The 72089-nt window shown below is 32.3% G+C and overlaps 4 protein-coding genes, 1 long non-coding RNA gene, 3 other non-coding genes and 2 pseudogenes across 11 annotated transcripts; 7 read left to right on the top strand and 3 right to left on the bottom strand.

Annotated features, from left to right (window-relative positions):
- Positions 1 to 825: 825 nt before the first annotated feature.
- On the top strand, positions 826 to 1392 carry LOC120159676 (probable calcium-binding protein CML45). Its single transcript, XM_039170246.1, has one exon. The coding sequence runs from the start codon at positions 826 to 828 to the stop codon at positions 1390 to 1392; it is 567 nt and encodes a 188-aa protein (XP_039026177.1).
- A 1438-nt stretch (positions 1393 to 2830) lies between these two features.
- Positions 2831 to 4015, top strand: LOC120160164 (annotated as a pseudogene).
- A 119-nt stretch (positions 4016 to 4134) lies between these two features.
- Positions 4135 to 8649, bottom strand: LOC120160141 (agamous-like MADS-box protein AGL65). 3 transcript variants are annotated; one of them, XM_039170587.1, is made up of 13 exons: positions 8484 to 8639; positions 8087 to 8158; positions 7819 to 8004; positions 7098 to 7157; positions 6993 to 7011; positions 6819 to 6883; positions 6693 to 6708; positions 6540 to 6601; positions 5733 to 5829; positions 5267 to 5314; positions 5063 to 5190; positions 4492 to 4879; positions 4135 to 4364 (listed from the first exon to the last, which is right to left on the bottom strand). In XM_039170587.1, the coding sequence occupies exons 3-13, from the start codon at positions 8001 to 8003 to the stop codon at positions 4305 to 4307; spliced, it is 1128 nt and encodes a 375-aa protein (XP_039026518.1). In that variant the 5' UTR covers position 8004; positions 8087 to 8158; positions 8484 to 8639; the 3' UTR covers positions 4135 to 4304. The 3 variants fall into 3 exon arrangements, with proteins under 3 accessions (XP_039026518.1, XP_039026519.1, XP_039026511.1); XM_039170588.1 differs by lacking the exon at positions 8087 to 8158 and having other exon boundaries at positions 6693 to 6705; positions 8484 to 8649; XM_039170580.1 differs by lacking the exon at positions 8087 to 8158 and having other exon boundaries at positions 8484 to 8649.
- A 23066-nt stretch (positions 8650 to 31715) lies between these two features.
- On the bottom strand, positions 31716 to 33088 carry LOC120160175 (expansin-A15-like). The gene is made up of 3 exons (XM_039170599.1): positions 32933 to 33088; positions 32529 to 32841; positions 31716 to 32446 (listed from the first exon to the last, which is right to left on the bottom strand). Exons 1-3 carry the CDS (start codon positions 33054 to 33056, stop codon positions 32140 to 32142), a joined length of 744 nt encoding a protein of 247 aa, XP_039026530.1. The 5' UTR covers positions 33057 to 33088; the 3' UTR covers positions 31716 to 32139.
- A 7090-nt stretch (positions 33089 to 40178) lies between these two features.
- Positions 40179 to 40870, top strand: LOC120160025. The gene is made up of 2 exons (XR_005519399.1): positions 40179 to 40265; positions 40447 to 40870. It is a non-coding gene; the product is annotated as an uncharacterized LOC120160025 (long non-coding RNA).
- On the top strand, positions 40315 to 40390 carry LOC120160541. The gene has a single exon (XR_005519440.1). It is a non-coding gene; the product is annotated as a small nucleolar RNA Z267 (small nucleolar RNA).
- LOC120160548 lies at positions 40439 to 40533 on the top strand. Its single transcript, XR_005519441.1, has one exon. It is a non-coding gene; the product is annotated as a small nucleolar RNA R44/J54/Z268 family (small nucleolar RNA).
- Positions 40585 to 40678, top strand: LOC120160556. Its single transcript, XR_005519442.1, has one exon. It is a non-coding gene; the product is annotated as a small nucleolar RNA R44/J54/Z268 family (small nucleolar RNA).
- A 3791-nt stretch (positions 40871 to 44661) lies between the features above and the next one.
- Positions 44662 to 45990, bottom strand: LOC120159968 (annotated as a pseudogene).
- A 7878-nt stretch (positions 45991 to 53868) lies between these two features.
- Positions 53869 to 55377, top strand: LOC120160185 (NAC domain-containing protein 100-like). Of its 2 annotated transcripts, XM_039170612.1 has the most exons (4): positions 53870 to 54235; positions 54318 to 54595; positions 54672 to 54911; positions 54957 to 55377. In XM_039170612.1, the coding sequence occupies exons 1-4, from the start codon at positions 54049 to 54051 to the stop codon at positions 55260 to 55262; spliced, it is 1011 nt and encodes a 336-aa protein (XP_039026543.1). In that variant the 5' UTR covers positions 53870 to 54048; the 3' UTR covers positions 55263 to 55377. The 2 variants fall into 2 exon arrangements, with proteins under 2 accessions (XP_039026538.1, XP_039026543.1); XM_039170607.1 differs by having other exon boundaries at positions 53869 to 54235; positions 54672 to 55377.
- The last annotated feature ends 16712 nt before the right edge of the window (positions 55378 to 72089 follow it).

Below are 72089 nucleotides of genomic sequence, written 5' to 3' on the forward strand. Positions count from 1 at the left end.
TTAATTTGTGGTATGTGTTTATGTTTTGATATAATAGTTTTATGACGTATTTATATATTGCTATTAATGTATGAATTATTTTGTCACTGATTATCAGATATTTCCTTTTATCAGTAATATTTTATGTTTTATATTCTTCGGTTTGACTTTATAATTTTATTTACGATTCTAAAGATGTTTCAAAAAAATTTATTATAATCCGCTATATTTAGTCGTAACGTACAAGTTGGATCTATGAGTTACATTTCCAACATGTTTTTTTTACGCATAAACCTAGATTCTACTTTTAGGAGTGTTCATATTATCCTTTATACATATTTGTGCGTGTTCACATTAGACTTCCAATTTCCAAGTAAATGTTAATATGCCAAGTATGACAAGGTTAGCTGTATTGAGTGTTCCATATCTCTTGAATAATGTGTCTTTTTTTTTTCTTTTATAAGAAAATTTTTAGTTCTCAATTCTGTAAATTCATAAATAAATATTATACAAAAAATTATTTTTATAAATCTATCTTAATTCAACTCTAAACTAATCAGAACCGACATAAACTCTCAGCTATCAAAGACTCTTGTGCAAAAAAAAAATCTGAAAGTAGTGTACAGAATCTTCATAGAAATTTCCATGAAGTTATTCTATAAAAGCAACCACATTTTCCACATACATTTATCCTCAACGACCAAGAAACTGCTAAATAATCAACGTCAATGCCTGGAAATTGCGTATTGATCCCTTGCGTATCAATCCACACACACACATGTGTATATATATATATATGGTATCCACACTTCAACTCGACTCATTTCTCTGCAAACTTTAAACAAAATGCAGAAATCACCGTCTTCGTCGTCTTCATCAACATCATCAAACAAGATGATCACGCTGTGTGGAATCATGGTATATCTTATTCTTCTTAACATCGCAATCATACTGCATGATTTCTACTCGACCTTTCATTTCATTGTCAGCATACTCAAATCTTTCCTGGGAATCATTTCTTGCACCCTCGTTTCTTCGTCTGCAACAACATCCGAGAAAATTTGCATAAACTTCGAGAGAACTCCTAGTGCAGCCGCCGATGATCGAAACCCGTTGTTTTCGGAACTGAAAAAGGTGATCGAGAAGGAGGGGATGGCCGATATCGGCGGACTGTTCGAGGAAGAAGAACCGAGTTTAATGGAAGTGAAAGAGGCTTTCGACGTGTTCGATGAAAACAAGGATGGGTTCATCGATGCAGATGAGTTGAGGAATGCTTTGTTTTCGTTAGGGTTCATTAAGGAAGCTCAAGGGGATGACTGTGAAAGGATGATCCAAGGGTTTGATGATAATTTGGATGGACGTATTGATTTTAATGAATTTGTAAAAGTTTTGGAGAGAAGCTTCTGTTCATGAAAAAAAATTAAACTAACTTCCATTTTCCATACACTTGTATGTATATATTAGTTAAAATTTCACTTAGTCTTATTTAGATTTAACTCATGTTATGATGAAAATTTACCTATCAACCTTTACTAAATGATATAATTTGAGTTTATAACTTTTTTTTATATCAAGCTAAGGTGATTACAAAGTAATATTTGTTCTAAATACCTCTTAACCATTTGAAAATGAATGCTCAATTACTCTGTTGCAATCGTTGATGCTAGAACCCGTGATCTCTAAGAACAACAATCATTCATTTAATCATTGAAGTAAGTTAGTTCGTGCATTTGAGTTTATAGCTTTGTTTAAGAATAGAGTTAATCAAGTATACAAATTTATTCAAAGTTTAGAAAGGTTTAAGTAAAATATTATGTTTGAATAGAAAAAAACAGATTCATTTAAATGTAAATTATTTTCACCCACTTGTTAGAACTTATACGTAAGACTTAAAAATTAGATAGTCAAATTGATATATAATCATATTATAATTGGACTTAAATCATAATAATTCTAAATAGAACTTATACCTAAGACTTAAACAGGAATAATTCAAGATAAACTATTTATTTGTTCACCCACTTGTTAAAGCTTTTTAAAAGCTTTTTTAGTAAGATCGTTTTGATCGTAAAATCAATGTCAAACGGGTAAAACAAATTACGGTGGAAACGGTGGTTTCAAATCAATGCCAGACGGGTGAAAAATAAAAAAAATTGTGGTTGAAACGATGGTTTCAAACCAACCGCAAAAACTAAGATTTATAGTCTTTTCATTTTCAACTTTGCATTTGGAAGCAAATGATAATTATACCCTTACTAATGTAGGGCCCCACTCAATTATGCATTTATATTTTATTTTAATAATTTAATTCTAATCTCTTTAAAAAATAATTTATTACTTTTAATACTTTATTTTAATTATTTAAAAATAAATAACATTTATGGTTCTTATATTAAAATATTAATAGTGGATTGTATAAATATATTTTGTTATAATTAATTATATTTTTAATATTTTGTTATAAATATAAATAAAGTGATTAAATGTTCATTGTCAAATAATTGATAGTATTTAGAACATATACTATTTTGTAATCACTATAGTTTAATTAAAAAATAATAATTGATGAACACATGTCAAGCAAGCATTGGATGTAAAAGATGCCAACATGGCAGCTACGCAAATGAAAATATGGGCCCCAGCTGATCATTTCTCATCCAATGACAACAAAGGAAGAGATTTATGGATATGGGAAATAGATAAAGCAAAGAGATTTGTAGATATGTAAAATAGATAAAAGGCGATAAGTCTGAGTTCATCTCAACCGTCGGAAAAATCGATCAATCAAGTCCAACCTTGAATGTCGACCACACATACATGGCAAAATCCAAGTACAAAGCTAAGTCTCAAGACATGCACTCAAAACATTTTTACTTTCCCTTACCCTTGAATCCATCTTTTTTCTTTCGACCGTAAACCATGGCAGCCGTCACCACACAAGCCTCGGCCGCCGTGTTCCGGCCATGCTCGTCGAAAACTAGGTTTCTCACTGGGTACACCGGTAAGTTAAACCGACAAGTTTGCTTAAAACCAATGGTGGCTTCATCAAACAGCTCATTCAAAGTTGAAGCCAAGAAAGGGGAGTGGTTGCCGGGTCTACCTTCACCGGCTTACCTCACCGGAAGGTACACCTTTTCAATTATATTATATGTTATCTAAATTTTAGAAGGAACAGCTTAGTTGAACTTAAGAAGTTATGTTAAAAATGTCTAAATTATATAGGAATTTGACCAACAACTTTTCGATCCATCTGTATTTAACGATTATAGAATCTCAGTCTTCCAGGCGACAATGGCTTTGATCCTCTTGGATTGGCCGAGGACCCCGAGAACTTGAGATGGTTCGTGCAAGCTGAGCTGGTGAACGGGCGTTGGGCGATGTTGGGTGTTGCCGGGATGCTTTTGCCTGAGGTTTTCACTAAGATTGGACTGATCAATGCTCCTCAGTGGTACGATGCCGGGAAATCCGAATACTTTGCGTCATCCTCGACCCTTTTCGTAATCGAGTTCATCTTGTTCCACTACGTCGAGATCAGAAGGTGGCAAGACATCAAGAACCCGGATGTGTGAACCAAGACCCCATCTTCAAGCAGTACAGCTTACCCCCAAATGAATGTGGATACCCCGGTGGCATTTTCAACCCCCTCAACTTTGCTCCCTCACTTGAGGCCAAGGAAAAGGAACTCGCCAATGGTACGTATAAATATACATCCGACACAAATCGAATAAATCAAACTTACTAAGGTCGTACTTGTTTGGACATGCAGGGAGATTGGCAATGCTGGCGTTCTTGGGATTCATAATTCAACACAATGTGACAGGGAAAGGACCATTTGATAACCTGTTGCAGCACCTCTCAGATCCATGGCACAACACCATCATCAACACATTCAGAGGTTACTAAAATCAATTTACAGTTGTAGTTTCCTTCTCTTCTTTTGAGTCCAGAATTAAGCATATTCTATTTGCAAACAAAGATGCTTCAATGGAGAACTTCAGCTTTGCATGTCTAATCTTATTAATGTTTTTCAAACTAATGATAGCAACTGTTTCTTAATTCTCTACAAAAGAGTATTTTTAGTGTACAATTTGGGGGATTAGGGAAGTATTTTCAAGCCCATCCCCATTAAAACTGTGCTTAACAAATAGAAACAAAGAAATTAAAAGGAAGTTCATATACAGAAGCCAAGATTCATGTTCAGCAGGAAACAATGGCCAGATATCAGATTCCATCATAAAACCTCTATTGTTGGATCATTCCATCACAAGAAAAGGTCATAACAGGAAATGTTTGGGATTCGGATGCATATCTGTTGGTCGCTTCAGCTACAAATTATGGCATTGACCAGATGGAGGTGTTTGATTCATGAAAGTCGATTTCGATTGCTGAAATAAACAACGATCCAAATCAATAACAAATTCGACTATACAAAAAGAAATTTATAAATAATCCACTAACTTATATCCTAGAGTAATGGATAGAAGTAGAACAAGACAAATAGTGTTTCCTCACCTTATGGTAAGAATTCCCATCAAACATGGCAATGCCACAAGGGCCAGAAGAAGATATCCAAGCTTGATGACCATTATTAGACATGGGTCTTGGGGCTTCAAAGTCGGTAATAACTTGGTAAACTCCAGGATTTACTTTTAAGTTCCCCGCCATCTCGGACTTCAACTTCTCATCCACTTGCAAATTTGCAGCAGTATATTGGGGGTACAAGAATTGCTTACCGAGTTGGGAATTAAAGTATGCATTACTCCCTACCTCATTCAGGCCATTACTTTCCTGTACTGTGTTATTATCAACTTGTACTGAATTGCCGATATCAGTTTGTTTACCAGAGGCAAAGAAACCAGAATAACCCGCAAGGGAGCCATCTGTAGGGCACTCTGTATCTCTGGATCAAAGAAACACCAAAAAATAAAAATGTTATTTATATGCCACCTGCAGCAAATCATTTGATATTAAAAACAACCATATCTCTGCTGGTTGGCCTCGAGAGAAATTTTACATTCACATAGTTGAATGTCGAAGCATAATAGGAATTGGATTTAAAGGTACATATCCGTAAAGGTCTTACAGATTAGGGAGAAAGTCTGGATCATTTTGCAATAACATTTGCTGATTGTCATTGTTCGGAAGCCATGTAACAGGTTGGCCTTCTTGCAGCCCACCCATCATCACAGGCAAAGGCATCGCATTCTGAAACTGTAAGCCAGATAAGTTGTACGATATTCCCCCCAGACAAGAGAGAGAGATGTTATAGAGTAAATGCTTTTGCTACCTGGCTAGTGGATTCTAGCGGCAGAAGATGGTGCTTTCCATAGTTTTCCTGCCAAGATGGTAGCATGCATAACTAATTTATACGTAATTGGCTCGGATTCTATTAAATTGGTTCTTTATCAGTACAAAAGAGGCTAAAGAACCAAGCAGTTTTCATCAGGATCTAGCATGGCCAACCTTTCTCGCAATTTAACCCTATGTCACTCAAACTCGGGTGTGAGTGTTGGATAAAGTATGTGTCAGACACGGGTGTGATCAGATTTTCTAAGTTTTTTCCATGTCTTTGGAGGATCCTTGGAGGTCATATCCCCATATCCATGTTCCTTACACGAATAAATACACGCAATATGTTGATACTTGATTATACTCTATGTGGACCATAAACATAAACATGTATATATGTATATATATATATATGCATTTCTGTATGCATATTTGTTTTTGTACTTTGAAAGAAAACAACATACCTTGTGTATCCGGATACGCTCAATGGATTCTCTTAGTGAATCTTCCATCTGCCTAAGATGGTCTATGTTGTCAATTTTATCCGGATTACTCCAGTAGCTGAAATCATCGCATAATAAAAAAAGAATTACTCATATTACTCCATAAAGAAATCATGAACACAACCAAAATAAAGAGAGAGAATGCAGAACAATCAAAACAACATTAATGTCTATCATCCAAAGGTTAAGAGGTGAGCTATTAACAGAGTTTGAGTTATAGCAGAAACTTAAGCTGAAGGAGTTAAGCATCAGAGGCATTATCCCTTTTCATGCGGTTATGTTATGATACATAAGTTTTCAATGTAGGCTTTTAATTTTCTGGGTGATCTAGCATTAATCGACAAACCAATCACATTAATTATAATTTTTCTCATTGTAATATCCCTATGATAATATATAGCACCGTTAAACCTACGATCAAGTTCGTTACCACCCTTAAACCCACCATATCTTAATTTCAATTTAAGCAGCAAATGCTGAATCTTCCATAATGGCCTCAAAATACATCTTGTATTTTCTACTCTCGGGAAAACATTAACCTAGAATACCAAACTCAGGAAAAAAAGTATCTAATTAGGGTATAAAGATTAGTTTATAGGAAGTTCTAACAGACAAAGATTGCATGTCTTGCAGTAGATTAGAGATAAGAATATAATTTACTATTATATGATAAATGGCAAGCCTGCTTCTAGTTTCATGCAAACATTTTATAAGCAAGAACAAAAAGAAAAAGCAATACTTTAACAACCAAAAGCTCCAAAGGTGCACCTCAGTCTCTTATGTATTTCATTAAGCCGAGCTTGCAACATTGATACTTCATTAGTCATTTCCTGAAAATAGAAATGTCCGAGAAACATAACAAAAAGAACAACTAGAAAATTTGAGATCAAATGGGACATAGGTTGTAAGCAAACTTCATACCTCAACAGACTGGCTGCTGCAACAATTAATAAAGTAAAAACAGGGGGAAAAAGTGAGACATCAGAATCTTCTCAATCTCTTAAAGAGAAACGTATAAACTAGAAGAACGAAATAACAGTCACATACGTTGCACCTAGAAACTCTTGTATGTTTAAATCGTGGTCCAATTTCTTGAAGGTTTTCTTCAGTGCCTATATTCAAGATAACAAGACTGAAAATTAGAACAATAGAAGAGCAATAAGGCTTTACTATTCCCTTGAAGTAGAAAATATTGAAGAATGAGTTGTTAAGGAGTCTTACTTCAAGGCTCTCGAGCTTCCTGTTGTGGACCAACAAAAACCAGTTAGCTAAAATGTCATTCGAATACCACAAATTACTAAATGAGTCAAGATTCAGAGTGCACACCTTTTTGCCCTTTCTTGTGGTGTTAATTGTGCAAACTTCGCAAGAACCTCTTCGATAGAGCTGAAAAGAAAAAGGTAAACAAGCACCAAAAATGAACCCCATTGATTACCTTACCCAATTTTCTTCTACAAACTTAACTAAATGCATACATATATGATTTTTTAGACAATCATATACCTATGGTTATTTCAGAATTGCTTGTTTTGAGCTTGACACAGTGTTACTAGGAAAGCGAAGAACCACAGTAACATAGATTTTAATAACTAGAGGTATACTTTTAAATAATAAAAAAACAAAATACAGGAAAAATCCATAGATCAAAAAAGTGGCAGAAAGTTTGTATTATTAAAATCCTATTCAGCCATGCTTTCTCATTAATCCAACAAATCATCAAAATTGACTAAGAATAAGAGTGCTAGAAGGGAAACTTGCATTAGAATTTGTATCTTTATCTGCAGTTAATATAAAAAATACACAAATTATCACTGCATATATTCGACTTCTTACATTATTGGCATACATTGTATTGATATAAAATCGACTTTTCTATCAAAAGGTCGAATGTGGCTATCATTTGCAAACAAACAGGCTTTTAGATGTTTCAAAGAACCAAAGTAAGACAGAATTCACAAAAAAATAAAAGCATGGATCCATTGATCTCCAGTGAAACATAAACTTAAGCCCTCCAAGAAATTAAACGATGATTTCATCCTTCCAATACCTGCGCTCTCCATGGAACAATGTAGGCTTTCCGGTTGGAGAAAACATGAGAAGGATAATATGAATGTCACATAATATCGATAATTCCTTGGCTTTCTTCAAGATTCCAGTTCTTCGTTTCGAATATGTAACTTGTCTGTTGCTATAGCTCTCTAACTTTTTTATTTTTAGTTTAACCCTACCCATTCTGCAAATTCGCAAGAAAAATCACGTCATCTTCTTAAAACATATTTTCATTTTAAGCCAAAAAATTCCCCACATTTACTCACATTAATTAAGCGAAATAAAGCTGTGCAAGCGGAGCTCTCATCCCACGCACCAACATTAAGCAACCATGTGATCTTCAATAGAATTTCAAACGCAAATGCTCAAAATTGAAAATTAGAAGAAATTGAAAAAGAAATTGTTGACACCCTTCATCGAGTTCCCTTTCCCATTGAAACAGGGCATATCTTATCAAAGTTTTCAAGTTGAATATGATTAAAGTTTCCTCTTTGTCCCTAAAGAAAACCCAATTTACAGAAATGGAGTATACCCAGAAGAGAAAATCATTTAGGAATAAGAGAACAACAGTAGTTTTGATGAATTCATTGAGATTAAAAAAATCAATAAATCAAACAGTGGAGCTGAAAAAAATAAAAGAGAAAACAAAGAAGCAGAGCTTACGATTTAGAAAGGAGGAGGAGGAAGGGTCATGCTATGATTTCGGTGGATAAAGGCACACTGAAATTTCGTTTCTTCAGGAAGAAGAGGATAGCTTAGAGACGGTGGAGAGAGCCAGCCAAATGGACGGTGAGATGTTCCACTAAATGTCCCATGAAAATCTAAACCAGATGATTGCATAATTTGGGCCGGCTCAGTTTTCTTTAATTTAAGCCTTAATATGGTTTTGACTAAATTATACTTTAAATTTTGACTTCTAATGAATTTTTTTTTTAAAATAGATGTTTAATATTTTTTTAGTTACACTTTTAGGTATTAAACATATTTTTTTCATTAAGGTATCTAAACTTGACCTCAAATTAACTTTTAATGCCTAAAGAATTTTACATTAAAAATAGGTGATAATATTTTCAACGTTATATTTTTAGGTGTTTGAACCATAACGGCCGTTAATTTTGACCGTTATTTGACACATTTCATGCGTATAAAATTTTAAAAAAAATTAAAAGTTTAATATTATAATTAAAAAAACCCAAAATTCCACTGTCAATTGGTCAATGTTGGTTCGTAACCGTCACCGTTGATACTATCAGAATCGTCTCGCCGTTGCGATCAAAATCCAATCCCCCATCACCGTGAAACTGCATGGATCATCGTCAAAAGCGCTGTGAATGGTCCCAACATTGTTTTTCGATAATTTCGACAGCTACAGTTGATCATACATTCCACAACCACCACCATTGAGTTCCTCGTCATGCTCCAAAGAAAACCTAGCCGGTGGTGACCCTTCATCGTCGTCTGAGGTGGGGGATGGGAGCGAGAAGGACGACGTATGGGAGAGTTTAATTTTTTTTTAAAAAATATTTTTACTACTAAAAAATACAAATATAAATGTAAAAATGTATGCACCGAAAGCGTAACGAAAAAAATGTTAGGCAACTATTTTTTAAAAAATTCTTTAGGTACCAAAAGTCAATTTAAGATATAGTTTAGGCATATAAAAGTGTATCTTTTTAAATATTTTTTTTAAAATTTTATATACGTGACACGTGTCAGATACGACCAAATTTAACGGCCGTTATAGTCCAGTCACCTAAAAGTGTAACTTGGAATGTTAGACACATATTTTTAGCAAAAAATCTTTAGACGCCAAAAGTCAATTTGATATATAGTTTAGACACCTAAAAGTGTATTAAACTTTAATTTAATAAACGTTTAAAAGATAACAAATATTTTTATTCAAATTTATATATCTTTATAATAAATATTTAAAATTATTAAATTATAAAAAAAAATTTAATAACGTGGAGTGAATGCTCTCAACCATTTGATAATGAATGCTCAATCACCCTAATGCAACAGCTAATGCTTGAACATGTGACCTCTTGAAACAATAACGATTCCTTTACCCACTGAGGTAAGTTGGTTCGTGCATGTTTATAAAATTTTTAAACATAAACAACATACGTATATCATATAAAACCAGTTACATGAAACTAATTTTTTTAGAAAAAAACAATTATCTCTCTAAGTACTAAGATTGTTCAATAAATTAAAAAGGCTTAATACAATTTTTAGTGCTTAAACTATACCTCAAAAAATAATTTGGTGCTTAAAGAATTTTTTGCTAACAATAGATGGCTAATATTTTCTCCTTTACACTTTTAGTTGCCTACAGTTTTTTCTGTTATACTTTTAGGTACATAACGTTATATTATTTATTTATTTTTTTGAATTGAAAAGAAGCAGATTACATTAAGCTCTCAGGTATGGCGGACCATGTAAGTCGCGAATCAGTTGAGCTCTGAGAAAATATGGAGGAATTGCATGTAAGACGGTACCACCGGCAGGTGAGTATACAACTTTTATGGGTGTGTCCGCAGCTAGGTTGCTTCACGGGGGATCCATTGGAGTTGTGTTTCCCATTGTCTTTGCTGGAAAAGAACAATCATATGGACCAAGGGTTGGACATTAGACACATTAGCATCAGCCTGCTCAATAATCTTAATAGCTTCGAGATTGTCGGACTAAATGATAAACTTGTTGTAGTGGTGATTCCAGGCGAGATTTAAACGAGCTACAATACCCCAAAGCTCTGATTGAAGCGGCGTACAGTGGCCAGTGAATTGAGTGTAGCCTAGGATCCATCCTCTATTGTTGGCGCGAAACACCCCAGCAGCAATATTATCTCCTGTGACTTTAGATATTGCCCTATCACAATTTACACAAATCAAACTTGTGGGTTTTCCCATTGAATGAGTTGGGGTAAAGCATGGGTTTGTAGTAGATTCGGTGTAAAAGTTGCTGTGAAATTGTAACACCCCAACCCGTATCTGGCCCGAATACGTGTCCGAGATGTCACTTTGACTTTTTGGAATAATATTCTTGTAAGATAGCAAAACATTTGAACTTATAATAAGAAAATACAATAAAATATTATTAAATTATTATAAGTTCAAATGTTTTGCTATCTTACAAGAATATTGTTCCAAAAAGTCAATGTGACATCTCGGACTCGTATTCGGGTCGGATACGGGTTGGGGTGTTATATTTAATGGTATCAATACAAAGTGAAATTTTTTCTGATCTGATAGTGTAAGGAGTGTTCTGTCTTGCTAATAGAATTAAAATGTTATATTATATTAGATGTATGATCATAAGAGTTTCCAAAGTGAAGCACAAGCCAATAGACTGAAGGTAATAGCAATTCACCTGCCCTGGCCAGGCAGGGAGAAGAGCGAACACCTCAGGGAGTGCCTGTATAAGATTAAAGTATATTTTCATGATGCTGAATGATATTCTAATATGTTTCAATTTTATGCTTCTTTAATTCATAGAATGAATGTATCGAAATAGTTAAAAGAGTTAAAAGCACCCGAGTTCAAGGGTGAATTTGAGGAAGGTCCTATTGTTATAGACCTTTGGTTAAATGATATGAAGATAATGTTAAAATGTTTTCATTTCTCCAAAGTGGAGAAGATTAAATTGAGTAGTTTCATTATCAAGTGGGTAAACTAGAGCATGATGGACAAATGTCACCATAAGAATGTTAAAAGATAAAGTGATGTGGTTATCGTTTGTAAAAAAGTTCAAGAATAAGTACATAGATGACCAGTTTATAAGACAAATGAAGCTAGAATATACGAGCTTGAAGCAATGGAATTACACGTGCATGTGTATGAGTATAAGTTTAATAAGTTAAGCAGCTTTATTGCTGAGTTGATTCTGATTAATAAGGATAAGAAGGATACATGTGATTGGTTGCTTAGGGCTTGCGCCTTAAATTAAAAGAGTGTTACTGGCTTTGAATTTGTTTTTATTTCAAAAAATGGTTAATCGCGTTAAAGATCTAGAGAGAACTCAGAATGAAAGGATTGGAAAAAAATCTCAGATGATTAAGAAAATTTGTGCTTCATAAAGTTAAGCACCATCAAAGAAAGGTAGAGATTATGGTTTTTCAACTTTAAACCAGATATGAATCAGTTATATACTACGCCAGAGAATCAAATCAGATGAGAGTCAAACAGACTCAAGCAGTAGAGTTTGATATTGGAAGATTAAACAAGGAGTTAATTGATAATAAGTCAGGGTTAAAGGTAAACTTTGTGAATTGGGTTAAAAGCTCTATTAGAAGTTATGAAAATTGAAGTAGGAAAAGTATTTTAAAGGGATGAGATGAATATTGAGATCTGGTAATTGTTGAAACAAGTGGAGAAAACACAAGTATAAGAATGATAAAGAATAAGGTTCTGTGCAAGTAAAGTTGACTATCAAAGTCATAAAAATGTGATAAGGAGTGACAATTAAGGATAAATATAAGTGATAGGAAAAGAGTATGTGAACATGAATTAAAAGATATGATCTATGTATAAGGAGATTTTGATTTTGAAGAAATAATGGAATAAAGAAATGAAAGGATGAAGTATAAAGGATCAGATGTGATCAAGGTTATATGGAAGTCTGGATGATAAGTTTGATATAGAAATACAAAAAGTGTGCAAGGTGATGTGAAAAGATTGTTTGATTCCGTAAAGTATGTGTTTAATCACAATTAAAGAAGATTTAAGGTTGTGTTCTTGGTTAAAGGATGATGAAATAAGAGTTTGGGTTATTGTTATAAGGTAATTAGAGATTAATGAAGAAATAGATGGATTTATGATATGGAGTGATGAGATGGATGTTACTGTCTACGTGATGAGTGACATTATATGGATTTTAGAAAGGTTAAAGAAAAATGCAGAATTGAAGAAAAAAAGAGACAGAAATGGTTGAGGTTACCGGTTACTTTTTATATGATAAATGACAATAAATGAATAAATAAGGGAAAAAGTTAGTTGAAGAACTTAAGGAAGGAAAGATTAAATAAAGAAAACAACATGAGAACATTAGAAAATATGTTCTTATCAATGTGTGAAATGCAAATTTGAGGGCGAATTTTTCTTAAAAGGAGGGGAGATTTGTAAAATCCTCAATACCGGGTTAGTGACTAAATTGTAAAATTTCAGAATTTGGTGATTAAAGTGGAAAAGTTGAATAGTTCAATGACTTATTTAAAAATAATATTTGAAGGGTTATTGGTAATTATTGAAAGAGTCAAAGGGCAAATAGGTCATTGAACAAGTAAAATAATTAAATAATAATTTATGGGTATTATAATACCCATGTGATGCATGTTTGAAGAGATAAGTTTCCAGACTTATCTTCTTCATCTTATTCTCTTCTCCAAAGTGAGGCTCCAAGGCAAAGGTGAGTTTCTTTGTCAGTTAATTTTTTGTTGATTTTATGGTTGGGTTTTGATCATTAGATGATAACTAAGCTTAAGGAAAGCTTAAGTTGTCTTAAAATCAAAAGATGAAGAAGTTATGAAAGATTAAAGAAAATGAGTTTTTAAGTGAATTCTTGGAAAATAGTTGATAAGTTGAATTTGAAACTAAATTTGACTTGTCATCAACTTAATTAAGAGATATGAAGTGATATAATTGGATTTAGAGTATTTTGAAAATTTGGTATGATTATTGATTTCCATATGAACGATGAAATTTTGAGATTAAAGATGAGATAAATGGATATAAATGAGTTTAAGCATGTGTATGTGAATTAAGGATATGAAAGGGGTTAAAATATGTCACAATTAAATTAGAAGAAAGTAATTTACGTGCATAAATGGGAATTATAGACTAGTGTGCATCGGTACACATTCAACATGTACCGATGCATCAAGGGTAAATTTCCAAAAATTATTCAGTGTGTATCAATGCACACAGGTAGGCATCGATGCATGGGAATTTCGAAGCTATTTTGTGTATCGATGCACCAATAATGCATCGATACATCCCTAAAGGAAAAATGAATTTTTGGTTCATTAAATTAGCCTAAGTTATTAATACCAAGTTATAAGGTTTAGGCTTTTGATAATTGTCTAAGAAATTATGTTTATGTAGATATTGAGCCTAAACAAGTTTCGGAACAATCAAAGAGTTAGGATTGAATCAAAGCAAGGCTCATGAGTATAGGTGTTATTGATATGAATATGGTAAGTAAAAGGGATTAATGGTGATGATAAGAATAATAATAAGGATAGTGAAATGATATGTATATGAGAAGACATAAGAGTAAGATATAAGCAATGTAACAAGAAGTGTGAAATGACATGAAAAGTTGATATAAGCTATGCAAAAGCGATTTACGTGACTATATGTATTGATGTGTTTTTGTATGTACTGTAAGATTATATGTTTATGTGATAACATGAGATAGGAGATAAGTCATGTGGTATTAACATAAGAAATTGTATGAATTTAAGAGATCATATGAACAAAGAGTATGATAAAAACATAAATGATGACATGTATGTGTGTATGTATGTAATGGTTATATGAAAAGTATATGAGTTACATGATTTATGTGAAATGTCATGATAGATGATAAAAACCGTGAGCCTATATGAATACGTGATATGAATGTGATATATGTGATGTATGGGAATCATATGAGAACAAGAGAAGTGTTATAAGCAAAGTGACATATGATTATGAAATCATATGAAAAGTGAAATGTGCATGTGAATGTGTGAAATGATATAAATGATAATGCCCATGTTATGTGATATGAGAGCTAGTGGTATAGTTGGCATGCCAAGAGTCGAGGGTTTACCTATGTTCTACAGAATATATGGACAGAATTACCTATGTCTTTCGAGACATATGGACAGTATACCTATGTTCTAAGGAACATATGGACAATTTACCTAGGTTCTTTGGGACCTATGGATAGTTGCCGAGGTTCTGTATGACCTCTGGATAGGTCCTTCGGGACATTTATACGAGCTGTGGTGACAACATAGTGGTGCACAACCTCAATGTACTCACATACCTTAAGTTCTCAAAAGTATACATGGGCTAATACATGATCTTTAAAGATAATAAATAACTTGATATGATATTATGTTTGCTCTGTTGTGAAATGACATGGATGCCTGATGGTGAGTATAGAAAGGTTCAGTATATGCTTACATGATATAAAGGAATTAGTGATAATTATATGAGTACTGATAAGTATTGTAAATGGTACATGCTTTTATATGATATGATAGTATTAATTGTTTATGCATTGATATGAGTAGAGTAATATCATAAGTTTTCATGCCTCACTAAGTCAACGACTTAGCGTGTGATTGTTTCACGCGTAGGTTCAGAGAAGAGGAAGATTGGTAAAAGTTATGCAAGAAAGGTCAGTTTCTCCTTTCCAAAGATCAGATCAGAAAAGAAATGTATAGTATGTATTTTGTAATAAGGATAGTGGTTGGCATGTAAATAAAGGTTTAAATCCGATATGTTTTAATCAATTTTGTAAAATCATATGATTGAGCTTTGTAATATTTTAAATGTGTATATGTAAATGGTAATTTTATACGAACGAAAACTTGAATTTCATGAATTTATACGTATTTTGCCGAAGTTACTGTAGCAGTATCGATGTACTGCTACAGTGCATCGATAAACAATTTGTATTCGAAATTTTTCACTGTTCATACCGTATAGCACTGTTCATAAATACGTTTTTGACTTGAAATTTTATAATGAAGCATAATTTAATAATATTTTATTGTATTCTCTTATTATAATATCAAATGTTTTGCTATCTTACAAGAATATTGTTCCAAAAAGACAGTGATATCTTGGACTCGTATTCGGGTCGGATACGAGTTGGGGTGTTACAGAAATAGCTAGCCCAAAAAAAGCAGCATGTAACGATTAAAAACAAAGGAATTTCTCCTTTTTCCAAAGCTGCCAAAGGATAGAGGGGAAAAGATGATGCCAAGAGCAGTTCAAGTCATAAAAAATAATAGTTTGTGTCAAGCTGATATACATCCACTCTTCAAGGTCTTAGTTGAAAAACAAACCGCGCCAATTCGATAGAACGATACGTCGCCAGAGCTGTTTAGTTTCACGACAATCACGCAAAACATGGAGAATCGATTCAGTTTTTCCACAAACACGGCATATTGGGTCCGAAATAAGGTGTCTTCTTGATCGTTCAAGATTTGTCAGGTTTCGCTGATGGAGTGTGAGCCATATAAAGATTCGTATACGTTGTGGGAGAGAGAGCTTCCACATAAATGACCAAAGGGAGTTACGATTGGAACATGAGGAGGATGTCATGGCCTCGTAAGTCGAAGTGACGGAAAACTTGTTTCTTTGACCTCATTTCCACATACAAACATCATTTCCATCCGAGGCTTGTGGCGGCAAGAGCCTAACAATGTGGTTAACTAACTGTGCATCAAGTAAGGAATTTAATAGGTAGACATTCCATTCACCATCGGGTCCTACTAAATCAACAAGGTTATAGCGAGGGAGGACGTGGACAGAGTCACGTTTGAAGTCGCGAAGAGGGCCTAGTCTGGGAAGCCAAATATCATCCCATACTTGTATAAGGGATCCATTCCAGATTGACCAAGTCATATTAGAGCGGAAAAGGAACCACAGACTGGAGAGTGAGCGCCAGAGAGGAGAGCACGAGGACCAATCAATTGAGTAGGGAAATAGATCAGTTACCTTGTATTTTTTGTGTAAAATTTGAATCCAAAAAGCATTCGGCGTATTAACCATGGCTAAACAGATCTTCCTTAGATATGTTTGTTTTTGCTCGTGAATTCAGCGGAAACCCAAACCACCACAAATGACTGGTTGACAACTAACAGACCAGTTTATCATAAGGATAAGGGATTGGCAGGACAAAGAGCCCCAAATGAAGTGCCTTATCAGATTTTCTATTTCCTTACAGACACCAACCGGGAGCATGACTGTTTGCATGAAGTATATTGGGATGGAGGCAAGAAATGATTTAACCAGAGTGAGGCGTCCGACTAATGAGAGGGTGCGAGCAGCCCATCCATGCAAAAGTCTACGCATTTTCTCCAATATAAAGCCATAGTCAGATTGGCGGATCCGACCATGCTGCACTGAAACACCTAGATATTTGCTAAGATTATCAACTTGTTAGAAGCCTAAGCGTTCGCAAATAGCATTCTTCATTTTAACACTTGTGTTATTATTTTTAAATTTTTTAATAATAACAATATTATTTAAAAAGAAGAAGAAAATAAAAAAATCAAGCCTTCACGTCATTCTTCTCTCTCCCATCTCCCCACCCTCGACGGGGAAGGATCACCATAGGTCAAATTTTGTTTGAAGAAGGACAAAGAACTCAATGGTGGCAGTCGTGTAACGTACAGAAGAATGTAGACGTCGAAATCGTCAAAAAACAACAACGAAAAACCTAGAAATCCGGCAAGGCTACCTTTCATGACATTTTTCACGACGGTCAGCACAATTTCTGTAACATCCTCAATACCGGGTTAGTGACTAAATTGTAAAACTGTAGAATTTGGTGATTAAAATAGAATAATTGAATAGTTTAATGATTTATTTGGAAATATGTTATGAAGGATTGGTAGTAATTATGAAATGAATTAAAGGGTAAAAGGGTTGTTTAACAAGAAAGATTTTTAAATTCCCTTATAAGATAAGGGAACCAAGTGGGAAAGAGGAAAAAAGGGAGATATTTCTCCAGAGTTTTCATTCTTCTTCCTTTCTTCTTCTTCCTTCATGCATGGGAGATAAAACCAAAGGTGAGTTTTTGTTTAATTGATTTCTTGCTAAATTTAAAGTTAGGTTATGATCATTAGATGATAACTAAGCTTAAGGAAAGCTTAGGTTATCTTAAAATCAAAAGATGATGGAGTTAGGAGAGATTAAAGATTAGGAGTTCTTGAATGAAATCTTGAAATAGAGTTCATAATTCGAATTGGAAGTTGGATTTGACTTGTCATCAACCTAACTAAGAAATAAGAAGTGCTAGAATTGAATTTAGAACATGTTAAAATTTGAGTATGATTCTTGAATTTCATAAAGAGGAGAAGATATTAAGATTAAAGATGGGATAAATGAATATTAGTGAGGCTAAGCATGTGTATGTAAGTTAGAATTATTAAAGGGGATGAAATATGAAGTATTGAGCTGAAATGAAGTAATTTTCATGCATAAAATGCGAATTCTGGGCTAGGGGTATTGGTACTCATTCAATAGGTATCGATCCCTACTTTAAATAAGCAATGAAATTACCTTTGTCGAACTATGTTTTGATATAATAATTTTAGGCAAAATGGTTTTTGGACTTGAATTGAATTTACAAAATGGTTTTTGGACTTAATTGAATTTATTCAAAGTTTTAAAAGGTTTCAAAAATAATTCAAAGTCCATTAAATTCGGATTTAAGCCAAAATGCTAAAGGGTGTCTAAGTGCATCCATGCACCCCTGCAGTGCATCCATGCACCTGCCACTAGTGCATCCATGCACCATGTAGTGCATCCACGCACTCCATTTCGAATGCACTTAGTGCATCGATGCATTTTGTTGTGCATCGATGCATCCTGTTGTTCATCGATGCATCCTGTTGTGCATCCATGCACCAAGGCTGCAACGACTAGTTTATTTGAATTTAATGAAGGGGTATCGATGCACCTTGATAGTGCACCGATGCACCATGTTATGGGCAGCCTTTTTGAGTAGAAAAATCATCCCCAAATGGCTCCAAAACATCCCCAACGGTTATATACGGCATCAAACACATTCCAAGCTATAAATACAAGCTAAGGACACTTGAAGAAGTAAGAGAACAACCATCCAAGTAATCAAACACAAGAGAAGAGTTTTTCATTCTTATTTCATCTTTCTCTTGTAAATATTTTGTTCTTGTGAGCTTAATTCTTGTAAACACCTACCTTAGAGAGGTTTTCTTGTTTACATTTCTTATCATTTTGTAAAGGGGAAAGGTTCTAGCTAATCCCGTGTAAAAGCTAGGGAAAAGTTCTAGTTTAGTCTGGAAAAACTATGGAGTTTGTAAGGTTACTCTTTATCCTCATAAGAAAGAACAAATTAGTTAATTTGTTGGAAAATCCTTGGTGAGGAGCTAAGGTAGTGGACGTAGACTTTGGTTGAGAAAGTCGAACCACTATAAATCGCTGTGCAATTCTCTATCTTTCAATCTCCTTACTCCCTAAACACAAAACTGTTCTTACCCCTCTTTGCAAACCGTTCCGGTTGTCAATTTGAGCTTCCGAAAATCCTAACAATTGGCATCAGAGCCTAAATCGTTAAGAAGGTTTAAATCACCTTGAGACGATCCTCAAAGAAGCTCTACCAATTTCTGACGCAACCGACAAAGAAATAACTTTTTCCTCCGGTGCTTATTACCTTGAAGAATATCCCATTATGGATTCATAACCGGTCAACAAGCCACCCTTCTTTAATGGAGCAAATTATGCACATTGGAAGAATAAGATGATGTACTTTATTCAATCCTACAATCTAGGAGCTTGGAACTCAATCATGGACTGTTACTCCTCTCTACCCGGCAAGTACAACGATTGGAGTAGAGAAGATCAGAAAAATTTCCAGCTTAACTCTAAGGCTATACATATTCTATTATGTGCTTTAGGCCCAAATGAATATGGAAGAATCTCATCTTGTTCCAGTGCCAAAGAGATTTGGGATAAGCTCCAAGTCACTCATGAAATAACCGACGAAGTGAGGGAATCAAAGAAAAGTCTTCTCAGCCATAGCTACGAGAACTTCAAGATGAAACCCGATGAAGACATCAAAGTTATGATGGATAGATTTTATGTGATTGTCAACGGTCTCAAAGGATATGGATAAGTAATCCCTAATGAGAAGCTTGTGAGGAAGATGATCTACTCTCTTCCAAAGGAGTGGCAATCGAAGAAGACGATCATTATCGAAGCAAGAAACTTAAAGTCTCTCACTCTCGATGAGCTAATTGGTTCCCTTCTTACTCATGAGATGATGGTGAAGGAAGATGAAGAATGGGAAGAGAACAAAAACAAGAAGAAGAATGAGGAAGTCATTGCCTTCAAATCCACCAATGAAAGCTATCAAGATTCAAGTGATGAGGTGGATGAAGATGATGATGAACAAGAAGAATAGATGGTCAAGCTCTTGAATAAACTCAAGAGATTCATGATTTCCAAGGAAGTGAAACATGAATCAACCAAGAAGAAGAGTCCCCCGATGTGCTTCAATTGTCAAAGAAAGGGGCATGTCAAATATGAATGTCCTCTTCTAAAGAAAAAGGGGAAGAAGGCATTTGTTGCATCATGGAGCGATGAAGATAATTCCAATGATGAAGATGAAGTAGTCAACCTATTCCTCATGGCCACTCAAGAAGAATTCGAGGTATCTTCTAACTCAAATGAATTTAATTCATTTACTTTTGATGAGTTACAAGATGCTTATAATAGGTTGTATTTGGGATTTGAGACCATGAATTCCAAATATACGAAATTAATTTCAAAACTCAAAATTGAAAATAAATCGATTTTGAAAGCTAGAGTTGATTTTGAAAATCAAAATGAAATTTTGAAAAATGATTTAGAAAAGAAAAATTTTGAGTTAGGAGTTAAGCTTAAAAGCTTAAAAAAAGAAAAAGAATTAATTTCTAAAAACAACCTATTATGTTTAGAAATGAAAAAATGATCACATTGTCATTTTCATGGTCATAAGGAACATACTTGTCCTTTGAATAAAGGAAAACATTTTAAAATTAGGCAAGTATGGGTTCCGAAAGGAACAAGGGGCATAGAAACTAATGTTCAAGGATCCAAAGCAATTTGGATACCAAAATTTACTTAAATGTCTCTTGTAGGTGTGTAGGAGCAATGGTGATAAAAGTGAAGATATTCAAGATGCTCTAGCCACACATGAAAAAGGAATGGGTAACCTCTAAACTTAATTCTTTTGATTTTGGTTATTTGGTTGCTCATTTGGATTTATGCATGCATGAGTTTTGATTTTGAATGATTATGCATTGTTTTAATCTCGTGTATGTTGAAAAGATGTTTTATGATGAACATTTTAAAGTTTTAAATGATTTTTCAGAATTTTTAGTTCATCATAATAAAATTTTGGTCAAAATTAGTTTTAAATGCAAACGATATCTCTCTAACAATTAATATCAACTTTTCAAATACTTTGATTTTATAAATTTTAAATTTTGACCTAAATTTAAATGTTTATGCATGTGATTTAAAATGCAAAAGATATCTCTCTAACAATTGATATCAAAATTTTCAAATGCATAACATTTTTGGAAACTTTATGCATATGAACTTAATTTCAATAATTGATATTGCATAAAATATTTTAGACTTGGATGTATTGAATTTCATGTGCTACTAACATGTTTGTTATTCTTTGTTGAAATTCAATTTTGTTTAAGGGTCATGATCTTAAAAGCTAAATTTTGTTTGGAATTCTATTATTGAGGGGGAGCTTTGATTTTTCAAATGATTTTTAAATGTTAAATTTATCACTTACTCTCCAAAGTTACTTTGAACTTCAAAGATTGAATTATATATTATATAACAAAAAGGGGGAGAAGTTTGGTTTGAAAAATTCAATTTCTTAATGAAAAAAGGGGAGCTTAACATTTTCATATATTTTCCAACAATTGATATATTTTTCATTAAACAATTTATTAAGGGTGAGTTTTGCCAAAAATAATTTTTCAAATGTTTTGTTATATCAAAAAGGGGGAGATTGTTGAACTATGTTTTGATATAACAATTTAAGGCAAAAAGGTTTTTGGACTTGAATTGAATTTACAAAATGGTTTTTGGACTTAATTTAATTTATTCAAAGTTTTAAAAGGTTTCAAAAATAATTCAAAGTCCATTAAATTCGGATTTGAGCCAAAATGCTAAAGGGTGTCTAAGTGCATCCATGCACCCCTGCAGTGCATCCATGCACCCCTGCAGTGAATCCATGCACCCCCACTAGTGCATTGATGCACCATGTAGTGCATCTATGCACTGCATTTCGAATGGACTTAGTGCATGGATGCATCCTACTGTGCATCCATGCACCAAGGCTGTAACGACTAGTAACGACTAGTTTATTTGAATTTAATGAAGGGGTATCGATGCACCTTGATAGTGCACCGATGCACCATGTTATGGGTCATCTTTTTGAGTAGAAATATCATCCCCAAACGGTTCCAAAACATCCCCAACGGTTATATACGACATCAAACACATTCCAAGCTATAAATACAAGCTAAGGACACTTGAAGAAGTAAGAGAACAACCATCCAAGCAATCAAACACAAGAGAAGAGTTTTTCATTCTTATTTCATCTTTCTCTTGTAAATATTTTGTTCTTGTGAGCTTAATTTTTGTAAACACCTACCTTAGAGAGGTTTTCTTGTTTACATTTCTTATCCTTTTGTAAAGGGGAAAGGTTCTAGCTAATCCCGTATAAAAGCTAGGGAAAGGTTCTAGTTTAGCCCGGAAAAACTAGGGAGTTTGTAAGGTTACTCTTTATCCTCAAAAGAAAGAACAAATTAGTGAATTTGTTGGAAAATCATTGGTGAGGAGCTAAGGTAGTGGATGTAGACTTTGGTTGAGAAAGTCGAACCACTATAAATCGTTGTGCAATTCTCTATCTTTCAATCTCATTACTCCCTAAACACAAAACCGTTCCGACCCCTCTTTGCAAACCGTTCCAGTTGTCCAATTGGCATCAGAGCCTAACTCGTTAAGAAAGTTTAACCACCTTGAGACGATCCTCAAAGAAGCTCTACCAATTTTCGACGCAACCGACAAAGAAATGACTTTTTCCTCCAGTGCTTATTATCTTGAAGAATATCCCATTATGGATTCACAACCGGTCAACAAGCCACCCTTCTTCAATGGAGCAAATTATGCACATTGAAAGAATAAGATGATGTATTTTATTCAATCCTACAATCTAGGAGCTTGGAACTCAATCATGGACTGTTACTCCTCTTCACCCGGCAAGTACAACGATTGGAGCAGAGAATATCAGAAAAATTTTCAACTTAACTCTAAGGCTATACATATTCTATTATGTGCCTTAGGCCCAAATGAATATGGAAGAATCTCATCTTGTTCCAGTGCCAAAGAGATTTGGGATAAGCTCCAAGTCACTCATAAAGGAACCGGCGAAGTGAGAGAATCAAAGAAAAGTCTTCTCAGCCATAGCTATGAGAACTTCAAGATGAAACCCGATGAAGACATCAAAGCTATGACAGATAGATTTTATGTGATTGTCTACGGTCTCAAAGGATATGGAGAAGTAATCCCTAATGAGAAGCTTGTGAGGAAGATGATCTACTCTCTTCCAAAGGAGTGGCAATCGAAGAAGATGGCCATTATCGAAGCAAGAAACTTAAAGTCTCTCACTCTCGACGAGCTAATTGGTTCCCTTCTTACTCATGAGATGATGGTGAAGGAAGACGAAGAAAGGGAAGAGAAGAAAAACAAGAAAAAGAATGAGGAAGGTATTGCCTTCAAATCCACCAATGAAAGCTATCAAGATTCAAGTGATGAGGTGGATGAAGATGATGATGAACAAGAAGAAGAGATGGTTAAGCTCTTGAAGAAACTCAAGAGATTCATGATTTCCAATGAAGTGAAACATGAATCAACCAAGAAGAAGAGTCCCCCGATGTGCTTTAATTGTCAAAGAAAAGGGCATGTCAAGTATGAATGTCCTCTTCTAAAGAAAAAGGGGAAGAAGATATTTGTTGCATCATGGAGTGATGAAGATAATTCCAATGATGAAGATGAAGTAGTCAACCTATGCCTCATGGCCACTCAAGAAGAATTCGAGGTATCTTCTAACTCAAATGAATTTAATTTATTTACTTTTGATGAGTTACAAGATGCTTATAATAGGTTGTATTTGGGATTTGAGACCATGAATTCCAAATATACAAAATTAAGTTCAAAACTGAAAATTGAAAATAAATCGATTTTGAAAGCTAGAGTTGATTTTGAAAATCAAAATGAAATTTTGAAAAAATGATTTAGAACTTTCAAAAATCAAAATAAATGATTTAGAAAAGAAATATTTTGAGTTAGGAGTTAAGCTTAAAAGCTTAACAAAAGAAAAAGAATTAATTTCTAAAAACAACCTATTATGTTTAGAAATAACAAAATGATCACATTTTCATTTTCATGGTCATAAGGAACATACTTGTCCTTTGAATAAAGGAAAACGTTTTAAAATTAGGCAAGTATGGGTTCCGAAAGGAACAAGGGGCATAGAAACTAATGTTCAAGGATCCAAAGCAATTTGGATACCAAAATATACTTAAATGTCTCTTCTAGGTGTGTAGGAGCAATGGTGATAAAAGTAACGATATTCAAGATGCTCTAGCCACACATGAAAAAGGAATGGGTAACCTCTAAACTTAATGCTTTTGATTTTGGTTATTTGGTTGCTCATTTGGATTTATGCATGCATGAGTTTTGATTTTGAATGATTATGCATTGTTTTAATCTTGTGTATGTTGAAAAGATGTTTTATAATGAACATTTTAAAGTTTTAAATGATTTTTCAGAATTTTTAGTTCATCATAATAAAATTTTGGTCAAAATTAGTTTTAAATGCAAACGATATCTCTCTAACAATTGATATCAACTTTTCAAATACTTTGATTTTATAAATTTTAAATTTTGACCTAAATTTAAATGTTTATGCATGTGATTTAAAATGCAAAAGATATCTCTCTAACAATTGATATCAAAATTTGCAAATGCATAACATTTTTGGAAACTTTATGCATATGAACTTAATTTCAATAATTGATATTGCATAAAATATTTTAGACTTGGATATATTGAATTTCATGTGCTACTAACAAGTTTGTTATTCTTTGTTGAAATTCAATTTTGTTTAAGTGTCATGATCTTAAAAGCTAAATTTTGTTTGGAATTTTATTATTGAGGGGGAGCTTTGATTTTTCAAATGATTTTTAAATGTCAAATTTATCATTTACTCTCCAAAGTTATTTTGAACTTCAAAGATTGAATTATTTCTTATATAACAAAAAGGGTGAGAAGTTTGGTTTGAATAATTCAATTTCTTAATGAAAAAGGGGGAGCTTAACATTTTCATATATTTTCCAACAATTGATATCTTTTTCATTAAAAAATTTATTAAGGGGGAGTTTTGCCAACAACAATTTTTCAAATATTTTGTTATATCAAAAAGGGGGAGATTGTTGAACTATGTTTTGATATAACAATTTAAGGCAAAATGGTTTTTGGACTTGAATTGAATTTACAAAATGGTTTTTTTGACTTAATTTAATTTATTCAAAGTTTTAAAAGGTTTCAAAAATAATTCAAAGTCCATTAAATTCTGATTTGAGCCAAAATGCTAAAAGGTGTCTAAGTGCATCCATGCACCCCTGCAGTGCATCCATGCACCTGCCACTAGTGCATCCATGCACCTGCCACTAGTGCATCCATGCACTCCATTTCGGATGCACTTAGTGCATCGATGCATTCTGCTGTGCATGGATGCATCCTGCTGTGCATGGATGCATCCTGCTGTGCATCGATGCATCCTATTGTGCATCCATGCACCAAGGCTGCAACGGCTAGTAACGGCTAGTTTATTTGAATTTAATGAAGGGGTATCGATGCACCTTGATAGTGCACCGATGCACCATGTTATGGGCAGCCTTTTCGAGTAGAAAAATCATCCCCAAACGGCTCCAAAACATCCCAAACGGTTATATACGACATCAAACACATTTTAAGCTATAAATACAAGCTAAGGACACTTGAAGAAGTAAGAGAACAACCATCCAAGCAATCAAACACAGGAGAAGAGTTTTTCATTCTTATTTCATCTTTCTCTTGTAAATATTTTGTTCTTGTGAGCTTAATTCTTGTAAACACTTACCTTAGAGAGGTTTCCTTGTTTACATTTCTTATCCTTTTGTAAAGAGGAAAGGTTCTAGCTAATTCCGTGTAAAAGCTAGGGAAAGGTTCTAGTTTAGCCCGGAAAAACTAGGGAGTTTGTAATGTTACTCTTTATCCTCAAAGGAAAGAATAAATTAGTGAATTTGTTGGAAAATCCTTGGTGAGGAGCTAAGGTAGTGGTCGTAGACTTTGGTTAAGAAAGTCGAACCACTATAAATCGTTGTGCAATTCTCTATCTTTCAATCTCCTTACTCCCTAAACACAAAACCGTTCCGACCCTGTAACACCCCAACCCATACCCAACCCGGATACGAGTCCGAGATGTCACATTGACATTTTAAAACCTTTATTCTTGTAAAATAACAGAGCATTTGAATTCATTTTAAGAAAATATGATCATATATTGTTCAATTGTGTTTGGTATAATATTTTGTGTCCAAAAATGTATTTATGAACAATAAAATACGGTATGAACAATACCGTGAACAGTAATGAATAATGTCGTGAACAATACCGTGAATAGTGAAAAATTTCGAATATCAATTGTGCATCGATGCACTGCTATAGTACTGCTACAGTGCCGCTACAGTACTGCTACAGTAACTTTCGTAAACCATTCATAAAACTCGTAAAAATTTAACCGTTAATTATTATACATTTTCCATTTACATATACACATTTAAAACATTACAAAACTCTATCATACGATTTTACAAACTGATTAGAACATATCGGATTTAAACCTTTGTTTACATGCCAACCACTATCCTTATTACAAAATACATAATATACCTTTCTTTTCTAATCTGATCTTTGGAAAGGAGAAACTGACCTGTCTTGCATAACTATTACCAATCTTCCTCTTCTCGGAACCTACGCATGAAACAATCACACGCTAATTCGTTGACTTAGTGAGACATATAATACATATAATATAACCATATAACATTTCATATAAACAAAGAGCATACATTTGCAAATACTATCATTAATCCCTTTTACTTACCATATACTCATCATATAACACCTATATCACTATACCAAGGAATAAACATATCGCCATGTAATTTCTATAACATATTTCATATTCCCAACAGAACACACATTGTATCATATTATTTGATTTATTTACTCTCTTTAAAGTCTATGTATTAGCCCATGTATACTTTTGAGAACTTAAGGTATGTGAGTACATTGAGGTTGTGCACAATTATGCTGTCACCATAACTCATATAAATGTCCCGAAGGACCAGTCCATAGATTTCGAAGAACCTAAGTAAACAGTCCATAGATTCCGAAGAACCTAGGTAAACAGTCCATATGTCCCTAAGAACATAGGTAAACAGTCCATATGTCTCGAAAAACATAGGTAAACCCTCGACCCTTGGCATGCCAACTATACCCCTAGCTCTCATATCACATAACATGGGCATTATAATTTATAACATTTCATATCACTTGTTCTTTCTCTTATGTCACATACCACATGTATGTGTAAGCATATATATTTAATATTACATGTAATCACGTAGCTCATTTCATATGGCTTATATCATTTCTCATTTGTTCATGTGCATATGTCGTTTCTTGTTCACATATATACATCACTTAGCATGTAGAATAACATCTAAACTTATACATGCACTCATATACATACTTTCGTATAGTCCATATATCATTGCCATATAACTTCTCTCACAATTTTGCATAATCACTTCTGTCAATAACACATAGCTTATATTATAATTTCCTATATTCCTGTAGTTCAATATCATCTATCACATATATATGTAAGCATGTAGATCATGTCACATATAATAACATATACCCATTTCCATGTATTCATACACATAAAAATCACCTAGTGTATCTCATAGACATATTATTTCCATACCTTTATCACATAGCTCATATAACTTTTCCTGCATATTCAAGTCACATAATGTTGGTATGAACTCATATACTTTTTTATATAACAATTACATACATACACACATACATGTCATCATTTATGTTTTTGTCATACTTCTATAATATTATCCTTCAAATCTCTTATCTCTTGTTCATATGATCTCTTTCATTCATATAATTACTTATGTTAATACCACATAACTTATCTCATATTCTCATTTTATCATATAAACATCTAACTTTACAGTACATACAAAAACACATCAACATGTATACTCATGCATTAGACTTATAGGAAATGGACTTATCGCAAGTCCAAACTTCCATATAATTCTACAAAATAAGATGTACTCACCTTAACCTTGCTTTGATTCGATCCTAATTCTTTGATTGTTCCGAAACTTGTTTAGGCTCAATTTCTACATAAGCATAATTTCTGAGACGATTATCAGAAACCTAAACCTTATAACTTGATGTTAATAACTCAGACTAATTTAATAAACCAAATTACAACTTTTCCTTTAAGAGTGCATCGATGCACTATGGGTGCATCGGTACACAAAATAGCTTCGAAATATCCATGCATCGATGCACCCCTTAATGCATCGATGCATCTACCCAAAAATCATTGTTCATTGCACGAAAATTCACTCTTTCAATTTCAATTCTTCAAGTTTCATTCCCTTTCATATTCTTAACTCAAATATACATGCTTAAACTCATTTATATCTATTTATTTCATCTTAAACCTTAAAATTATATTCTCCATATAGAAATCAATAATCATACCAAATTTTCCAATCCAAACTTAATTCTAACACTTCTAACTTCTTATTCTCATAGATGACAAGTCAAATTTATCCTCCAAATTCATTTAAACATTCTTATTCAAAATTTCACTTAAAACTCATTCTCTTTAATTTATCATAACTCCTTTATCTTTTGATTTTAAGATAACTTAAGCTTTCCTTAAGCTTAGTTATCATCTAAGGATCAAAACTCATGCTTAAAATCAACAAACAATCAAGAAATCAGAGAACTCACCTTCTCTTTGAGCTTTCACGTGGAGAAGAGAAGAAGATGAAGAAGAGAATTGCTTGGAAGCTTATCTCTTCAATCATTCTCCACGTGGGTATTATAATACCCATTAATTATTATTTAATTATTTTCCTTATTCAATTACTCATTTTCCATTTGACTCCTTTAATATTTACTAACAACTTTCAGGAAATATCTCCACATAAATCATTAAACTATTCAACTATTCTACTTTAATCACCAAATTCTAAATTTTTACAATTTAGTCACTAACCCATAGTTTGGGATGTTACAGACCCCTCTTTGCAAACCGTTTCGGTTGTCAATTTGAGCTTCCGAAAATCCTAACAACCTTTCCTTTAGTTTAAGAAATGAAAGATTAGGATATGTTATTAGTATATTGATATGTATCCATGTATTATTATGTAGATATAGAACGTAATCCTGTTCCGGAACAATTGAAGGAGTAGGATTGAGTTAAAGCAAGTAAAGCTAAGGTGAGTGCATATCTTAGATAGAGTTGTACGGGGATAAGACTTGCGATAAGTCTATCTCTTATAGTTGAATTTATGATTGTATATTCATGTACATGCGTATATATATATATATATATATATATATATATATATTATTGTTATAGTGAATTCATGTATAAACCATCCATGTTTTAATACAAACTTATATGAATGAATGCAATTATATGGAATCCATTCGGGTAGGTGAAATAATGGAAGTGATCATGTGTATACAATTGAAGTGAATTATGTGTTTATATGAAAAGTGATGGAAGAGATATGAAAATGATAAATGTATTTATAATTAAGCCCATGTTATTTAATATGAGAGTTGTAGGTATAATTGGCATACCAAGAGTCGAGGGATTATCAATGGTCCTTCGGGACATAGTGGTCATTCGGGACAAATATTCAGTGCCCCTAGTGAGAATTTATTCGAGCTGTGGTGACAGCATTCGTGCACAACCTCAATGGACTCACGTATCTCCTGTTCTCAATAATGTATATGGGTATCCAAAGATCAATTAAATGAAAGTTTTTATAAGCAGTGAAAGTTCATTTGTGCATATCATATTTATATATATTACAGTATGGTACATACTCGTACATTGAAATGTCATAATAGATTGATGATAGTACATGTTTATGATTTTATTGTTATGTGTTTATTATTATGTCTCACTATGTCTATGACTTAGCGTGTAAGTGATTTACATGTAGGTACCAAGAAACAAGTAGAGCATAAATAAGAGTGGCAAAGATAGCTTCACTACTAGAAGATCAGATTAGAAGTAACAGATAAAGTATGTCTTTTGTTGTATATAGTGTGTTGGCATGTAAGAAATGTTTTAGTTATAAATGCTCTGATCGAGTTTTCTAAGGTTTTAAACGTATATGTATGTAAATGTAATTGTACAGCGATGAAAGGTTAAATTTTAAGAGTTTATGTATGTTTTACGGAAGTACTGTAGCAGTACTGTAGCAAGGTATCGATACACTTTAGCAGCGTATCAATACCCCTCGGACATTCTGGAAAATTTTTAGCATTAATATGAGTTCAAATGCTTTCTTATTTTGTAAGAAAATTGCTTTAAAAAGTCAATGTGATATATCGAACTCGTATCTGAGTCGTGTACGGGTTTGGGGTGTTACAATTTCACTGTGGGTGGGGACTGAAATTTGGTTGCAATGACAAGACGATTCTGATGGTGACGACCACAGGCCGACTGTGGCCGATCGGCAGTGCATATGTAAATTTTGAGGGGGTTTTTTATTTTTTTAATTATAATGTTAAGTTTCTGAAATAAAATAATTTTTGAAATTTTGTATGCATGACTGTCAAATTTAACGGTCATTACGGTCTAGGCACCTAAAAATGTAACGTTGAAAACGTTAGACACCTATTGTTAGTAAAAAATATTTATGCACCAAATCTTATTTTGAGGTATAGTTTAGACACTAAATCGTATATTAAGTCAATTAAAAAATAATTTAACAAAATTTATAAATTTCATTAACTAATTAAATATGTATATATTTATTTATATCTATCTAAATTTAAATGTAAAAATTATATAATTATAATTAAATCTAAATATCAAATAATTTTCAAATACATAATATATTTAAATAATTTAATACTAAAATTTAAATAAATAAATTTAACAATTTTATCAAGATTTATTATCCATTAATTTTGATTTTTAGCATAAGTTGGACATTTTATTTTGAAAATATTTAAAAATTGCATTTACTCTCGTATTTACATTTTTAATAAAAAACTATGGTTGCTTGATCTCGTATTTTTTAAAAATTTATTAAAAATAGTATTTGTTAATATTTTTTATAGTTATTATCAATACACACATTCTATAAACACAATTGTTCAAATTTAATACCAAGAAGAATAATACTCATTTTAAACACCGAAACCACTCGATGAACACGGATCTCATAATTTTTAGGGTAAATTATGCCTTTAGTACCTAAACTATCATTTTTTTAGTTTGTTTTAGTACTTAAATTTTCAATTTTTTTCAAAATCATACATAAATTTTAGTTTTTGTTTCATTTTAGTACCCCGTTCAAAGTTTAACGTTAAGTTTTGAATAAAATGGACCAAACTGATATTTTAGGTATTAAACGTGTTAATTTTTAACGGTAGGTACTAAAATGAAATAAAATCTAAATATTAGGTATGATTTTGAAAAAATTAAAAGTTTAGGTATTAAAATAGACCAAATTTGATAGTTTAAGTATTAAATGTATAATTTATCCTAATTTTTAACATATTAGAAAAATATATATCAATGGTCATATAAACTTCATCAAACTTTTAGCACATACTAAATGATCTCGGTAGTAAAAAAAATTATTAATATTTTTAATGTTCGGGTTCGAGCATCAAAAATGTCAAAAGTATAAACGTTTAATATAATTGATTAAAAATTATCTTTAAACAAATATTGTATTATGCTTATTCTAAATTAATAAAAAAAAACTTCATCACATTTTGTTGTCTTCCAAAAGCCATTACAGTCCTGTAGACCTTGAATTGCTTAACATAACAGCAACAATGGCAGGAATGAAGCCAAGTAATTATAGAAAAAGTAATTAAACACTACAAAATATTGCAAACCAAATACCAATTAACCAAAACCGAAATATAAGTGGCGGCCAGCGGGTGGTTAAACCGAATCTCCACCACCACCACCGCCGCCATTTCCCGTGTCTCCGCCTGTATCAAAAGAGAGCAGAATAGAAACTAAACCCATCAAATTCTAACTTCAACCACCATAACATTAATACACCATCTACGACTTCACTTCTTCACTTCTAGACTCGGATTTGCGATAATATGATCGTAATTTTCGGGGTTTAGGTGAATTGTGAGCCGGTGAAGGTTTGGCCAAACGACCAATGCGGCGGAACGACATTGTTAGAGACAAGAGTACGGCCGTCACTGGTGGTGACCTTAAAAGACAGGCTCTGTCCGTTAGGGAAACTGTTGCTTTGCCAGTTTTGTCCCCAGTTCCTCGACATCGGTTGCCAGCCGGTTCTCGACCCTTTAACGGAAACCGATTGAACATCGCCGGCACCGCCGACATTGGTGATGAGGACTAGGTTGAAGTACGAATGACCATTGATTGTGAATCTTATTCCGCCTCTCCTGCTGCAAGCCACCCTATTAAAAAGAAGGTATAATATTAAAAGTAGTCCCTAATATTTATCAAAGTGATAGTTGAGGTAGTAAACGTATACTTTACCTTCTATAAGCAACGGGAACAATTCCAGCTTTGTATTGTGCAATATGTTGGAAAACAGGCTGAGAGAGATCAAAATGATGCAAAGGAGGGTTGCACCATCCGCCGGCATTGTTGGAGAGGGCGTTGTTTGGCGGACAGAAGTTGGTGGCGGTGACCACAATCGAGCCAGGCAAACACCAGCGCCGGTCGTTCACGCACTTGATCTCGAAACAAGCTCCACAGCTCTGCCCATTATTAAACAGGGCTGTGCTTAAAGCCGCCGTATTAGTCCCATACCCTTGTGTGTATAAGTTCCCATATCCACACGCCCCACCTTCATCATCATCATCCAAAAAAACAAAACTCATGTTCATCATCTCTCTCAAATATGAAAATACAATAAAAAAAATTGAATGCATATATACCCATTGTGCCGGAGGCGTCGCCGCCGCCGTAGAAAGTGGCATGAGCGTCAATCCAACCCCCATCATATCCACAAACATGAATGAAAGAATGAAGAAAAGCCATGAGAAGGACAAGAAGTGCCATTTTTTGAGGTAGCTTAGGGAGGAAGAAATGGAGCGGATGGTAAGTGAAGGAGGAGGAGGTGGGGGATATATAGAAGAAGGGACAATACTCGGTTGCATTAAGGGACGTCACTCTGTCTCAGCTGATAGTCATCGAGCAGTGCCGGTGGGACCTCTCAAACCGCCAGGTGCTACTTTGTTGCTTCCACCCTGTGGATCCTAAACCAGATTTCCATTCAAGACTCCGTTGTCTTTTACAGACTTTAGTTTAGGTGGCACGAACCAAACGATCTTAGCGATAAAAGAATTGTTGTTATTCCTTAACATTTCAAGTTCGAGTACCGTAATACTAAAGGTGTGAGTGTTCAATGTTAGATGGTTAAAAGTTACCTTTAAACATATACATGTCTTGTATATACCAAGATCGGGAAAACAAACTTTGATTTAAGTCATCTTATGTTTCCGAATAAAATTAGTGTGCAAAATAAATTTCATTTAATTTTTATAGTTAAAAATTTAATGATGATACTGATGTGTCAAATTAAAACTTAAACTAAACATTATGTATAATTTAAAAAAGTTAGATATTAAAATGAAATAAAAATAATATTAGGTACTAAACTTGTAATTTACCCTTATATTTTTAATACATCTTCCCTGTATTTTCATGATTGCAAAAATCTATAGAATAAATGTCGTGTCGATCTTTTTTACATTCAATTGGATACTTAAACTAACAAAACAAATCAAGTATACCTTTTCGTTAACATTGTTTTTTACTGTAGTGATGTGATAATTAATTCAGTGAGGTAACATATTCTTAACTTTTTCTTATTATTTATAGATCATTTGCACTAAATTTACTCCCGTATATAGTGTTTCAAAACATGTAATGAATTATTGTTGTAAATCTGGAAGTTTAAAGGTGCTACAAAGGAGTATCTGTTTTAAATACTCTCAATCATTTGACAATGAACGTTTAATTATCCTACTGCAGTTGCTGGTGCTCGAACCCGTTACCTCTAAGAACAATGACGTTCGATTAACCACCGAAATAAATTGGTTCGTGTAAATTTAGTTTAAACTTTAACTTAAAAATACTTACTTTTCCCACACTAAACAACACCTAATATTTAATTAAAGTGTTGCTTGGTTTGGTTGTATGACAAAGAAGCTTAGGATGGAGTGTTGTAAAAAAATTGTACAGAAGTCCTAAACAATGTTAACATAAATCCCCCTTGGTAGCAGTTAAAAAGGATACAACACGACAATCTCTCACAAAACTTCATCCCAAAAAAATACTATCACATTGCACGAAGCATATAGGGATGGACATGTGTCGGTTCGGGTTGAATTTTCGATCCATCCACCCGACATAAAAATTATACAACTTTTATCCAATTTGAACATGATCAGATTTTTTGAGATAAAATTTGAATTCGACCCGAAATAATATATTTATTAAAAATTATTTAATAAAAATAGAGATTTAATTGAAAAAATAATATATAAAGAAGAATTATTGCAATTGTCGCTAAATATATAAGGTAAAATTAAAATTTCTTTCGAGTAAGGTATTTTTACCTTACAAAATCCGACCCGAATTGACCTGATCGAAATTTTTCGGATTCAAATCCCATGTGCATCCCTAATGGCAGATGAAAGCCTCTTCAATGTAATATTTTCTATTTATTATATTTTCAAAATATTTATTCATAATTTTACTGATTATACCTGTCAAAAGTATTTAAAATGTAAAATCAACTCTGAATATTAAAAAAATTACTTTTTTATTACATTGAATATTAAAATCAACTCTAACCGGTGAAGATTTGTAAGAGTTAGTTTTAATGTAGGACAACTTTAATATACGGTTAAAGAAAGATCTTATTAGAAATATTAATATTTTTTTAACATTTCTAATAAAGTGATATCTAAAACATTATTTTTTTTACCGAAAATGTTAATTTCACTAACTAATTTCTAGTAGAACACAATATTAATATTTTTGATAAAAAATAATGTTTTAGGTAACGCTTTACAGGAAATGTTAAACATTTTACGTAGCGTCAAATATTAACATTTTCGATAGAAAAAAAATAATGTTTTAAGTAGCGCTTTATTAAAAATGTTAAAAAAAAATTAATATTTTCGATAACGTCTTTCTTTAACTTAACACATCCAGATATGCAAATCTTAAAAAAAGTAAATAGTTATAATAAATTAAGATGTGACATTTAAATAAATAATGTACTTGAACATCCTTGTTGTGATTATATTTCGTAAGATTATGGCCACGAGGGTGGCGCAGGGAGAGTAGACTCAGCGAGTACAACACATTGTACTATCTTCAATGATAAATGCCCAACGACAAGAGTCCAATGATCGCAGATCTTTCATATCAAAAAAACAAAAACAAGGGCAGTGGCTTCGTGAATTGGTAAAATTATGCTTTCAGTCCCTAAAGCTATAAAACAGTTAACCTTCTCATGATAACAAATATTTACCTATTGTATAAGTCAAGCCATGCATGTAATCTTACAATATCATTCATTGATCGTTTATCATTTTGGGTAAACTACACACAAAATATCTAAATTATCAAATTTATTTTATTTTGGCATTTAAACTTTTATTTTTCTCAAAATCTTACTTAATGTTTACTAACCGACGCATTATCGTTTCGATAAAATGTCTCTTGTCTCATTCTTCTTTGACTGGTTTTTATCATGAGCAAACTGAGCTGACTATTTTATTATACTTTATAATATTTAAATTAATTAATTAATTAAATATTAATCTACATAAAGAAATGTGATGCAAGAAAACGTAAATTATGATGCTTTCCATGGGTAAGATCCACTCAGCAATCAGTGTAAAATGAATAAGACAGTGCCGTGAGTGAGATGCCAAAGCATAGCATCCGTTGTTTCTACTTTCTTCCATGATGTCTTGTCACCATATCTTGAGATATAAACATTATCTTTAAGATTTTCCGCACACCTTATGGGGCTTATGCATGAGCAATATTGATCGAATATAATAGGTGGACTAATTATCTAACCTTATTATAGTGACTTAAAACTCATAACGTAGATATTAAGAGTTCTAATAAAATATTTTTTTATTGAAATTTGTTATTATGACTCGACAAAATCTAATAAAAATTATATTTTATTAGAACTCATCACGTCGATAAAAAAATGTTATTTGAACAAACTCGTAATGTAGATGTGATAAGTTTGTCTCCCAAATTAATTTTGTAGATGGCCTATGGACTAACTTTTTTTTCATTCGCCTGACCTATTGGCCAATTTTACCCTATGCATGGAATGGTCCGACCTTAATTAAAATATTTTGAATTTAAATAAAAATATTAAATAAGAAAGAGTATAAGGATGAAATAGTTGAAGCTGCCTTTGAGTTTTGATTATGGCGGTGAATATAGATGGAATGTCTTTTTGCTTTAAGAAGAAGATAAGCATGCATGAACAATCAACTTTATCTATATGCATTTAGTAAGCTTTTTCCTAATTGGTTTGCTTTCTTTTAAAGACAAGATAAAAGTTAAAATGTCATTAATGTTCATGCATTTGCTCAATGTGGTTCGTGTACTTCCAAAAATTGATTGTAATATTTGTACTGGTTTAAGAGGTAAATTACATGTTTAGTGTTTAAACTATCGATTTTGATCTGTTTTAGTATCTAAACTTTCAATCACTTAAAAAACATACCTAAAGTTCAATTTTGTTTCATTTTAATACCCGTTCAAAATTTAACATTATGTTTTAAAAATTTGAAAGTTTAGGTACTAAAACAGACCAAAAATGATAGTTTATGTACTAAACACGTTTAGTTTTTAACGATAGTGTCGGAACATTCTTTCGGATGGGCCCAAAATTAGGCTTCGATGTGAATGAATCGGGTTAGAGTCGCCACCGACCATTTTAAAACGAATTTAGGTGGGTCGGACACCATCTTACCTGATCTGCGTTTTACCAGAAATGTGTCAGGTTCGGGAGTCGGTTACGGTTAAGGAAGGATTAGCACCCTTGAACCGCCCTTTCGGTACCAATTAATTTATCGGTTGTCTTAGTTGCGAAAATTTAAAATTAAAATTTAAAAGTATTCGATTATAATCGTCTACCTTTGATCGTTTGAAAGTTCAGCTGAAATGTCAAAAAAAATATTAGAGGATAAAATGAAAATAAATACAAGAAAATACTAAAATAAAATAGGTAACAGAGATAATTACAAGTTAGTAAAATAAATAAATAAATAATATACTAAAGTAAATAAAATAATAATAAAAGAAAACAAAATGAATAAAAAATAAAAAGTAAAAGGGTTAGTTAAAAAATAAAAATGAGAATAAAAAAAATAGAAAATAAAAAAATAAAAAATTTAAACAAAAAAACCGTGAAAGAGGAAAAAGAAATAGAATGAATTAACCAAGGAGTACGGAGGAATTAAACTAAATGATAATTAAAAGTGACTAAAAAGAAAAATAAATAAATTATAAGGTAAAATTCAAACATCACCTAAAATACCAAACACACAAAAAATAATGATAAAGCGCAACCTTTATAAAATTACGAGATCAAAATGAAAATAAAATAAATCAGCGTTAGTGACCAAAACAAAATATATGAAAATATAAGAGTTAAATTCAAATATTGACACAAAAACATGCAATATCAGAACCGGACTAACATACAAATTCTAGAAATTTAATGCTCAAATTAAATAAGTTAAAAGTTCAATCTATGGCCAGAAAGCAACATTACACGGGATGAGGGACCCATTCTGTGACAAACCCCTAAACAAAATTACGAGCCACCCCCATCGAAACTACGTCGTTTCGTGGGGACTACATATGGCCCAAACCAAGGCCAAATTCACTCATTTTACAAATTCTCATCCCTCTCTCTTAAATATTTCTCTCTGCCCTCTCTCTATCAATTCTCCCAAATAACCCCTCCCGGTCCAACGCCGGCTACCGTCTAACGCCGCCAACCGCCGCTGCACTCCTCTCTACCCCATAAACCCAAAATCAGAGCCAAAATTTCACAAAGTAGCCCCAAAACGCGTAGATCTACACCCAAAGGTATGATTTTTACCTTCGACTGCGTCTTCTTGGCTTCCTGGAGGCTCTTCAGTCTCTTTGTTCTTCGCTATTTACTCGATTGTTTTTATTTTTTAACTGATATTTTTGTGGTCGCTTTTTTGTATGGTTGTGATGTCTCTTAGTTTACTGTTGTTTCTGGGTTTTCTGTGTTTAGCTTACTGTTGTTGGTAGTGTGTTGTTGGCCGATGATGGTTTTTGCTCGATGATGTGTGTCTGGTTTCGTTTGTTGGCAGTGATGATTGATGTTTGGTCCCCCCCGGTGTGGTTGTCTCACCGTTTTTATAGCTTGGTTCTGGCCGTTTCTAGCCCCGAGATGTACGGGCTGTTCCGAGATCTTCGGGAATGTCGTGGGTTGTTGCTTGACCGAGTTTCCCGGGATGGTTCAGTCCCGGGGATGTCGGCCAGAAACTGTTTCGTGCTTTGACCCTTGTTGCCCCTGATTTATGGCGCCGTTAAGGGTTCTGGTATCTTTCTTAACTTGATCCATGCAGCGTTGTGACATGTTGAAACCCTAACCTTGGGTATCGATTATGGGTTGGGTCAGACCCTATTCTGAACCGTGACTTGGGCTGCCCGTTTTTGAACCTTGATGGACCCTAGACAAAATGAGATAAAGAAAGAGAGAAAAAACGAAAAGTAAATAAATAAAATAATAATAATAATAATAATAATAAATACCAATAATAATATATATTATATAATATATACATTTCAAAAAACATTTTTTTAACTTTATATTATTTTTCTAAAATTTTCCAAAACTATATATTATATAGTTTTAAAAAATAATTAAAAAATATTATATGAGTTTTCAAAAAATGTTTTTAAAACTACATATTATTTACTTTTCAAAAATGTTTTTAAAACTATATATTATATAATCTTTCAAAAAATATTTTTTTAACTATATATTATATAATTTTTCAAAAATATTTTTAAAACCATATATTTATATTTTAAAAATATTTTAAAAACTATATACTATATAAGTTTTCAAAATGTTTTAAAAACTACACAATATATAAATGTTTTCAAAATATTTTCCAAATTATACATTATATTTTAAAAATATTTTCAAAAACTATATAGTATATAAATTTTCAAAAATCGTTTTCTAAAAATTATATATTATATTTTGTCAAAAATATTTTCACAAACTATATTACTATATACATATATAAAATAAAATAACTCCAGGCGAAAATGAGTGTCTACAGATAGGTACTGAAATGTAACAAAAACTAAATGTTAGGTATGATTTTGAAATCTTTAAAGTTTAAACACTAAAACGGACCAAAACTTATAGTTTATGTATTAAATACGTAATTTATCATCTTTTAAATACCAATTTAGTACTTTCAAAATATGTACTATCATCCAATGACACGTTGCGAATGCATTGGTCATCGATTAATATTTTCATATTAGAAATCGTTAAATATGGTTTTGAATTATCTAAGATATTATTACTTATCATTTTAGTATTAGAAAGATTTTTAAATTTTATTTGATATTTGAACTTATCAAATGTGAAATATGTTATTCTACTCAAATTCTAAAATTTTAGCACGAGAATTCCATATTTTAAAATATTAAAGTTTTTTCTTTTAGTTTTTTTTCTTTTTTGCGTTATTCAGAATGTAAAAAAATAGGAAAAATATTTTTTGATATATTAGATGATTATGTGGCAAAATGGTGAGGATTAAAAGGTCGTGAATTGCTGGCAAAATGGTTGAGATAATGTAGGTGAGTGATAAAAAAATTAAACCAGTAAAGTTTAACGAGTAAATTGGAAAAAATTAAAAGTATGAAGAGTAAAGTTCAGTTACCAAACGTGTAATTTACCCTAAAATTTATTTCCAACTGCTTACGAGGAAAATGAAATATTTTCTGAAGCCAATGGGCTCGAACCAATGTCGAAACTACGTGGGCTGGGTCGCTATGTTTGTAAGCCCATCACTCCCTAAAGCATAAAAACCCTAAAAAGGTACTCTCCCTCTCTCACCCGTATATAAACAACACCACAGACCCTGAAACCTCGCGTTTCAACATAAACCCTATTTCCTCCTTTCTCCGCCACCATTTCCTCCTCCTGCAAATCTGGTAAGTCCCCAACCTCCTTTTAATTTTAGTATCCTTTTATGCTCTTTTGTTTTTGCCTGTGATGGTATTAAATATACTTCGAGAGAGGTTTTTCTCTTTGAAACAAACCAAATCTGAGGCGCAGAACAATGCATACTCTTATTCTCTCTATTTTTTTTTAAAAAAATATTTGATTTGCAAGTGATGATAGAGATAGACAGGGACATCTGCACAGCCTTGTTTGGGTGATTGATGACTCAGTCTAAAATGGGAATCTCTCTGATGCTTTGGTTGTATTGAGTTTCTATGAATTTTTGGTTGGTTTACTGCAACATAGATCAGTGCAAGTGATGACAGAAATAGACAGGGACTCTGCACTCCCATCTCTGGGTGTTTGATGACTTCGTCTTTAATGGGAATCTCTCTGATGCACAATATAGGTTTCATTTATCCAAATATCATCTAATAAATTATAATATATGGAAACAGCACCTTTTGTCAAATATATATTAAAATATTACCATTTCGGTGTACGGCATTATGAGATAAGAAGGCATGTTTGGGAAAACGTCTCTTGCGAACATTGTAATGAGGCGCTTTATGTGAGAGATTAATGTATTATTGTATACAAATTTTATTATTTAAATATGTATGGATTAAAATTAAATGTTTTAATACCTTAAAATATAAAATGATTAATATAAATCCTAATTTATATTTTATTAATGAGTTAATAAAATTTAACAATAATATAGGCTAAATTGATGAGATAATGTTGTGGGAAAAAATTCATGAGATAATATGTTCCAACAATTAATTGTTGAGATATGATGATTGCGATAGTTCGAACGTAGGTTTCCAGGTGATCCGGCAACCAAGGAGATCGCCATGATTGCGACAGTTTGAATGTTGGTCTCCAGGTGATCCGGCAACCAAGGAGGTCGCCATGCCATCCCATGAAAATCACAACTAAACCATGTTTGCATACAATATGAGCCTGACAAACAAAATGTGGTGTTCCTGATCAAACACTTTTCATTTTTCATATTTAATATTTCTTCCACTATTATTTCCTCTCATATTTCCACATTCATTTATTAAATTTAAAGATTTGGATTTATAGTAATGATTTGGATTTGATATGATACTAATGATTTAGTAATGATCATTAATAATAAAATTATAAGATTTGATAATTATTTGATAATAATGTTTTAATAATGATTATTACTAATTTGATAATATTTTAGATTACTAATAATGATTTATTATTAATATTTAATAATTTGATATTAACGATTTAGTAATAATTAGTAATACTAAAATTATAATAATTATTAATAAAGATTTAATAATGATTACTCATAATTATTTAATAATGATTAAATATTTAAATTGAATTTATAAATAGTTAAACTTATAATGAGTCGAATTTATTCTTTTTACATTTAACGTAGAGATATGCATATTTAATATTATAATATTTAAGTTTTAATAATATTTAACAAAACCATAATACTTTATAAAAGAAAAGTAATATTGACGCCTATAAAGTATCGATATTTTATAAACATTTATCGATACTTAACAATATAACAGGTAAAACTATGACAAAATCGCTTTCATTATGACAAACCAGTAAAGCGCTACTGAATATGTTGAATGTATCGATTCCATTCAAATATGTATTGATACTTTTGGAAAAAGAAAAACAACCATAATAGCCCCTATAAAGTATCGATATTTTATAAACATGTATCGATACATAACAATATAACATGTAAAATATGATAAAATCAGTTTTATTATGACAAAACCCTAAACCTTAAAATATTTTAGTTGTTATTGAAAACCCTAAACCTTAAAAAATAAACACTAAACCCTAACCATTCTCCCTCCAATCAATATCCTTGGTGACTTACGTTCGAACTGTAGCAAACATCATATCTCAGCAATCATATCTCAGCAATTAATTGTTGGAACTTATTATCTCGTGAATTTTTTTCCCCACAACATTATCTCGTCAATTTAACCAATAATATAAGTGGTTTTACATAAATGTAAAGAAAGAGATTATATGAAAAAAATTATAAAGAATATTTTTCTTTTTAATCCCACATTGTTAACAAACAGAACTTAATGCTCTATTTATGTATATTAAACTAACCCAATTAATCTTTTAATTCATGGAGTCAAGATTTATCAAATTACATTTTTGGTTCTAATAGTTTTATTTTTAAAAATTTTAAAAATTACATTTTTGAAAGAATTGTCAAATCAGAATAAACGCTTTTTTTTAGAAAGTGCCTTTGCGACGTATGTGTAAGACGAGTTTATCCTAATAGATGACATTTTGATAAATAATGACAAATGAATGTTATATTAGTAAATAATAAATTTTGTTGGTAAAATTGCCGTGAAAATAAGTTGGATAATTTTATTCTAAATTTCTGTATCGGACATGTTACACAGTTATAATGTTGAAACTATTTTCTAATGTTTGATTAAATTATCGGTTTGATCTTATCCTTTTTTTTAAATTCTTTTAACTTTTAATGTTTCATTTTGAGACATAAGTCCTCGTTTGGATGGAAATTGTAGTTAACAAATGGATGTTTTAAAATATGAAAATTTTTAACTTGAATATGAAATGTCGGGTCAAAATATTATAGATAAAAGAATAAAGAGTAAAATGACTATTTAGTCAAAATGATAGAGTTTTTATCTTAAAACAAAATATTGAGTTAAAATATTAAAAATAGAGATAAAATGATAATTTTGATAAATATTGAAGGATAATTTTGACAATATGTCTTTTTGAAAATACCAAAAAAGAATTTTAAGTTGAACGAACTTCTTTGATCCCTATAAATTACAAAATTATCGGAAATGAGTTTTATCTCAAAAAAATTTACGATTATAAGCCGAGCGAACTTCATTTAAAGCTTTCATGGTCTCTAAAATAGTAGAACGTTTTTAGTTGATTTCGTGAAAATACAATCATATGTAAATAAAGATGGATGAAATGTGAATATTTTAATATTGATCTTGTCACAAAAGATTATCGTTGACGAACGGTGATTGTCTACTGACAACTATTGGAAAAGTAAAATATAAAAAATGAAACTGTTAAAAATTTTAGTAGCGAAATTGATCCATCCGTAAAGTTAAATGCCTAAAACAATATCATTTTAAGTATCAACAGACGTGTCACAACATAGTTGTTTTATCGTGTTATCATACTGCTTGATGACATAATTGAAGTTAAACTTTAAAATTTAATGTTATAATTGGAGAAATTAAAAGTTTAATGATATAAATGATACACTTTTTAAAATATAGTGATATACACTGTAGTTTACACTAAAATTTTAAGGGATACGGTGTAATTTACACAAAAATTTTTAAGGTAAAGCATACACTAAAATTTTAAAGGTAAAGCATACTATTTATTACTGAACTTTTTTCTCTCACCTATTTTACTCACCAAACTTTAAAAGTTTTCAATTTACTCAGTAAACATTGAATATTGAAAATTTTTAGTCAGTCTACCATTAAATAATTAACGATGTTATGATAGAGTAACTAACACCATAATTAATGATGTTATGATAGGGCAATTAACACCAAAATGACGTAGCTTTGAATCTTTATATAAAATTAAACTTAGAGTAAAACAAAGTCGTTTTGGTCTAAACAGAAAACTTTTTCCCCCTTTTCCTTTCTCTCTTCTTCTTCCCCCTCTCCTTTTCTTCTCATTTCTCTCTTTAACCTACAGTAAGTAGAAGTCTAACAACGGTCTTGTTTAGTTAGTCATCAAATATGTCTACAAAGGGAACGAAACGTTGTTTACTAGTAACCTTCGTCACCATAAAAAATGTTTAATGTCTAAAGTTGAGTTATTAAACTAAAAGCTTTTAAAGTTCAGTGAAAATAATAGGATATAGAAAAAAGTTCAGTGATGAAAAGTGTATTTTACGCAAATCTTAAAATGTAAAATCCAAATATATCTGATTTAAAAGGAAAAACGATTGGGCGCAATGTCAAGTGACGGATTCTCACCACACATTATTACGAATGCAAGTGGGGTCCAATTTTGAATATGAATCCACGTCAGTGCCACGGTTATATATCTGTATCACCATAAAAATCATCTATCATTTTTCTTCGATGGGAATATTTATTTTTTTCATATACATATATATATATATATATATATATATAATTAAGGAGTGAACAATTATTTAAGAATTATTTTAAATTTAATGAATGTGATTCATTAAAATCATAAATAACGCGATGTGTCAAGTTCATTAAATAATTTTATGGACCGAAAAATCTATGCTATATTAAACTATAATTCATTCATAATATAATATATTCATACTATGTATTAAAACTTCGATTCAATATATTGATTAATCCGTACAACAAACAACTTCCAAGACCAAGAGGGTAGAGCTATGGCAGAGTACCCTCTTTTTCGAGCTTCATCTGATTATTATCTGCACTGTTTAACGAAGCAGAGAGTCCCATGCTTCTCATAATCGCCAAATCCTCCTTTGTTTCTGCCTTCAAGGAAGGTAGTTGTAGTCTACTTGCAGATAATTCGCCGGCCGATGCTAATTTCATCAGCTCCGAGTCATCCAAACCATTCGCAGGACCGAGGCTGCATTGGTTCGAACCGTGTTTTGCCAATGCATCTTTTAATTTCTTGATCTGCATATATGGTCCGAATCAAACGTTACGGATAGAGTAACAAGTAACTACCCCGAACGAGGACGGAAAACTTACGGTAGCATTGGCGCTGCTGAAGCTGAACAGTCGGCCTTCAGCACCTCTGTACAACCTAAAGAAGGGCAGGACATGGACATTGAGACAGTGGCACATGTTCTTCAGTTCCTCATAGTTCACTTCGAGGAAAATCGAATTCGGATTCTGTTAGGCCTGTTGACAGATCTGTTTGGAAACATTAACCAACGATCAAAAGCAAATCTTCAACAAGTGCTTCAATTCAACAAAAGAACAAATTGAACTAAATTCTCATATTCTTCACCATTTCAATGAAGCCCACATTTAAAACAAATTAGCCCTACTAATCATCTTTCAGCACAAAAAGCCAACATCAACAAATCTTTGAGACAAGTTACTTGAAACCAAGAACACTTTTTTTTGTTAAAAAATCTTCACTTTTGGCTGATTTTGGAAACTGGGTCATGAACTGTTCATATGTACACATGCATGCATACATACCTTGGGATGGAGGGCTTTGCAACCTCCACAACCGGGTGAATAGAAGTCAATAATGACCAATCGGCCACCAGCATTTTGTAAGGAACAGACAAGTTCTTCAGCAGAGTGGATCTTAACCATGTTGGGTTCAACATTTGCTGTTTCGGCCTGGAAAAAAATCATTTGCTTTTATACATCAGTTTTAAAGATTAAACTGAAAAAAGGCAAGATTTTTGGACATACTTGAACAGATAATTTGTTTCCAATTTTGCTGCTGCAACCTCTTGAACCTTTCTTCTGATCTGGGACAACTGGCGGTTTCCCCAAAACATCAAAGTTCAAAGGAGGGAACTTTTTTGATGTTGAAGCTGTGGAATTTGAATTCAAGAGAGTCTGGTTGAACCCAGGAAAATATGAGCCACACTTGATGGAACAGGCCATTACCCAGTTCTTCAAATCAATCAAAAGTGAAGGTTTTGAACAAAAAAAATGTCTTCTTCTTTTACTGGGAGGGCTAAGCTCCACAGGAGAAGAACAAGAAGGACATGTAGTTGTTGGGACTATAAAATGAAAGATAGTGAAGTGGGGTCAAGACGATTTGGATTTAAGGTTATCCAATCTGTTTTCTTTGGATTTAAAAAATAGGCTAAATTATATGTTTAGTACCTTAACTATTGGTTTTAGTCTATTTTTGTATTCAAACTTTCAATTTTTTAAAATCATAATTAATGTTTAATTTTTGTTTTATTTTAAAAAATTACCATTAAAAATTTAATATTTTTATGAGTAAATTACATCATTAATCACTCAACTATCTTTTTACTTCTATTTTGGTTCTAAAATTAAAAAAAGTTCAATTTAACCACCGAACTTTCAAATTATTCCTATTTTAATCACTCTAATTGAATTTATTAACAACTTTTGTGACATTACATTTTTATTATTATTTTATTAATATATAATTAAAAATAAAAAAATAAATTGAAAGTTGGAGTTATTAAATTAGGAGTAATTTAAAAGTTAAGTAATTAAATTAAAAAAATAACTTTAGTGACCAAAATAGGAGTGAGAAGATAGTTGAGTGACTGATGATGCAATTTACCTATAAAAAAGTCCCATGTGCAAATCATCTGTTAAGTTTTTAATGGCGAGGTACTAAAACGAAACAAAAACTAAACTTTAGGTATGATTTTAATTTTTTTAAAAAAAGTTTAAGTACTAAAATTGATAGATTAAATACTAAATGCATAATTTACCCTAAAAATATACCGAAGGAGAAAATTAATTATTGTATGAAAATCAACTCATTTTGAAAATTTTGGATAGTGAAAAGATTTTGAAATAAGAGTAAAGTATTTCAGAATTTTTTAAATTATGTTAAAATAGTTTTTTATGAATAATTTTTTAAATATTATAAGATATTATTAATTTTTGAAAAATTGTTACCAAACATATTAAACTTTATTACTATTTATAATTTTGCATATATATTTTTTAATAATTGAATAAATTTATCTGTCAAAAAATAATTAAATTAATTTAATGACTATTTTATAATATTTAAAAGTTTGATGATAAAAAAGATTTTTTTGATATAGTTCAGTTGCTTTTAATGTACTTCACTCATAAAATAATAAAAATTTAGGTAAATTACATCAATGACCACTTAATTATTTAAATAATGTCAACAAACTAACAAATTATATTAATTTAATCATAAATTTAATTTAACTTGATAAAAGAAAACTAAAGAAGGAAGGAGCCGAAGGAAAATGAACCCAAGTATTGAAGAGAGACAAACGTGACCTTACCACTGAACTAACTTTCTTATTTAATATATGCAGTTATGGATTCAAAAATATTTTTGAAGGTTGACATACATATATTAATAACATAAAATTTTTAAATGTTATGCGTACAAATAAAATTTCAGGTGGACACCGTCAATAAAAAAGTAACTAATAAAATAAAACTTAGATTTCAGGGTGGACGCAAAAAATTTCAAAATGGACACTATCAATAAAATAAGTAGCTAATCGAAGAAAATTTGAATTTCAGTTCTCACCCTGACCAGGCTGTGGCTCCGCCACTAGATATATGTATATATATATATATTTACTCTCAAAAATATTCTACTACCCTCAACATTAGTTGTTAGACTATTGGGTTAATAGTCTAGTCGATTAACTTGGGCCATTACAAGTTAGTCAGTCACTTAAGCTTTGGTCTATAAATAAATGTAACGGGCTTTTGACCCAATTAATTAAATGAATCAATAAAAAATACTACTAGGGTTTAGAGCATTATTTTTTTTATTAAGCTAAATTGATTATAAAGTAATATATGTTTTAAATAATTTCAACCATTTGATAATGAACTTTCAATCACCTAGTTATAATCGTTGGTGCTCGAGCATGTGACCTCTAAAAATAATAATAATTCTTTTAACTACTTAAATTCGTAATTATATCACTATTTTTATGAGCATAAACATGAAATGCGTAATGTAAACATAAGCATGACATGAAGTGTCAGAGACCATTTATACAATTTTCTGGAATATCTATAAGCATGACATGAAGTGTCAGAGACCATTTATATAATTTTCTGGAATATCTATTGTATATTGCCCATTGTTTTGGGGACCCTAGTTTTGCGAAGACCAAAGCTGATACTGATCTGACAAATAGTTTTATGCAAGTCTCGAAATTGGATTAAATATATGCAGCGACAATGGCATGCATCATGGTTAGGTATGTGGGAATGAAAGTTGACTGGTGATTAGGGTTACCAGCTCATCCATATAATACATCACCTGGCATTTATTTCCATCTCTTTCGTGCTCTTTACATTCTCGAACCTATTTCTTTTAATTTAATTAATACTCCATGTAATAATATATATACATAATTTTAATATTTTAATTAATGTTTTTTTATTTATTTAAAACATCTTTATCACTGTTTTATTTATTTATTTTAGTAAGTAAAATTTTACAATTCTTCTAGTTTTTTAAATCTAGGGTTAGAACTTTATTGATAGACAATGAAGTTTCGGGAACTAAAATAGATATTTTGAAAGTATAAGTACCTTATTGAAAGATTTGACAAAGTATATATATAGGGATACAGTACTGGCATAGTCCCATTTTTCAGCTATAGGGATGTGACAATGAGCAGTTTGTGGTATCTTCCAACCCTAATCTATGTTATTTTACTTTATAATTAGGCATGTAAACGAATCGAACGGACACAAAAGAGATATATTCATGTTTGTTCCTTTAACTTTAACCGAACAAACGAACGAACATCAACAACTAAATGAACAAAATTTCTTGTATTTGTTCATTTATTAAGGAATGTAGTTTGTTCGTGTTCGTTCATTAAAATGATAAACGAACACAAATGAACATATTAATTGAGTTTATATTTTCTTTAATTGATTTTGATTTTGTTATTCGAGTTTAAAATTATTTGGATTTTAAAATATTAATTAATAGCTTTAAGGATAAAATTATGTCATAATATTTTAGACGGGTCTGGAATTGGGTTGAATATAAGCAAACAGACATAAATGAACATAAACGAACAAACATAAACAAATGAACTTAAACAAATAGATTACCGAACGTTCACGAATGTAAACGAATGAACGAACCATTTGTTCGTGTTCGTTCACTTGATTAAACGAATAAAAAAACCTTGTTCATATTCGTTTATTTAATAAATAAGCAAACTTTCCGTCGAACGGTTCACCGAACGTTGGTTGATTTACATGCCTATCTATAATAGATTGATATTTGCCCTTATCATCATATAAGAAGTCAGATTATTAACAAATATTGGACATTTAAAAACACACACTTCAATTTATTTCGACGTACATAATATTTTAAAGAAAGGCTTTCGTTTTGTTTCATATCTTCAAGCATTCATAGACACGTCCCGAGCAACTTCATCATCCTTATTATTATTTCCATTCATTTCATGAAGGTTCGAAGAGAAAAGCTTACCTTTATAATATATAAATAGTAGGTGTAATATATATATAAATATATATATTATATTAATTAGGCATTGATTGTATTAATGAAGTCCAAGTCTTACAAATTTGAATATTACGTGGATATTATATATAGTAATATTTATTATAATTATAATTTTGAGATTATTTTTCTTAAATCAATTTACTTGCTAAATATGGGAGTCGTAGATCACCAAATCTCGTTAATTTGTCCCTTGTAACATTTTATAATTTCAATTGAATGTTTGAGGGTTTTTTTTATTGATGAAATGGGAGATTCAAATCTTCTTTGAAAAAGATATATTTAAACGTATCCTTGAAGGCTGAATTGTAAAATTTAATAATTTAAACTACTAAATTGTAATTATCGAAATCAGCTGGATAATGGGTCCATTGCTTTCTTAATCTTGTATTTATGGTGCATATAGAATGGAATATGCTCTCCTTTTTTCAAGGCAATAACACGTCACCATGCCACAAAGTAAGCTACGCAAACCCTAAATCAAAATTCCAAACATTTTCATTTTGTTCTTGTCAAAGTAACATTTAATTAATTCAACACTCGAATGTTAAAATCTAGGGTAAACTTCTTGTTTAGTCACTTAGTTATTTCCAAGATTTTATTTTTTTGTCAATTAATTTTTTTTGGGTTAAAAATTGTCACTAAATTTACGTTTTTATTCCATTTTGATCAACTACCATTAAAAATTAATGGTGATGTTGGCGTGTCACTATAAGGTGATGCCATATCATCATTGAAAAAAATTGCCACATCAATAGTTCTGTTTATTTTTTAAGAGCAGATGGCTAGAACAAAACAAAAACATAAGTTTAAGGATGATTTTGAAAAAAATAGTTTAATGACCAAAACAGAACTATGAAAATAATTGAGTGACTAAATACATAATTTACTTAAAATCTATTATTGTCTCTAATTTTTAAACTTTAGATATATGCTAAAAAATTAAACCTTCATGTTAGGATTTGAAGAGGCTCAATTGAACAATTGAAAATGTGAAAGGGGGTTAATTGATAGAAATTTGTTTAGGGAGTAAGGAGAGAAAAAATATAAGACAATGAACACAATGATTTATAGTAGTTTGACTTCTCAAATAAATCTACCTCCACTACCTTAGCTCATCACCAATGATTTTCTAACAAATTCACTAATTTGTTCTTTCTTTTTAAAGGATCAAGAGATAACCTTTACACTCCATATCTTTTCCACTTGGCTAAGATAGAACCAACCCCTTTTTAAAAGGATAAAAAGAAGTAAACAAATAAACCTCTACCAGGTAGGGTGTTTACAAAATTTAGCTCACAATAACAAATATTTACAAGAGAGATACAAAGTAGATTGAAAAACTCTTCTCTTGTGTTTGATTGCTTGGATATGTGTTCTAACCCTTCTTCAAGTGTCCTCAACTTGTATTTATGTGTTGGAATGTTGTTGTGACCGTTTCTAGCCTTTGGGAGTGTTTTGGAGCCGTTGGAGATCAATTTTCGTGCAAAATAAAGCTGTCCAGAACAGAGGGTATCGGTACTCCTAAAGGGAGTATCGGTACTACCTTTGTTATATTTAAATCAACTAGTCGTTACTAGCCGTTGGGGCCTGATGGTATCGATATTGTGCCTATGGTATCGATACTACTATATAGAGTAGTATTGGTACCCATTTCGGTATCAATATCATTTTTGCATTCTGGAATTTGAGTATTGCTAGTAGTAACGATATTACCTAGTGAGTATCGATACTTCCCTTACCTTTGGTATCGGTACCATATGAACAATATCGATACTATTCATTAGGTATCTATACTGTAAGAACAATATCAGTACTACTTGTACAGAAAATTGTTTTGTGCTCAATTCCAAACTTTTAAGGACTTTGAATTATTTTTGAAAACTTTAAATAAATTCAATTCAAGTCCAAAAACATTTTGTCTTAAATTTTTTATATCAAAATATAGTTCAACACTTCAAATTTTATTTCATCTTTGTTAATACAAAATTACATATAACATTATTCTTTCAAATAGTATGTATAATATAGTATATGCAAAAAATTATCACATCATTAGTTTTATTCATTTGTTAACGGCGGATGATCAAAATAGAAAAAAACATAAGTTTAGTGATGATTTATTGTTTAAAAAAATAGTTGAGTGACCAAAATAAAAATGTAAACATATATTTTTTTATTAATATGTAATAAGTACAATGTAATATATGTTCAAAGATAACTATCAACTATTTGACATTAACACTCATTCCTTTAACATTCCTAGTGTGCGATCTCGAGTTCTCAATAAATAATAATAATTAAATCAATTTTCACAATAATTTAATCCCTAATCCTTCTTAGAGTTTATTAAACAAGCATAAGTTTGGTTTAGCAAAATCAATATCAAGCCGCCATGTGGCAGTTTCCGGTACAGTGACAGTCAATTTCCCAATCTTTTTTTAATTGTGGCATACGTGGAATAGTATTGACGTTTGACTTTACGTGCCAAACAGAATTGAAAATTGAAATTCCTTAAGAGGCCAAACTTTACACGTGGCTTCTAATTATTGGGTTTCTTCTTTGAAAGGAATGTTGCTGACCCAACTATGGTACATAAATAGAATGTATACATTCTTATAATAATTACAAAAATAATTTTAAAACATACTATTAGATCAGCAATTCCATTTTTTCCCATTTGATTAGATAGCCTAATCACTCACAATATAATTAAAAAAAATTAATTAATAAAATATTTTTTATATCGAAATAATTTAGCGTATATATGAAATATATTTGAGTTTATATCGAAATAAATTTTGATAATATCAATTTATAATAGGATCATATCAAAATAAATTTAGCCAACGAGTGTTGACACGGGTAGTTGAGATTCTGGAATTTAAGCTTGTAAGACCAAGTTTGAATCCTATCACTGTTACTATTGGTGGGCAATCTATAAACTCTTATGTAAATCCCAATTGTATCTTAGGTATGTCTTGACCCTAGAATGGGGAGCCACCCTGACCTAAACTTATTGATCGTTTAATCATATTATTAAATTAAAATATTATTATCGACTTATCTATTCCTTTAATATTTTTTTAATTTCACATTTAGGAAGCTATTTTGATTGAAAAAAACTCTCAATTATTTCTCGTATGGAACTTTAAACTTCCTTTAAAATGGTGTAAAATAATTTTTAGTCCTCAAATTTGATAATTTTCTTTATACGGTCCATGAGTTTTTATTATTTTAATGCTGTAACACTATGAGATTGTGGATTTGTGTCGCATGTCATCAAAAGGGTTAAAAATGAAAAAAAAAAAACAATTTAAGTTCTAATGCGAAAAAAAAAAGATGAAGGACCAAATCAAGAAAAGAAATGTTAAGTTCATGAACTGGAAGTTTCTTTACCCCTTTTTAAGTTTACTTTATAATTTCCTCCCTCATCTAATGACAGTTTGCAATAAAACTGTTATCAAACAGTGCCTAACTTTCTCTCTCTAAAAACTATTGTAAATGAATAGGAAAACGAAGAAGCTTTTGGACTTTGGAGAGGCCGTAAATGATTTTAACCCTAAATTTTAGACTCTTAAATTTTCGAGTCGAGCTCCACAATACTCGAACTCGACTCGACTCGTTTCCAGCGCTATACACCTTCTTGATAACCCTATGACAATTGTTAAAATAAAAACAAAAATAAATTAATCATAAAAGAATTGACTTGAAACGATATTTAAATTCTCCACTACAATATGATTTCTTATAAGAAATTGTCAATCAAATATCAAAGATATAAAACAGTGTTAAATTATTTTTAGTTATTATACATACAAAATAATAAAATAATTTATATAAATAAAAGATATAAACAAATATCAAATACAACAACAAGTTTTTTAACTACTCAGTTCGTTTGATTCGTGCAACAAATATCATTATCAATAATGGGTAATAAGCGCTATAAGAATCAACGTTACAATAGAATATGACGTGTTAACAATTAATTTTATCACAATTTGTACACATATATGGAGTGAGTGCGAGCACCTATTAAGACGAGTTAAATCATTTATAAACTGCTGACAATATACATACTCCGCAGGCATAACTATCCGAACTTGAGACTTCTAGGGAGAACGATACTCTCATTTACCATCGAGGTCATTCCGTGAATTCTTATTAAATGGTATTTTATAATTTATATTATGTTTCTTTATTAGTTTTATCATGTGATGTCTAGTATCACCGAGATGGTATAAAACAAGCAAGCAAGTTGCGTTACAAACCACGTTTCTATCTCTCAGTATGCACCAGCCACCAGTATTTAGGGGGCTTTTGTGTCTCATGCTGCCTTTTTCTCTCTTAAACATCCCCTCTTCTCTTTAAGCTTTACTTGCTTTTTTGCTTCCATGGCTTTTGTATAACCTTTCTCCATATCCCTCTCTTTCTTCATCATTCTCATCATGTAAGCAAGTTGCTTTGGACTATAACAAATTCAGCTGTTAAAGGGTGTTTTTGTGTAAGGATTTTCAGCTGAGAATGGAAAAAAATGGTGTAATCGGTGAAGAAGACGATCAAATGGAATTGCCTCCGGGCTTCAGGTTTCATCCAACGGATGAAGAGCTTATTTCTCACTACTTGTACAAGAGAGTTCTCGACATCAACTTCAGTGCTAAGGCCATTGGAGAGGTGGATTTGAACAAGACCGAGCCATGGGAATTGCCTTGTAAGAGTTTATTTTTTTTCCTTTCATTTCTTCACCCTTTTTTTATGTTACCAAAATTTTCTTATGGTTTGTTTGGTTGAAGGGAAAGCGAAAATGGGGGAGAAAGAGTGGTATTTTTTCTGCGTGAGGGACAGGAAATACCCGACTGGTTTGAGGACGAACAGGGCGACTGAATCAGGGTACTGGAAGGCAACAGGCAAAGACAAAGAGATTTATAAAGGGAAATCATTGGTTGGAATGAAGAAAACACTGGTGTTCTACAAAGGTAGAGCTCCCAAAGGTGAAAAATCGAATTGGGTGATGCATGAGTACAGGCTTGAAGGCAAATATTCAGTCCATAATGTCCCTAAAACCGCCAAGGTAAATCTGGTTTTTTTCTCTGTTTTTTTAAAGATAATCCATGGAGTTCTTTCATCTTGTTCATTTTTTTTTGCAGAATGAATGGGTTATCTGCAGGGTGTTTCAAAAGAATTCTGGTGGGATAAAAACCCATATTTCGGGTCTTCTGAACATTGGTTCATTTGGAAATGAAATTTTGAGTCCTCCTGGCCTTCCGCCATTAATGGATTCTTCTTCTGTTTTAAATACCAAGAAAAACCAAGTTTCTGATTCGGTTTACGTGCCCTGCTTCTCCAATCCGATCGATAATTTCCCCGACAACAACCCTCTACTCCTCCCTGTTCCATCGAACGCGATCACGACAAACGTTCTCCCGAGAATTCCGGCTCCGAACACTTTCTTCCCGCCTCAACCCGTCGCTTTCCCATCGAATCTTCAGTTCCCAGGCTCCGTTTTAATGCAAGAACAATCGATCCTCAGGGGTTTACTCGAAAACCACGGATCGAACATGAAAACGGAGAGGGAGACGATGGTTAGTGTCTCGCAAGAAACCGGCTTAACCCCCGACATCAACAACGAAATCTCTTCCGTCGTATCGAATCTGGACCACCACCACCACCGTCAACAGCAGCACCCTTCCGCTGCTTCAGCTGCACCGGTTGATTTCGATTGCTTCTGGCAATACTGAAAGAGAAAATCTGCAAAATCTAAAGTTTTACTATTATTGGTTTGGATTGTCCGTGTATAATATTTTCATTTCAAGTCTTTACAAAAAACAACTTTGAAACAAATTGAAGCATAAACAATCATGCAATATATAGGAACAGTTTTAAAAAATTGTTATTGTTTCTGGGTTTCCCTTTTAGATTATTGAACTGGTGTTATACTGTTATGATCATGAATGTCCATTACACCATTACGAAGTGAATGTTCCACGTGTTCCGATCGAGCATGATACACGGGTTTGCGCTCATCGCAATTGCGCTTGCATTGTTGCACCAGATGACTAGTTCATCTTGTTGAGTCACCCCTAAATCTTTCAACAGGGAAGTAACCCACCTGACCTCAGCTGCAGCATCGGCGATGCTCATGTACTCTGTCTCCATTGTTGAACGAGACACAGTTTCCTTCTTCCTTGAGTTCCAAGCAACGAGACAATCACCCACAAACATTCCACGACCAGACATGGACTGACGATATTCAGCATCACCACCCCAATCAACATCAGAAAATGCTCTTATATTTAACCTTGCATCCGTTGCTGAAAAAACCAAACCGTAGTCCAAGCTTCTAGCTAAATAGCTCAAAATCCTCTTCACTGCCAAAAGATGGACCTCACATGGAGCATGCATGAATCGAGCTCCCTTGTTAACATAAAGCACCACGTCTGGTCTGGTGTGGTAAACATAAAACAATGCCTCCCAAAATACTGCGATATTCACAAACAGGGGCGGGGCTTAGTGAGAGCCCAAAGGGTCCCAACTACTATTAAAATTTGTATATTCGATATAATTTTGGTCAATAGTATTTTGGTTCATGTAAAAATAAATATTTAAATTAAAAAAATATAAGAATTTATTGAATATTTAATTAAGGACCGAAATAAAGAATGATAACCCGTGTTCTCAAAATTTTTGGTCTAATAACAATTTAGGTCATTTTAAGTTTAAATATTAGACAAATTAGGTGTTAACTTGTGAATTTTGAGTTTTTTTTTTATATAAATCTTTGGTGAGTACAAGGTAATATATGTACAAAGACTGTCAACTATTTGACAATGAACGCTCAACCCCTACATGCGCAATGCTCGACCTCGAGACCTCAAGGATAACAACGATCTCTTAATTACCGAAATCATTTGGTTCGTGCTTAATTTTAAGTTTAAATACCTAATAAGTATTTATATTTTTTTAAATAGTTTAATATTTTGGACTCTGTGAATATTTAGTTATGTGTTTGTCACTCTTCACAAACATTAGAAATAAGAGCACCGACTTGTCCCGCTAACTTTGACACAGCAACCATTGGTGTACAGGTAGGCGTAACCTTAGTCATGTTTGTCTTCTCTAACAACTCCAGGATATACTTCCTTTGACTAATGGCCAAAACACCTTCATTTCTCTTAACCTCAATGCCAAGGAAGTACGTGAGAGCACCGAGGTCCTTGAGTGAGAACTTGTCATTGAGCATTTTCACTACCACTTCAATTTCTTCATCTAAGTGTCTCGTGATTATTATATCATCTACATACACCAAGATGTATGTGTAACCCCCACTTCTCTCTCGAATAAACATTGATACATCATCTCGTGACTACTCAAACCCTAAATCTAATAGTCTGCTCTTAAGCTTCTCGTTCCAGTTGCGCGATGCTTCACGCAGTTCGTACAACACCTTTTGTAGTTTGCACACGAGCTGAGTTCCATTTGAAGTACATTTGCTCGAAGCATGGGGCTATATGTAGACATCTTCACTCAAATTCCTGTTCAAAAATGTATTATTAATGTCTACTTGACTCAAGGTCCATCTCCTCGTGACAACAATGATAAGAATGATATATAACATGGAGAACTTAACAATAGGGCTAAAGGTGTCTTTGAAATCATGTACTGCCACCTGTGAGTAGCTCTTTGCCACCAATCGAGCTTTGTAGCGATGAACTGTTTTATTAGGATTTTTTAAGCTTAAATAGCCATTTGCATCCAACCACACTCCTTTCAGGCAACTCAACCAACACCCAAGTCTTGTTTTGTTGTAACGCAAAAAATTCAACATTAACTACCTCTGCCCATTTTGGAGACTGGAGCACTTCATATACATTAGATGGTACAACATCATCTAGAAAACTGGTGTAGACCTCGTGTTTGAACACCCCACACTGGCTCCGAGTTAACATAGAGTGACGATTGCCCACTGGATTCCCTGATTAAGAAGCGGGTAATGAACTAGGTCCTTCATCACCTATACTTCTCGTTGCACTGGTATGTGAGATAGCGTGCTCAGCAGTACTGTCTTCTGATTCCTCAAGACTAGCTGACACAACAGGGGGCTCAAAGCTATTAGCTGGAGTGACAGCACATACATCTTCATGGTGAAAACTATGCTGAGCACCTGGAGACTCATGGGCAATGGCTATATGGTTACTAAGCTTGCTAACATCCATTAGCACCTCAAACGGCCCGCACGAGACTGGGACACCAGGTTGTTGCTTGTCAGTGCCTTTACCTACAAAAGAAAATTTCTATTCATCAAACATAACACGTCTAGACACATACACACGTCCATTTGACCCAAGACGCAGATAGCCCCCGATGTTGTGGACTGATTCCCAAGAACGTGCAAGGTAGAGAGCGAAATTCCAACTTATGTTTATTGTATGGTCGCAAGTAAGGAAAACATTGACACCCAAACACCTTGAGAAAACTGTAATCAGGTCTTTTGTGAAACAACTGTTCAAACGAAGAAGCACCTTGCAAGACCTTTGTTGCCAACCTGTTGATAAGATGCATTGCCACCACAGCAGCATAAGCCCAAAACTGAACTGACATCGATGCTTGAGCAAGGAGCACAAGTGCAAGCTCATAACGTGTCTGTGCTTCCTTTTCACAATATCGTTTTGTTTGGACGTGTGGGGGCAGGTAAGACGATGAGAAATATCAGCCTTGAGCAGCACACCAGACAAGCTTCTGAACTATCCTCCACAGTCACTCTGAACAGTTATAATTCATGTTCCAAATTGTGTCATGACAAGCTGCTAGAATAGATGAAAGGCATGAACTGCTCGTGACTTATCCTTAAGAAAGTATAGTCATGTGTAATGAGTGCATGCGTCTACAAAGCTCACATAATAACAAAATCCATTTGATACATCATAGAAGGGACCCCACAAGTTAGAAAACACCAATTGAAAGGGAGACTCATAAATTCCATTTTCCCTAGCGAGCTTAGAGACAGAAACAAGGTTTTTTGTTATCTTAGGAACATGTAATGAATCATTTAACATCAAGGCTGGAAAAGACGAGCATAGCATCGAACTACTAGCAACATTAACAGTTAGAGGAACACCATAACGCACAACTAGTTTATCTGGACCAGAGAAGTCATTTTTGTGTGCAATGTTGGCTGCGTCTGGGGTCACATGATGCGTGGCTCCAGAATCTACCACCCAGTGCTTACGAATGACAATAGCAACATGTGCTTGAAGCGAAGACTAATAACACATCTGAACTTTAGCTCGACCCTTAGCACAACATGGAAAGCCATCACCGTTAACAGACCCCATCTCAAGATTGAAATAACTGGCATTACCTAAGCCATCCTTGGAATTACCATGATCAGAAGGCTTCCTAGAGAATGACTTATCAAGTCGATACTAACAATCAACAACCAGATAACTATTTTTGCCACAGAGTTGGCACTGAACGCGAGGATAACCATACCCTCTCCCCCTAGTTTGACCACCAGAACTAGACTTGTGATGAGGGTTTTGACGATCATGATAACCACGACTATTCAACTTTGTTCAGTAGTTGCATGAGCCAGATGGACACTCATTGGTAAGGTCACCTCTTGAGCATCGAACCCAGCAACATCAATCAGCATGGAGCAGATTTTGTCAAGGGACAACGAGTCTTTCATAGTGGTTATAAATGCCATATACGACTGATATTCCTTGGAGAGACCTTTCAAAATGCTTGCAACATGCTCAGCCTGAGGAATCGCACTGTCACACGAGGCTAACGTATGAGTGACTGTATCTTATAGCGCAAGCTGTTAACTTTCCTGGTAGATCAGTTCGCAAAGAACTGTAGGATCGTGCTTCAAACGGTCATCGGCGTTTATGCTCTAACGACCTGAGAAAGCATATGAGAGCTGATCGTTGACAGTAGCCAAGATGCAATGGCACCGTCCTAGGCAATAAATTCTTCATAAAACTCATTGGGAACTGTATCACCGTTGCCATCAACAACAATTTTAGGCAGTGGTTGCAATGAACCGATCAACATGTGCTCAAGCTGATGACTACGATACGAACTATAAGCAGAACTTGTTGCTTCCGCAGCAAGAAATTCGTTTAATTAAGGATGATATTAACCTTCTTGTTCGTGAAAGATTTACTAATGGTCGCAGAAAACCACATTGTCAAGAAGATGAAGCAGCAAAAATGAGAAGAAAAGAACGAACACCTCAGGAACGTTTAGCGAAAGATACCATATGAAACTTATTAAAGAGAATACATCATATTATTCATGCACTGTATACAAAGAATATACATCATCTTATAACCCCTAGCTTACACAGCTAGCCATAACAGACTAACCTCTTTTTCAACAACTTCGACTAACTGCCCAGCTACAACCATAGTAAGCCATGTGTCATAGTATGATATTTTCCTATAATCATTAACACAATAAACTAGTCATTTGATACCATACAAGGAAAGTGTTAAAAATCAAACCAAAAAGCTTGAACAAAATATTTATATGAACAAACATAACTACATCGACAAACAGACCATAAAAGAAGATCAAACTATTAAAATATCATCGATAAACTATAAATCATAGTCGAGAAACATGAGAAACATAACAACGACTGCAAACTATGTATCAAAATCCAATCCAATAGTTCAAAATGAAGAAAATCAATATAATAACAAATAAACATCATCTATATATTTTTAGATTAGCAAACATTTGTTTTCATTATGCAAGAATATGATTCTATTTTTGATTTTATTTTTTCACACGTGCAATATTATTATTATTATTAAGTTAAAGAGAGATGTTGAATTTTAGTTTTAGGCACATGACTGAATGTTCTAAATCCAACCCCATGCAAATCAAAGCAAAATCGAGTTTTACACGTCATTATCCGTAACTATATTCAAGTGCTGTGATTTTTGCCTTCGAAAAATTTTGTCCCTATATTATCGTTTATTTTTTATATAGAATTTTAATTTTGGATACACGTTTTGCACTATTGGATAGTTTTATTACGTCGCTTGACTATGATTTGCGATTTGTCAGTGGTCTTTCAGTAATTTTATCTTATTTTGTGATTCGTTTGTCGATGCAGATAGATTTGTTCGTATCTTTATTTTATTCGGGCATTGATTAGGTTTCTTAACCTTTTCCTTTTATGGTTTTTATGTGATCTACGTGGCTAATTTTTGTGTTAATGGTTATATGAAAATGTCCTAATTATAATTTAGTTTACGTTTACGATTATGCTCGTAAATCTTCATCATAATTCTGGATATTTTCTATTTTTGATAAAACTAGCGGCTTTCTATAAAAAAAATTAATATATTTTTTTATAATGACAATTTAGGGTTAAAAATAATATAAAAAATTATCATATTTAAAATGGTAATTTAGGGTTAAAAATTTTAAAATATTATAAAAAATTAATATACTTAAAATGGCAATTTAGGGTTAAAATGATATTAAAAATAAAATTATATATATTTATATAACATTGTAAATTTTAATTGTTATTATTATTTTGTTTTTTTTAAGAAAAAACCAAAAAAATTGTTATTTATAATAAAATATTTAAATGATAAAATATAAAGAAATTATAAAATATAAAGAAATGATAAAATATTAATTTTTAACCCTAATTTGTTCATTTGTTAATTGAATATAGGGTATGATTTAAGGGTTAAAGTGATTGTATTCTCTCTTAAATTCCCTCCATTAATAATAACAGATTGGATATAAAATGTTTTAAAACGTAGTTAATCAAGAGGGTTAGCTTAATGGTTTGGGCGTGTCTTCCCTTGCTTAAGTCATAGGTTTGATCCTCCTTGTAAGCAAATGTATTTTAACTTGTCTTACTTATCAAATAAGGTGTTGACATGTGTCTCCATCTAATTGGATATTAAAATAATTAAGTTGAATTACAATTATGACCAAAATTATGACCAAAATTGATATAATGTACAAATACTAAGGTTCAAATGTGTAATTATATCAATTTCATTAACCGCCACGACTAGTGTCCTGATTAAATGCATTTAAATAGTTGTGTGATATGCTAAAAAATGATGGTCGAAATGAAAAGGAATTAAACTTAATCGCAAAATAACTTTTACCAATAAAATTATAACAAAATCTAACCAACGTGTGGAAACTTTGTTTAGTTTAAAGTAGAATTAGTTTAATAATGAAGCATAGTTTATTGAAATGGACGATACATAATTATTAAATAATTATCAAATAATGGTCTTGAAATTATTCAACAAATTCCCTAATATATATAAGTATATGGCAATGGATTTCCAAACGAATGAATATATTTAATGAATTTATAGCCAAATTTAGCTTACTTTAGGATAAGGTATGGTGGGGAGTGAAGCTTATCTTCATTTACTAATTGTATAAAGTCCATTGATCTGTTCTAAACCTACTTACGATTGAAAAGATTGAGGTTTTTGCCATATTAGCAATTTACTTTTACAAGAAAATGAATTTTGAATGATTAATCTTACACGATTTTCCTCGTAGGTATTGCTTTGATATGGTTAGTCTTTGATATTTAGCTTAAAAGTCATTTAATTTTATATATTTATTTTGAGTTTATATTTTTTTATAACCATTGGTATTCGATCTATTGATCGATTAATCCGGATGAGGTACTATAGAGACAAAGACGACCCTCCCAACCCATTTTACTCCATTCACAATCGCCATGATTCGAACCTCCGACCTTGCTAAAGGGATTTAGTCCAATCGTGTAGAACTATTTTTTGATATAACAATTTATGGTAAAATGTTTTTGGACATGAATTGAATTTATTCAAAGTTTTCAAAAATAATTCAAAGTCCATTTAACTTAGAATTGAGCACAAATTGCTTTTCTGGACAAGAAGTATCGATATTGTTCTTACAATATCGATACCTCATTAACAGTATCGATATTGTTCATATGGTACCGATACCAAAGGTAAGGGAAGTATCGATACTATCGGCATTGCTCAAATTTCAAAATACAAAAATGGTACTGATACCCAAAGGGATACCGATACTACTTTACATAGTAGTATTGGTATCATAGGCTTAGTATTGATATCGTCAGGCCCAATGGCTAGTTTTATTTAAAAATAAAAAAGATAGTACCGATACTCCCTATAGGAGTATCAATACTCTCTGTATTTGGCAGTTTTATTTTGCTGAGAAAAACATCACCAACGACTCCAAATCACTCGCAACGACTAGAAACGACCACAAACTCATTCCAACATATAAATACAAGTTCAAGACACTTGAAGAAGTGTTAGAACACCTATCCAAACAATCAAACACAAGAGAAGAGCTTTTCACTCTTTATTCTTATTCTCTTGTAAATATTTTATTCTTGTGAGCTTTAATTTTTGTAAACAACTTTCTTTTTAGAGGTTTTCTTTGTTTACATATTTTTTTCTTGTAAATGGGTTTTGGTTCTAGCTGAGCCTTTGAAAAGATAGGAAATTTTGTAAAGGCTATCTATTTGTCCTTGATAAAGAAAGAACAAATTAGTGGATTTGTTGGAAAATCATTAGTGAGGAGCTAAGACAGTGGAGGTAGACTTAGTTGAGAAGTCGAACAATGACAGCTGTCGTTTAGGTGTCAAAATAAATTCCTTTTTCTCAATTAATAAATAAGGAAATACGTAGTATAGAGAAATAAGGGTCGAATCCTTAGGGACTTAGAAAATCACAAATTTATGTTTGAATGGATTTTAACCAGGCGAAAAATAGTAAAAGGGGGTTGCAATATGAGATTTAAATAGTAAAAACGAGTAAATAAATTAAAGCAATTAAAGTAAAAATAGGATGATGAAGATTGTGAATAAATATGGTAAAAATCGCCTCAAGCTTCGCTTTGATTCAATTTCCTTATGATCATCGAATAAGATTTTCTCTTCGGGATTCACGTCGGTTACTTTGTCTACAAGGACTATCCCCGTGACTCTATCTTGTATACCGAACACCCAAGGCAATCTTTGATTCTGGCTTCGATAATTGATTCTAACGACATCAATTGTCGTAGATCAATTACCGTTTAAGTTCGTAGCGTCCGACTCGGATTGTTGCTTCTATAACTGTCAATTCCGATCTCATTTCCCTCTTGGGGAAACTATCTCGCCAAGTGTATTCCCAGGAAGTCGAATTACTTTCTATAAGCCGAATCTTCCTCCCACATATTTAATCGCAACAACCTCTTGACCAAAGTCAATCTTTGATTTTGAAAACTGTTTTGATTTTGAAAAATAAGCGTAGAGATTGAGAGAGATATTCCGAAGATATTAAGGGACCGTTTCAATTCTCCCGTTGGAATTTAATCATCGCGACAGCTCTCGGCTTTTGAAAAGTTTAGCTAAGCATGACAAAAGTCATACTTAGCATTTTGAAAACAAAACTTGAAAATAAAAGAAAAAAGGGAAAAACTTGAAAAGTAAAAAGAGAAAACTTTAATTAAACTAGAGAGAAAAGAAGAATGTAATTTGAGTGATGAGTTTAGGCTTACCCCAAGTGGGTATTTATAGCCTCTCAAAGCCTAAAGGATAAGCAAAGAAAATAATAAAATAATACAAAAAATAATTGTTTTTAAATTTAAATTCAAACTTAAACTAGTCTCCTAATGCAACTCTACTCGTCAATCTTCCAGAATACGTGCGGATGAAGTCTTCTAGAAACCGCCACTGACTGGATCTTCTAGAAACTGCCACGTCAGACCGCGTCATGCCCAGAGTCATGCCCATGTCTCCAGCCATGACCAAATAATAAAAAAATGCAGAATTCGCCCGTTTTATCACTAATTCTGGAAAGTAAGGACCTGCACGAAAATAAGTGTAACACAACCAAATTAACAGAAATAACTCCACAAAATGGAAGAAATAATGAGCAAAGATTAACTATTCTGAACACTCATCAAATTCCCCTTCACTTATCTCATGCTTGTCCTCAAGTATGATTAACCAAATCAGTCAAAAACTTCATTAAACGTTCTTTTGTCAAGTTTCACATTCAAGGAAGCAAGGTAGAGACCACAATAACTATTTAAGTCAAGAAATCAATCAATTGAACATCACCAATTGGAGCAAGTCAAGTGCAATTGTAATATCCATTCATTCATTAATCTCAATGCTCATAACTCAACACCTTACCGGGATTCACTCAAATCACTCAATGTGTTTGGGGTAAAGAAACTCTCAATGTCAGAATTTCTGCAATTCTTCGTCGTTTAAGTTTGAATAAAATTATTCGGTTCCTGCAAAAATAAAAATAAAAATTAAATTAAACATGCTTGAATGAATAAAATGAAACAAAAGTAAAGATAAAAATAAAAATATAACGGAATTGAAAACAATGGGTTGCCTCCCATGAAGCGCTTTTGTTTAACGTCGTTAGCTCGACGACCTGATTCAGACTATATGTTTCGTGACAGACACTTCCACTTCATTTGCTTTTTCCAACTAAGAAATTCTTTATGAGAAATTCGAAAATTCTCATAAAGATTTCTTCGGATTTTTCCCAAATTAAAATTCTTGTCGAAAAGGATGTTCGTCAAAATAACATTTTTTTACCAAAAATTGATTTATTCAAACGATTCCTCGATGGTTTCGACATAATTTTTGGTGCCTACAAAAGGGAAAGTGAATCTTTAGTGTTTAAAGGAGTTAAGATCAAATTCAAATCAACAAATGAAATATTTTCAACTCCCTTATGTCATCTTTTTTATCATCTGATTCCTTGCATAAATAATCAACAAAGTTAGATTCATCATCAACAGGTTTAATTATGCCAACAAAATTAATACTATGCACGTTATCCGGATATCTCATTGCTTTATAAACATCAAACTTTATGATCTCACCGTTGAATTCTATAGTAAGAATACCGCTTCGAACGTCAATTTTTGCATTTGCCGTGCTTAGAAAGGGACGACCGAGGAGGATTTCAGAACCAATGTTGCTACGATCATTTTCCATATCAATCATATAAAAATCCGTAGGAAAAATTAATTTTTCTACCTCTACTAGAACATTTTCTATGAGTTCTTCAAGATAAATAATTGATTTGTCGGCTAGCTGAAGTGTAACTCTCGTCTCCTTCAAAGGCTTGGTGGAAATTAAATTATAGATGGAGAGAGACATTACATTGATAGAGGCACCTAGATCGCACATAGCTCGCTTGATTTTAATCTCACCAATTTTACAAGGTATTGAAAACATACATTGGTCTTTATACTTCGGTAGAAGCGGTCGTTGGAAAACTGATGAGACGTTCGCACCTAAATCCACTTTCTCGACCCCAGTAAGTTTCCTTTTAGTCGTACAAAGATCCTTCAAAAACCGGCAATACCTTGGAACTTTCTGGATAACCTCAAGGAGAGGTATGCTAACTTCCACCTTAAGAAGTACGTCTAATATTTCATTTTTCTCGGCTTTTTTATCCTTTTTTACTAACCTTGATGGAAAAGGTAGTGGCACGTCATAAGGAGATGGTGTCAGATCGTCCATTTGTTCTTCATCATTCTCTTTCTAGGATCCTGTGTAAACAGTCTTCTTCTTTTTTTGGGATGCTTAGTTTGATGGAATAGGTGGTACCACTCCAAAGAGTGATGGCATTGACGTTCTCCATCGGGTTTACTTCAGTTTGAGACGGAAGCTTACCTTGTGATTCCATGCGACTTACGGTTTGAGCCAGTTGGCTCATTTGTTTGTCTAACTCTTGTAAGTGAGCTTCGGTGCGATTCTGAAACTTTTCCTAAGAAAGCGCTAACCTCTCGATAATTGATTCTAGTGATGTCTTCTGCGGCTATTTTTGTGGTAGAGGTGGTCTCGATTGATAGCTTTGATTTGGTCTTGGGTTCTTAGCATAGCTAAAATTTGGATGATCCCTCCATCCTGGGTTGTATGTATTGCCGTAGGGATTATAAGCTCTTTGGGGAGATCCCGAGAAATTCCCGACTGCATTGACTTGAGCTGTTGCGTCATCATGAATCAGTGGACAACCGTCTGTCGGATGATCAGGCAATGCACATATTCCACATACTCAGTTTTGCCCTATCTTTCCTGAAACAAGAGAGTTTACGACTTCAGTTAGCTTATCAATTTTATTTTCTAAGGAATATGAACTTATCTCATGAACCCTTCGAGAAGTTTCATTACTTGTGCGAAATTGTTGAGAATTTTCAACAATTGTCGATATTAAGTCCCTAGCCTCAGTAGGAGTCATATTCACCAAGGCTCCACCGCTGGCTGCATCGATCATCTTTATTTCTAGGGGAGAAAATCCTTCATAAAAGTATTGAAAGAGTGTTTGTTCAGTTAACCCATGTTGTGAGAAACTAGAACATAACTTCTTAAATAGCTCCCAGTAGTCGTAGAGTGACTCTCCATCAAGCTGCTTGATTCCAAGCATTCTCCTTCGTAATTTACTTACTTTTACCGCAGGGAAAAACCTGTCAAGAAAAAGACGAGTCATTTGAGCCCATGTAGTAACAGAATTAGGAGGAATATAAAATAACCAATCTTTAGCCGAATCGGCTAAGTAAAAAGGAAAGGCTCTAAGTTTTATTTGGTCCTCGGTTACTCCCTGTGGCATCATGCTGGAGCAGACCATGTGGAATTCCTTGAGATGTTTGTGTGGATCCTCGTTTGGCAATTCACGGAATATAGGGAGGAGATGAATAAGGCCAGTTTTCAACTGGTATGGAGTTTCGCCTTGGGGAAAATCAATGCTCAAAGGCACTTGTTCAGTAGGTGTCGCGGTTAACTCCTGAATAGTAAGTTCAGCCATCGGATTTGTATTACCTGAATTTGATTCTTCTTCTAGATTTGATTGTTGTCTCATTCTTTCCCGAAGTGTCTGTGTGTGGAGTCTCCTAGCTTTAGTTTCGATCTCCGGGTCGTACTCCACCAATGTGCCCGGATTAGTCCTGGTCATAAATCAAAAGCAAACAAAAATTAGTAACTTTGGCAAAGTCCTCGACAACGGCACCAATTTGACAGCTGTCTTTTCGGTGTCAAAATAAATTCCTTTTTCTCAATTAATAAATAAGGAAATACGTAGTATAGAGAAATAAGGGTCGAATCCTCAAGGACTTAGAAAATCACAAATTTATGTTTGAATGGTTTTTAACCAGGCGAAAAATAGTAAAATGGGAGGGGTTTGCAATATGAGATTTAAATAGTAAAAATGAGTAAATAAATTAAAGCAATTAAAGTAAAAATAGGATGATGAAGATTGTGAATAAATATGGTAAAAATCGCCTCAAGCTTCGCTTTGATTCAATTTCCTTATGATCATCGAATAAGATTTTCTCTTCGGGATTCATGTCGGTTACTTTGTCTACAAGGACTATCCCCGTGACTCTATCTTGTATACCGAACACCCAAGGCAATCTTTGATTCCGGCTTCGATAATTGATTCTAACGACATCAATTGTCGTAGATCAATTATCGTTTAAGTTCGTAGCGTCCGACTCGGATTGTTGCTTCTATAACTGTCAATTCCGATCTCAATTCCCTCTTGGGGAAACTATCTCGCCAAGTGTACTCCCAGGAAGTCGAATTACTTTCTATAAGCCGAATCTTCCTCCCACATATTTAATCGCAACAACCTCTTGACCAAAGTCAATCTTTGATTTTGAAAACTGTTTTGATTTTGAAAAATAAGCGTAGAGATTGAGAGAGATATTCCGAAGATATTAAGGGACCGTTTCAATTCTCCCGTTGGAATTTAATCATCGCGACAGCTCTCGGCTTTTGAAAAGTTTAGCTCAGCATGACAAAAGTCATACTTAGCATTTTGAAAACAAAACTTGAAAATAAAAGAAAAAAAGGGAAAAACTTGAAAAGTAAAAAGAGAAAACTTTAATAAAACTAGAGAGAAAAAGAAGAATGTAATTTGAGTGATGAGTTTAGGCTTACCTCAAGTGGGTATTTATAGCCTCTCGAAGCCTAAAGGATAAGCAAAGAAAATAATAAAATAATACAAAAGATAATTGTTTTTAAATTTAAATTCAAACTTAAACTAGTCTCCTAATGCAACTCTACTCGTCAATCTTCCAGAAGGCGTGAGGATGAAGTCTTCTAGAAACCGCCGCTGACTGGACCTTCTAGAAACTGCCACGTCAGACCGCGTTGTGCCCAGAGTCGTGCCCTGTCTCCAGCCGTGACCAAATAATAAAAAAAATGCAGAATTCGCCTGTTTTATCACTAATTCTGGAAAGTAAGGACTTGCACGAAAATATGCACAACACAACCAAATCAACAGCAATAACTCCACAAAATCGAAGAAATAACGAGCAAAGATTAACTATTCTGAACACTCATCAAACAACTATAATTCGATGTGCCTATTATCTATCTTTTCTTTCTCCTTATTCCCTAAATAATTTTTGCCATTTCACCCATTGTACAAATTTCGGTTGTTCAAATTGAGCTTAGAAAATCCTAAGAAATTGGGATAGCAAGAATATTCAGACATGAAATAATTAATTAAGAGAAAAGTTATATAATAATGGAACTTATCTATGGAAAGGTAAGTTTTATGAAACGCGGGGTGTGAAATCTTCTAAAAATAAGATGAAATGTAAATAATTGTTTTACCATGGTTTAGTCTAGCTAGATTCATGCATGTATACCACATAAAGATAAATGCCTAACATGAATAGAGAGATTGAATTTTTGGATTTTGCTTTGCTTTACAATGCTGATCATCAGCATTAAAAAAGGAGAGGAAATTATGAGAAAGGAAAAAGATTATAGGTGTTGAGTTATAAGTAAGAAATATAAAATCTATTATTTAAATTCACAATAAATAAATATATATTAGATTAAATGAATAATTTGATTCTTAAATAGATATAATAAATTGTTTTTGATATTTAATTTTGATTTCTTTTTCACTTTGGAAGATACATGACAAGAAAGTACGCACCATAAAACAAATGATGAGAGGTAAGCGAGAAAGAGAAAGGATTGGGATGTATCATGTATTTATATTATGGTGCCACAATATTATTGCTTTTGTTGCTGGTGGCAAAGGTGCGCAATAAAATGAACGGTTTCATAATCATTTTCCAATTGCGTTTTAGGCCACAGCTTGGGATGGGAATGTTTTGGGTTGGGTCGATTTTTTGGCAGTAGCGGAACTTGGTGATAGAGTTTGAGGGAGACTAACTTAAAATTTTAAAAACTTTAGAGGTTAAAATTAAAATTTTCAAAATTTTTTTTGAATGATTCAATTTACATTTTTCCCAAAACAAAGCATTGGGGTTTAACTATAATTTTTAAAATTTTGAGAGGCTTAATGAGAATTTTTAAAAATTATGAGAGTGATTTAATTAAGAACATTCAAAAATTAAAAGCTTAATTTGAATTCCTAAAAATTTTATGGAGCCAAATTAATTTTTTTTAAAAATTTAAGAGTCAAAATTATGTTTTTTCAAATTTTTTGGGGATCATGGCCCCACTAATATTCATTGTGTTTCACCTCTGTTTTTTGTCGACTCAATTTACAAATATATATCATCCACTCGAAATCTGATGTCAATTGAGTTTAGGAGTGATTTCATTTGACATGAACTCGACTTATTTTTTAAATAAAATCTGATTTTTTAAAATAATAATATTTTTTGCCACAATAAATATTGTTTTCCAAATTATGAAATTGTAGTTTAAATTTTAATACGAATAAAATATTATAGATGATTGAATGAATCGAGTAAAAATTTTCACTTCTCAAATCAAGAATCAAACAAATAAAAAATAAAATTCAGATCACTTAATTAGGGGTGAGTATTCGATCTAGTCGAATAAAAAATTATGAGTTATTCGAGTTGATGAATCTTATTTTATAACTCAGAGTTGACTTGATTTTTTTCGAGTCGAGTCGACTTAAGTCAATTTTTCAAGTTTCTGTTTAAATTTAATGGTAAATATTTATAATATTATTTTATTTAAATTTAAATGACTTTCTATAACCATATATTTCTTTAATTTTTTCATATGTGAAATACATATATCATACAAAATCGAAAGACTCAACTTAAACTTAAAAATCAATCCACTATATTACTAAAAAATTTAATTTATACGAGTTGTAAAATACAACTCAATTTGAACTTAAATTTTTTCGAATCGAATCGATCTTATGAAAGTATAACTTGAAGTTAATTTGAATCGATTTTTTTAACTAAATCAAATAAAAAATTCAATTTTCGAGTCAAAACTTCGAAGTTTTGCAACCTTATCATTTCCCTTTACCTCCTATTTCCAACCTTTTCATCCCACAATACAAAGTCAAAACAATAAAAGAAAATATGATTTTTTCCAGCTAAATAATAACATTCACTCTATCATATTAGTGTAACCACAAAATTCATAGCCAAAACAATATTGAAAATTAATGAACACATAAAGGATCTCATCAGTAAAAAAATATAGGTAAAAGGGTAAGTTTGGACTATTAGTAAATACAGTTGATCACGTTTGTTCATATCATATTTTCGCATCAATTTAGTTCTCGAAGTTGCTCAATTGTATCCTCTATACTCTATCCCTAACTTAAAACTCTAAATTATAAACCCTAAACATGCCCGTATTCTCTAAAACCTAAACTCTAAACTCTAACTTAAGTTTTAAAATATAAGACCTAAATTAGGTCTAAATCGATGCGAAAATATGATACGAGCGAAAGTGATAAATTAGGTCTACTACAAAGACAAAAGTTATATTTTCGCCAAAAAAATATTATTTTACGTAAATATCTTAAGGTCGAATAGCCACGTCTATAGGATTTAATTTATAAACATAATTAATATATGATTATTAATTATATTATCATTACAAATTGAATATAATAATTAAACTCGATATCGAACAAAAGCAAGTGTGACTTGTACTAAATCTTCATTAGATTTTATGTAGATTGTTATGTTTTGAGATCATTGGAAGATGTCTATTTCGAGCAAAAAAATCAACTCAAAATTCTTCCCATGACCTATTTGGGATAAGATGGAGACCCCTTTTGAATTATTCTTTATTTTTTAATTTACAAATATAATATTTATATTCAATTAAAATTTCTCAAACAACTGCCAATAAGGTATTGGGAAAATGGTAAAGCTTGAGGCCTCTCTCTATTACAACTCCATTTTGCCCAAAAAGTATTATACACGTGTAAGATAATGTCTCAAGAACATCCACCGCATTATATCTATTAAAAAATAATAATAATATGAGTGTCATCGTTAATTTTTTAACAATAAATTACTGAAACATGATCAAAAAATAATTTTATATCATTTAAAAAATAATTAGGTGAATGAAACAAAATTGAATATTATGTGGTGACAAAATATGTAATTTACAATTTTCAAATTTAAATATTAATTAGATTAAGATATTGTATCTTTTTAAAATTTAAATTTAAATATTTAATATTTTTATATTTTTTATATTTATAAAATCAAAGAATTTAATACTGTTAATTATGTCTATATCAATGAAAAGAAAA

This window comes from Hibiscus syriacus, unplaced genomic scaffold (assembly GCF_006381635.1).
Source record: "Hibiscus syriacus cultivar Baekdansim isolate YM2019G1 unplaced genomic scaffold, ASM638163v2 tig00002847_pilon, whole genome shotgun sequence".
Lineage (NCBI taxonomy): Eukaryota > Viridiplantae > Streptophyta > Magnoliopsida > Malvales > Malvaceae > Hibiscus > Hibiscus syriacus.

Excerpts from the sequence above, each read along its gene's own strand:
- LOC120159676 (XM_039170246.1), top strand. The coding sequence starts at position 826 with ATGCAGAAATCACCGTCTTCGTCGTCTTCATCAACATCATCAAACAAG.
- LOC120160141 (XM_039170580.1), bottom strand. The coding sequence starts at position 8,003 with ATGGGTAGGGTTAAACTAAAAATAAAAAAGTTAGAGAGCTATAGCAAC. Across the intron at positions 7,158-7,818 it reads TTGTTCCATGGAGAGCGCAG|CTCTATCGAAGAGGTTCTTG; the intron begins GTATTGGAAGGA and ends TTTTCTTTTCAG. Across the intron at positions 4,880-5,062 it reads CCAGACTTTCTCCCTAATCT|AGATACAGAGTGCCCTACAG; the intron begins GTAAGACCTTTA and ends TCTTTGATCCAG.
- LOC120160175 (XM_039170599.1), bottom strand. The coding sequence starts at position 33,056 with ATGGCACTTCTTGTCCTTCTCATGGCTTTTCTTCATTCTTTCATTCAT. Across the intron at positions 32,842-32,932 it reads CGACGCCTCCGGCACAATGG|GTGGGGCGTGTGGATATGGG; the intron begins GTATATATGCAT and ends ATGATGATGAAG. Across the intron at positions 32,447-32,528 it reads GTTCCCGTTGCTTATAGAAG|GGTGGCTTGCAGCAGGAGAG; the intron begins GTAAAGTATACG and ends TCTTTTTAATAG.
- LOC120160185 (XM_039170607.1), top strand. The coding sequence starts at position 54,049 with ATGGAAAAAAATGGTGTAATCGGTGAAGAAGACGATCAAATGGAATTG. Across the intron at positions 54,236-54,317 it reads CGAGCCATGGGAATTGCCTT|GGAAAGCGAAAATGGGGGAG; the intron begins GTAAGAGTTTAT and ends GTTTGGTTGAAG. Across the intron at positions 54,596-54,671 it reads ATGTCCCTAAAACCGCCAAG|AATGAATGGGTTATCTGCAG; the intron begins GTAAATCTGGTT and ends TTTTTTTTGCAG.